At 40.0% G+C, this 72,089-nt stretch overlaps 1 protein-coding gene across 2 annotated transcripts; it reads left to right on the top strand.

Annotated features, from left to right (window-relative positions):
- The first annotated feature begins 37,139 nt into the window (after positions 1-37,139).
- FHA2 (SMAD/FHA domain-containing protein) lies at positions 37,140-41,933 on the top strand. Of its 2 annotated transcripts, XM_087401786.1 has the most exons (4): positions 37,140-38,312; positions 38,701-38,855; positions 40,337-40,432; positions 40,595-41,933. In XM_087401786.1, exons 1-4 carry the CDS (start codon positions 37,460-37,462, stop codon positions 40,628-40,630), a joined length of 1,140 nt encoding a protein of 379 aa, XP_087257912.1. In that variant the 5' UTR covers positions 37,140-37,459; the 3' UTR covers positions 40,631-41,933. The 2 variants fall into 2 exon arrangements, with proteins under 2 accessions (XP_087257912.1, XP_087257903.1); XM_087401777.1 differs by having other exon boundaries at positions 40,337-41,933.
- The last annotated feature ends 30,156 nt before the right edge of the window (positions 41,934-72,089 follow it).

Genomic DNA, 72,089 nt, shown 5'->3' with positions numbered 1-72,089 from the left:
AGTTGTAACACAAAGTTGTAACACGAAGTTGTATCACAAAGTTGTAACACAAAGTTGTAACACATTCTCTTTCTACATGTAGAAGTCATATGTAGAAGTTGTAACACAAAGTTGTATCACAAAGTTGTAACATATTCTCTTTCTACATAAGCTCATGTTGGCACAGAGTCAACAATGTTTAATTTCTACATCAGACTGGCTTAGACTTAATGTAATTGTAAAAAACTAGCCTGGTGGTTGGAACATCAAGCAATCGTGGGGCTGATTAAGGTCAAACACTAGTTATGTGATTGTCATGAACCAGTGTGGTTGAACAACAATTATCACAATATATTTCACAAAAGAACAACAATATATTGTTATTTTCTGATTGATGACCAGCTCGGTGGTTGAAATTCTTGTGTTTCCTAGTTAAATTATTTAAAATTAATTTTTTGTTGATTTGGGTACCAATTGATTTCTAGACCCGATTGTCCTAAACCATCCCGGTCATTGGAACATCACCGAGCTGGTTTAAGTCAAACAATAGCTATGTGATTGAAATTGTGGTTGGACAAAAATATAAACGTGAACAACAACATAATGGTTATTGTCTAATTGTTATATATGATCGAGACCTGTTCAGGTTATACACTAGTTATGTGACTATCCTAAACTAGCCCGTCGGTGGTAGAAATTGTTTTGTTTTCGAGTATCTTTGATCATTTTAATTATTAGCCTAATTCATTTAATTAGATTGTGTTTTGCACGTATAACAATATATTACCAGGCTCGCTTAGTTCAGACACTAGCCTAGTGGTTGAAATTGTGACTGTCCTAAACTAGCTTGGTTGTTTTTCTTTACTAGTTATAGCTTGATTAGTTTAAATATTACCTTGATTAGTTTAATTATTAGCTTGATTATATGTGACTGTCCTAAACTAATTTTGTTTTATTTTACTAGTAGCTTGATTAATTTAATTATCAGCTTGATTAGTTTAATTATCAGCTTGATTATATGTTAGACTAGCTAGGTGGTTGAAATTGTTTTGTTTAGATGGCATTTTTGCATGTACTGTGTTATGTTTCGTTTTCCTCATAGTAGTGCAAAAAGGGGTGCTCAGTATGGTTGTTTACGCATGTTGGGTGAGCAAAATCAGGTACATGCCAGGAACATCAGTGGTAAAACCCACCATAGTTTCTCTAAACTTGGAGATGATTCAACATCTTCTTGCTGTGGATTGGTGGGCTTCTTTTTCTTTTGTGTCTCCTTAGTTCTACTCTTTACAAGCCCTGCTGAGAAGTCACTTTTTGTCTTATTCTTGCTCTTAGTCTTTGAAGACTTCTTACTTTTTGGCATAGTTGAAGCCTTATCAGAGAAAATGTAAGGATCGATTTTAGCAGGGGATTGGAGTTGGTCCTTAGTACCTCTTGTATGTCTCCTTCCAAATGAGACACGCTTAACTCTTTCAAATTCATAGTTGATCTCAATAACTGAGATCTCCTTGATAGGGGAGCCCACTTTCTTAGACACTGTGAAGGTCACAAAGTATATGTCAGTGAACTTACAAGCCCATATCATTTGTAATTTCTCTAATCATTGTATTTTATTCACGCTATTTATTAGTTATATTTTATTTTTATTGCTTGTATTTTATTTATATAGGCTATTTATACTTGTACATGGTATATATAGTTTAATTTATATAGATTACTTTTTATAGATCATACGTAAATATATTTTATAAAGTTTATCTAGATATATTTTATTTATATAATTTAGTTACATAGCTATATAGTTATTTCTATTAGTGCTATATATATTCTTGTATTTGTATTTTATAATATTTGTATGTAGGTTATTTGTTAATTATACTTTATTTTTATTAGTTATATTTTGTTCACATTATTTATTAGTTATATTTTATTTTTATTGCTTATATTTTATTTATACAGGTTATTTGTACTTGTACATGATATATATAGATTACTTTGTATAGTTCATATGTAAATATATTTTATATAGTTTATCTAGTTATATGTTATTTATATAGTTTAGTTACACAGCTATATAGTTATTTATATTAATGCTATATATATTCTTGTATTTGTATTTTATAATATTTGTATGTAGGTTATTCATTAGTTATATTTGTTTATTTTTATTTCTTATATTTTATTTATATTAATTATATATTATATAGATGGACTTTATATTACTTTCATTTTATATTTACTTATGCTTCATTTTATATAGTATTAGTTATAATTATTTGTATTTGTACATGTTACATATAGTTCACTTTATATGGATTACTTTTAATAGTTCTTATATAAATATAGTTTATATAAATTATCTAGTTATATTTTTGTATATAGTTTAGTTACATAGTTAACTGTATATTTATTTATATTCTATATTAGTTATATATATTAGATATTTAGATATATTTCCTTTATATAATTTAGTATACTTTATATATACTTTAGTTATAGTTTTATGTGCTAGTTAGCTATGTGTTAGTTTATGCGTTAGTTCAGTTTTACATGTGTTGGTTAGCTACGTGTTACTTTAGTAGAAGATAGTTTAGCTAGCTATGTAGATGCTAGTTAGCTAAGTGTTAGGTACAATGTTAGGTATATATTTCAACCTTTTTTGTCACTTTTGGTGGTCAATTTTTTTGCTCATCGGCCAATCTAGGGCTTTTGCTCGACAAAATCCTTGGATTGTTGGCCGATGAGCAAAAGAATTTGACCCTCTTTAGGCCACCAAAAGTGGAAAAAGCAAAAAAAAATCTAACCACTCCACCAATCTAGGGATTGGCAGTGGCCAAAAAAAACATTTGCCTCATTTGTCCCCAACCAATTGAGCTTTGCACTCCTTTGACCACCAAGTAATCGAGTTTTTGATTCCCTTGACCCCCAACAAGGAGTTCATGACGAGTTCGACCCCAAAGAGTGTAAAATTTTTTTTTTGCCCCATAATCGAGGGCTTTCATTGGGCAAAAGCCCGCAATTGGCTGGGCCAGCAAAAAAAAATTGCACTCTTTGCCCAATACACGGAGAAAGTGACCCCGACACATTGACAGCGAACGCTTATTGAACCCAAAAATGACTAAATGGAGCTCTTAATATGTCAGCCCCTCAGATCTTACATGAATGGCAAATTTTCTTTGCTGGCTTAGCCAATTGCTAGATTTTGCCCAACAAAATCCCTTGATTGGCCAGGGCTAGTTGCAAAAATCCCACCTTATCCGCACCCTCCTTGTTGGAGACTAAGGTGACCACTCACTGATAGAAGGTATGTTCTTGCAAAAGATAGGGCTCATGGAGCCAATGATGTGTTGCTTTGTGAGAGCCCTTGTTCTTCCATCCCTCACACTAACTCACTGATAGAAGGTACGTTCTTGCACAAAAGAGGGCATGGAGAACACTAGTTAGAACCTTATCTCATACCAAGCTTGTCATAGAGTAGGGCCCGCTCGCCTAACTTCGCTCGCCTAAACTACTAAAAGCTCTAGAAAATTTGTGACTACTCACCTATGTCCACTCACCTAAACATTTTCCCTAGGTGCATGCTTAGATGGAAATCTAAAAGTAAACATTGTCAAACACCATGTAAAATTTCAAAACTATCTTGGCAAAACTTTCCCTAGTAATCTTAGATGTGCTAAATTATAAAATAATGCTCACAACAAACCTATAGCCTACGTCATATGCATGACACTTTGGTTCATTCTACAAAGATGAACTTTGTCCCATGTGTTGAGAGTTCACGCTCAACATCATGTGATCATGTGTGCATAGCACCATCACGTGATCATATGTGCATAGCACTAACCTTATAGAGTGCTATAAAGGAAAGGGTTAGATCCCCTAACCCTAACCCTAAAAGGGTTTGTATATATTCTATTTTTTCAACTAATTCTAGTGTACAGTTAGTCATTTGTGGTGTGCTCTCTAGCTGTGCCCTCTCTCCTCATCTCCACTCTTCTCCTCTCCCCTCTTCATATTTTGTCATGGTATCAGAGCTCCCTTGTCTTCCGCTGAGACATTGAGTTTCTTGAGAGTGTGAGAGAGATTGTGAGATTGAGAGTTCTCTTGAGTGATTGTGAGATCATTCCCTTCACTTCCGTTGAGAGAAAATTCCGTCCATTTGAGAGAAAATTCCGTCCATGGAGAGAATTTCCGTCCGTATTTTGTGAAGAGGAGTTCATCTCTTTTGAGTGATTGTGAGATCTTGTGAGGAAGAGAGCTTTGTGAGAAATCCCATTGTCAAGACAAAGAGAGGTCTACTTTCCTTGAGTACTAGTGAGCCTTTGAGGGAGAAACAAGCTCTCCTTGTTTGAGCCACCAACCGGATTCGGTGACCTCCATCAACTACTTGAAGCACCACGCACTCTTTGCAGCAGTGTAGTCATCTACAATGGTACTTCATGCAACGATCGACTCAACAACTGCAACAAAAGAGCACTGAGTGGCTCCCCACAATAGCTCCTCGCCAACCTCTATTTCTGCGAGGTACTTTTGCACAACAGCGTACTTTCCTGCAACTTTACAAAAGTACGACTCGCCCTTTTTCCCATGACAAAGAAGCGCCATCACTAGCCCACAGAGCACGCAGCCTCCAACTACGAGCCAAAGCTCACGGGCCATCTCCATCGAAAAAGGACTGAGTGGCCCTTTCCTTCTAGTTCCGAGACCTCCAACAACGCCCATTAACAGCAACAACGAACGCCAAACGACGGGCATCCACAAAGGCTCAGTTTCAACAACGACCTCGCTCGACCTATAGCTGCCACGCCCGCGCTCTGACGACGCCTCATAGGAGCCATCGACGGCCACCCGAAACAGAGCGAAGGAGCTCTGGATCGTTGTGCGATGATGGCTGAGCGCTGGTTATGGAGGTGGAAGCCGTCTGCGGTCGCCTCAGCCGACTTCAAACAGCGCCTTCTGTAGCTTCCATCTCCATCGACTTCTCGGAGAATGCCAATGCGAACGTAGAGCTCAAGGCTCTCACGGTCGACTCGACGGAATCTCCCTAGATTCTGTCAGAATCTTCAAAAGATTCCGTGAAGGGACATGGCGACACGTGGTAGATAGCCTTAGCCACAACTGCCACGTCATCAATCTGCCACGTCGTCTTATCTGCCACGTGGCAGATAAGCGCCTCATAAATCTAACACGTGGCAACCTTATCCACAGTGCCACGTCACTCGCACCACGTCATCGGCCACATAAGCAGTCCATGTCATCATCGACTGCCACATCATCACTGACTGCCACATCACCACCGACTGCCATGTCATCAGTGACACATCATCAACCACGTCACTTGCCATGTCATCAGTGACATGTCATCAACCACGTCATCAACCACGTCACCTGTGCCACGTCATTAGGGGCACGTCATCAGCCACGTCACTTGCCACATCATCAGCCACGTCATCTGTGCCACATCATCAACCATGTCACCTGTGCCACGTCATCAAGGACACATCATCAGTGCCACATCAGCATTACCACGTCACCCTACTGACATCATTTGTGCCACCTCAGCACTACCACCTCAGCAGTCCAGTCAGCACTGACCCCTGCAGGCACAATCCCTTGCCAGGCACACTGTGCACACTCCTGCCACCTCAGCACAGAGCTTCACTGGCACACCTCTTGCTAAGCATAGTGCCACATCATCATTGCATGTGACTCACAGTGACACATCATCATTGAGCACCATTTGCACTCCTTTTGCCCCTCCACCTAGATCAAGTCGTATCTCTTGATCCAGGAAGAATTTGAGGGTGCTCCAAAAAGGAAAGTCGCTCGGTTTTTCGTGCTCTACGCGCTCGTTACATATCACGCACATTTCAGTGCAAGTTACACTCACATTTGTGCCTCGCCGCCAAAACCACTTCCTTCACGCACATTTGCCTCTACATCGACGCATCTGACCCAGCACTTAAAAAGAACAAAAGAAAAGGAATTATTTGCTGTTCTTTCATCGATCGACGGTTGGTTTAGATCTAGATCAGAGTAGACTAGATCGCCATAGAGGGGACGCTTTGAATTCCCCAAGATGCCAATCTAAGCCATGCCCGAAATTCCCGACTAGTACCTACTCGGAGTCAGTCCATACGCTCACATCCGATTTCACATCATTACATTACCTGAAACCTTACGTTCATCAGTTCAGTGAGCAGACTTCAGAGTTCAGAGGCATTGCAGATTGATTCAGTGGGCAGATAGCACTTGATTTCACACACATATGCCACCATTGTAAAGCCTATTTGGCTATCTCACGGCATCGTGCACATCATTTTTTAGCCTTGTAAAGCCTCTTGGCTATTCCTGGCATCATTGCCACAAGCCTTGTAACACAGATCAGATCTTATATATTGCAGTTCTATCTTCACCGACGGTACAGAGATTTCACTTGGCATCTTCAGTGTATTTGCAGTTGATTCATACAGAGTTTTCTAGGACACTTTTTGAGTACATTTCTTGCACCATGTCGACTAGCAACCTCAATCTGGAGGCATCTGCTAAGTTAGACAACTCCAATTACGGTACATGGAAATACCGAATGGAGACCATTCTTGTGCTTCAGGACAAATGGGAGTATGTCGATGGATCTATACCTAGACCATTGGCCGATCCAGCCACCAGTAGCTCTACTCCATCTGTTGTCACAGCACTAGCAACGGGATCTACATCGAGATCTACATCTACACAAACAGTTTTCGCACCAGTAGCAGATCCTGCCATTGCCCGAGCTCAAGCAGATAGCTCAAGCAGAATGGGATAAGAAAGACAAGTATGCCTATCACCTGATCAAGTAGAACGTGCAAGATTTCATGCTAGGACAGCTCAACACAGTCAAGACATCAAAAGAAGCATGGGATATGTTCGCAGCTCTCTACGAGTCCAAGAACACATCCAGAATTCTCACCCTGAGAAACCAGATCAACCAGAGTTTCCGCAACAGTAGTGAAACCGGTCATGCTTATGTACTCCACATCAAAGACTACAACAATCAACTTGCAGCAGCAGGAGAGACTATGAATCCCGTAGAAATGGTTCAAGTAATCCTGAATGGACTAGGAGAAGGATATGAGAATCTAGTCCAGAGTATTGCCATCCAACGGCAAATTCCAACACTGGAAGACCTTCAGTCAGTTCTACTTGGTGAAGAACTCAGGACTCAGGCCATTCAAGCACATAAAGGTCATTCTAATGATCAGGCATTCACAACTTCAGACAGAAGCAGAGGCAAAGGCAGAAATAGAGGTAGATCATATCAGAAAAGTGGTCATCATCAACAAAATCAAAGTCAAAATCAGCATCAGCATTAGCATCATCCTCAGCAACATCAGAATCAGCAAAGAGGAAATCATTCCAACGGAGGAAGATTTCAAGGACGAGGGAATGCATCCACCAATGTGTCAAACATCCAGTGCAATTACTGTCACAAGTTTGGACACTATGAAAGAGATTGCCGCAAGAAGCAGTACGACCAAGGCGATCAATCCAGCAGTAATCGAGGGAATTCCCGAGGAAGAGGAAATCATCGTGGTGCACATTCTAGTCACAGTCATTTTGCAAATGAACATGGAAATATGTTTCTTGCAAGTGAGGAATTGCATCAGACTGATACAATGCACCTAGACACTAATTTCAATCCCAAAGAGGATTTCAGCTATCAAGTCGACCAAGTGGAACAGGATCCTTGGTACATCGACAATGGTGCATCATCTCATATGACAAATCATCAGGAATGGTTCACAGAAATGAAGCCATTAGAAGGTCAAAAGAATGTCATCTACACAGCAGACAATGCACCGAATCCGGTTCAAGGGACAGGTGTTATCCCTATGAACAATTTCACTGGTACAAAAGGATTAGTCAAAGATGTGCTCTATGTTCCGAAGCTCAGCAAGGACCTTTTATCAGTAGGTCAAATGACGAAACACAACTACAAAGTCATCTTCGATGGTGATGAATGCACTATTAGAGACAAATCCAAAGAGGTCAGCTAGTAGCAAAAGGTGTCAAGGAAGGACGCTTATACAGGATGCTAGCTACAGTACCAGATAAGCATGCCATGTCAGCTCAAATGCAACAGATGCCACTATTTGCAAAATGACACAAGAGATATGGTCATGTCAACTTCAAGTACTTGTTAGATCTCACGAATCAGAATATGGCAATTGGGATTCCGAAGCTACAGTTTCTTGGAAAGGTTTGTGAAGCATGCTGCTTCGGCAAACAAAAGCGAACCAACTTTGTCATAAGTACCTCTCGTGCACGAGGTATTCTTGATTTGATTCATACAGATGTATGGGGTTATGCCCAGACCCGCAACATCAATGGTTCACTTTATTACTTGACCTTCATCGATGACTACAGCAGATATTGTTGGGTCTACTTTTTGAAAGAGAAATCTGAAGTGTTTGCCAGATTTCAAGAATTCAAAGCCATGGTAGAAAACCAGACAGGCAGAAAGATCAAGGTCATGAGATCAGACAGAGGAGGTGAATACATGTCTTCAGCATTCATGAACTTTTGCAAAAATCACGGCATTCGAAGACAATTCACATGTGCAGATACTCCTCAGCAAAATGCAAGAGCTGAAAGGAAGAATGGAACTTTAGCAGACAGTGCTAGAGCAATGCTTAGTGAAAAGCATCTTCCGAATTAGTATTGGGCAGAAGCAATAGCTACAGCTAACTATTTGCTTAATCGGCTTCCTACCGAACCGATACAAGGTATGACTCCTTATGAAGCATTCACTGGACACAAGCCACGCATTGGGCATCTCCGCATATTTGGTTGCATAGCATATGCCCACATACATGATGATCATCGCAGGAAATTGGATGCGAAGTCACGCAAATGCATCATGGTTGGCTACAGTGAAGAAAGCAAAGCATACAAATTGTATGATCCCATCAACCGCAAAGTCATTATCTCCAGAGATGTAATCTTCGATGAGGAATCAGAATGGAAAACCTCACCTACACAGGAGATAGAAGCATCAACTTCACAGTCATCTACAGAACAGGTTGATGAAGAAGAGCAAGAATTGCTAGCAACACCCCAAGCAGCGCCACAGCAGCTCAGATGGTCTACTAGGGAAATCAGACCACCAGCCAGATTGACATATGCTCAAAAAGGCAAAGCAATTCAGGTGGAAACCACCAATTATGCTCTTATGACTACCATCATGGCTACAGAAGAGCCAGTGTACTTCGAAGACGCAGTAGACAAGCCCGAATGGCAAACTGCTATGAATGAAGAAATGGATGCTTTGTATAAAAATAACACTTGGGAATTATGCGACCTTCCACCAGGAAAGAAGGCCATAGCCAACAAATGGGTATACAAAGTGAAGTACAATCCAGGTGGCAGTATTCAGAGATACAAAGCTAGATTAGTTGCAAAAGGATTTGCACAACAATATGGCCAAGATTATGATGAGACTTATGCTCCAGTAGCAAAGATGGATTCCATACGGTTCTTGATATCACTAGCGACACTCAGCAAATGGAATGTGTATCAGCTCAATGTCAAGAATGCATTTCTCAATGGTTATCTAGACGAGGAAGTCTACATGCAACAACCCGCAGGTTATGTTGAACCAAGAAAGGAGACCAAGGTTTGCCATCTAAAGAAAAGTCTCTATGGCTTAAAGCAAGCACCCAGAAGTTGGTACAGCAGAATTGACAAGTATTTTGCTGATCTGGGATACATGAAGTCCAATGAAGATCATACTCTCTACTACAAAGTTCAAGGGGACGACATTACTATTGCACTTTTGTACGTAGATGATTTGATTGTGACAGGAAGCAAGGATAGCTTCATCAGAAAATTAAAACAAGACTTATCTGCAGAGTTCGACATGAAAGATCTTGGACTTATGCACTATTGTCTTGGAATTGAGTTCTGGAGAGATTTAGATAGCACATTCATGAGTCAGCTCAAGTATGTTGACAGTCTCCTGAAGAAGTTTCATATGGCAGATTGCAAGATTGCAGCCACTCCCATGGAACAGAGTTTGAAACTTACTAAAGATTCAGAAAAGCCTAGAGTCAATGACAGATACTACAGGCAACTCATTGGATCTCTTATATATCTGACAATCACGCGGCCAGATATTTGTTATGGAGTAAGCTCACTAGCACAGTTTATGGCAAATCCAAAACAGTCTCACTGGAATGCAGCCAAAAGAGTCTTGAGATACATCAGAGGTACAAGACAGTTTGGGATAGAATACAGAGGAAGTCATCCACGGTTGCATGGATACTGTGACAGTGACTATGCCGGAGATCATGAGACCAGGAGATCGACACAGGGATATGCATTTTTCCTTGGTCAAGGTGCTATATCATGGTTGTCAAACAAACAACCAACTGTTTCTTTGTCTTCGAAGCAGAATATAGAGCACTCACTACAGGTGCATGTGAGGCTATATGGCTCAGAAGACTATTGTCAGAAACAGATTACTTTGATGAGTCAAAGCCAACAACAATATACTGTGATAATCAATCGGCTCAAGCATTGGCCAAAAATCCAGTATATCACTCCAGGACAAAGCACATTGATGTCAGAGAGCACTTCATCAGAGAAAGAGTGTTACTTGGTAACATCACACTGCAGCATTGTGATAGCAAAGAAAATGTTGCAGACATCTTTACCAAACCACTCGGTAAAGAGCTATTCGAGAAACACCGACTAGCTCTTGGTTTGATGCAGAGGAAGGACATTCCCATTAAAGGGGTGTGATGGAATGTAATGCTCAGTCCTTCTTCGATTCCCCAAAATCATCATCTTGAGGGAAGGCCTACTTCATGATGTTGATCTTGAGGGAAGGTGTTGAGAGTTCACGCTCAACATCATGTGATCATGTGTGCATAGCACCATCACGTGATCATATGTGCATAGCACTAACCTTATAGAGTGCTATAAAGGAAAGGGTTAGATCCCCTAACCCTAACCCTAAAAGGGTTTGTATATATTCTATTTTTTCAACTAATTCTAGTGTACAGTTAGTCATTTGTGGTGTGCTCTCTAGCTATGCCCTCTCTCCTCACCTCCACTCTTCTCCTCTCCCCTCTTCATATTTTGTCACCATGCCAAAAGTATGTTATCATTTGAAAAAGAAAGTAAAAACCATAAAAAAGACTAAAGAGACTATTTTGATAGTATATTAGTTGGCGTATACATCAATTTTTAAAAGTAGAATACTAAAAAAACTATATTTAAATTTCATCAATATTTCCATTGCAAATACTAGGAATTTCCAAAGGTTATATTGATAGTACAAAAACAAAAAATCCATGGCCCAAAGCTCAATGGTATGGTTTCACTTCTCTTTTTATTTTCCTTTCCTCTCTTGCTTTCTCATACTCACCACATCCTTCAAATACGTTCCTATTCTCACACCCATAATCTCTGCTACCCTCTTTCAAATTCTTTTGCTAGTTAAAGGAGCTTACCTCTTCTCAAAGGAGTTTGAATCTTGGAAAAAAAACAAGTGTCAAATAAAAAGTTCTCCCTCTCATTTATTTATGATTTTTTAAATAGTTTCAAGTCAATGTGAATAAACAACTCCCTTATGTGTGTAAAGTTCCTATGAAAAGTTATACTTAAAAAACAATCTTGCTAAATGCATGTGTTAGGGTTCCATAGTTTTTAATGAATCTTTTGAGTTCCATACATAGCTATCCTATTACATTACAAAACATATTGCTATATGTTTTCCTATTGCATGCAATTTTATTTCATTGGCATGCTCTGCATTGCATTTGTTGACATTTGTACACCAAGATGATTGGAGAAAGTGGATATTTGATAGGATTGGGATGTGGATGTGGATGTGGAGACTTTGTAGCCTATGAAATAGGTGATACTTATGTGGTTTGTGTGGATAACATTGTAGCTTTTCTTTCACAAGGCATAGCTAACTATTTTTGTCACTTGTGGTCCTCTATCTTATTTTCTCTTCTTCCTATGTTGTTCTTTCTCTCCATAGTAAGCACTCTCTCATACTTCTCAATTTCTAACATGGTAAACGAGCTCTACAATCTTCTCCCTCTTTCATACTCTTGACACTAGTAGTTTTGACATTCCTTTAGCTTATTCAACTCACTCAAACTCCAAGCCACATTTTGGAGCTCTTCATTTGGAGCTTTTCCAAGGTGTCTCTTCAAATAATGATACTCATTCTCAAAAGATTAATTCTACAATGTTGTTACTACCAGAAGTAGTCTTGATAGCTATCTAAAGTTTTTCTTTTGAGAAGGGGGATGATGACCAAGACTATTTATACACATTCTTTGCTATTGTTTCATAAAAATATGTTAATAGTGTCTAAAGCTTTTTTTATAAAGGGATACTTATAATTATTATGTTTCTCCATGATTGTTCTTCATCTAAAGGCTTTGTTTTTCCCTTGAAGTAGATTGTCTTTTGTATTGTTAGTCACAACATTATTATTAGGGAGGATTTGATAAGCCTTGTTCTTATAAGCAAAATTTCTCTACAACGTTTTCTTTACGATCACTAGATGTAATAGCCAGTGAAGTGCTCAGAGTAGCCACTATCATTTTCTATTGTAAGAAGTTTTAGGAAAGGGTTGTAATATCTACTATTGTCAAAGTGCCAGGATGGTCTATAATCTATTCCATTATCATTTTTCATAGGAGTGTTTCCAACTTTCTTCCTATCATCCTATTCTACAAGCATGTTGTTTCTTGACAACATTCTCTATTGTTGCTAATAAAGGTTTGAAGGCTGCTGGTCTGTCTAGAGGTATTTGCAATTTGTAAACTTTATAATCTTCCCATTGTTGCCAAGTCTCTATGTTAATAGTTCTAAGAAGTATTTTAAGTATTATAGATCTATTGTCTTTCACCCCTTAAAAGCTCCTTGTAGTTATGTATATCTCTGCTACTACTACAAAGGAACAAGTAAAAATTGAACCAGTTGAAAATTTTGCACGATGGGCACCATGATGTTTCCTTCTTAATTTTTAAATCCTTCACATAATTTTGGCTAAGGTTTTCCCACGCCATAATATTAACACGTGGCATGAATGTTTAAAGCCTTATTACAAAGGTTTTCTAAGGATCCCTTTGGCCAATGCGTAGGTTGACTAGATCATTTAAGTCAATTTTTACTATGATTGGCAACCCCAAAGAGGGTTGTTTTATACTTGGTTCCTTTTGAAAACTTTTTTTCTACAACTTGAGCTTTAATTTCTCAATAAATTTTCATTGGCGAGCATCTTCAAGCATGGCAAACATTCATTTAAAATCTCTTAATGATCAAAATTGCAATGTATTTATTGGAGAACATTTGATCTCGATAGTGTAGAGGAAGATGAGCAAGCTTGTACTCAAAAAAATTTTCTCGATAAATTTTTTGACTCTATTTATTCTTGTAACTTCATTTGTTATGGGAACTTTAATGCAACATGCCTATGTATGATTTGGAGTAGACATTGCCCTTACCCTTCTTGCAAGGCAAGTGGTAAGATCCTCCTTTCTTCTTATACATCATCCATCACTCAAGTAGAATGCCATCATTGCCAATTGAGGAGGTGTTGCTATCCTCTTGGATTGGAGGAGGTACACTATGCAAAAAAATGTCTTGCAAAGTTTGTGGAATCCAATCATATTCATCTGCAAATTGCTTGTTCATTGTTTCTAGATATCCAAGGTATTATTTTATGGATTTTGAGGAGATCAAGAAATTTCATAGAGTCATCTATATTAATCAGCCACTGCTTTATAGATGTAATGTGTTGTGTCAAATTAACACTATGTCTTCTATTAAATTTAAAATCTTGTAATAAGCATATTAACAAAGGCTTCACCTCATGTTGTATTACATGATGATAGTGAAATGCTCCTTTTGTGCTACATTGAGGACTGCTGATATTTTTACATTACGACAAATTGAGGATGTGAATCTTGGACTGGATTTGGATATGGATGGGAGACTTAATCGCCTATAAAATAGGTGATACCTATGTGGTCTATGTGGATCACATTGCAGCCTAGGAAATAGATGATACCTATGCAGTTTTAATGGACCACATTGTAGCCTTTCTTTACAAGGCCAATAGCTAATACTAGTTTATGTGTTGGATTATCTCTTATTTTTCTAGTCCTGCATCTTCTTCTCTCTCCTTCCTACATTGAGCTTCCTCTCCATGGCACTCTCTCATTCCTTCTTCTTTCTACTGGCATTTTATAATAAATCATGTTGAAATTTATTTAGAAAATTCATGTATGCCAAAATTGATTGAGATTTTAGAGTGCTCATAAAATTACTACACCTATTGCATTCATGCATTTCACTTTTTTGCATCCATTGGATTTGTAATTAATTGCATTGCACTTCACTATTAAATAACAATTGAAGTGCTAGAAACTACTAGTTGCCCCCTTGTTTAAACCTCCACTACTATCAAACCACACCAAAAGTAGCTAGACAATACCAACTTCCCTAGTAAGAGCTCCACTACTATCAAATCTCACCAAAAAGTCAAATTGACCATGGATACCAAGCAAGCCTTAACCTTATTTATAAAAATCTGTACTCTTGTAACCAATATGGACTAGCAACAATCCATATATTTTTAAATCCTTTTCATTTGTAAGCCTTCATCCTTTTGAGTTTCTCTTCAAGAAAATCTATGCCTCTATTTTGAACTGTCTCCCTCTTGTAAATTCTTGCTTTTATAGTTTAACCTGAGTGCTTGCTTGAGACCAAAAAGCAACTTTTTGAGTTTAGATACCTTGTCCTCTTATTTCACGAACACCTAGATTATTGTTGTTTAGATACCTTGTCCTCTTGTTTCATGAACATCTAGATTACTGTTGTTTAGATACCTTGTCCTCTTGTTTCATGAACATCTAGATTACCCTTGCCTACATCAAGTTTCTTGAACCAAACCCTTCTATAATAGATGCTATGAAGCACTTGTATCCACTATGCAAATGTTACAATTGGAATTATTTGCTACTAGCAAATCCATGCATAGACAGATGGTTGTTAAATGTCCAAGATCTCTACATTATTTTTATGATTTGATTGGCTCTTTTTCTATTGCACAAAACATCTTATGAGATAGCATTGACTTTGATTAAACTTTTAGAAGGAATTGGGAAACTAGATCTAAAAGACAACTAGAGGAGGTGCATAATGATATTGCAAAGGACCAGACAAATATCCCATCATTGAGTGGTAGCAAATACTTTGTCTCAATATTGATGACTATAGAGGTTTGAACTATTTGCTAGATTTTGAGAGTTCAAGGCAATAGTAGGAAGTTAGTTTATCCAATCAATGTCTTTGATTTAAATATGGGGAGAATATGTCTCCAAATTATTTTTTGGGTTCTACTAACAATGAGAGTTATACAAAGAGTTCTCTTTGCCAACAACAGAACAATATAATGTATCAAACAAGAAGGTACAATACCATTTTTTAGTGTGTAAGAAGCATGATGTAGACTAAGAACATGCCTAAGAAGTATTAGGAAAAAGAGATTTGCACAATGGTTTATCTATCAAGCTGGTCCCCTACAAATGCTCTACACCCAAGATATGCCTGCTCTATAGGATTCAACTACCTTTGCACATGTACTATTAACTAGAAAAGAATTCGAGGCATGATGCTAGACACAAGGCATGGCGACACTCGAGGGCCATAGAGGAAAAGGGAACATGAGGGAAGAAGCATTAACATAGGTGGGGAAAGAGGATTAAGAGGGGTGGGAATGAAGAGAGGGACTATGCCATAAGGGGGAAGAGAGATGGGGAAGAGGAGCATGTACATGATGGGACGAGGAATGTAGAGATGGAGACATCAAGGGAGGAGGGTCATGCTTTATTTGAAAGGAAAGATGGGGGGAAGAAATCAAAGTACTAGCTAGGTGGCTTTACAAGAATGAGCGTGTTCCATCAAGGAACAACCCCCTCCTTTTATAGCCAAGAGAGGGGGTCTCTCCCAATAAATGCATCCTTCCACATGCATGGTGTGTGTGGAAGAGTGTCCCATGTGGGCTAGGCACTTACACACTCTCAATTGTGTGCGACAACACTTTGCCTCATTTTTCCACATACATCAACCCCCATATCCCAAGTCTAAGATACTCCCTTGGTCTCTTCCCAATTTTATAATACGTTCAAACATCTAAGAGGACAAGTGGAGGGTTGGCACAAGGAATCTTGCTACCTCATCCTACTTTCCCATTATTTAACTTGCATTCTTGGACTTTCTACACCCCCCCCACATGGGCCTATCCTACATGGAGGGAATAATCCAATATAATATCCATCTCCACCTATTTTATATTACTTCTCCCATGGTCCTTGGGCCATATCTCACTAAATGCAAGCATGGGACTGCCTAGGTGGAGGGGTGGTGCATGGAGGACCCATGCCACCTTATCATTTTATATTATTACTACCACGGATTATGTACAACACACCTTATGGGTCCTCTTACATGGAAGGGTGGCACATGGTCATGCCCTGCCACCTCAACCCTGGGCCTTATGCACACCATATTTTATTATACTATTGCCACACATACAAGCACACACACATATTTATGCCTTTTACTTTGGTCAAATTTATCCATAATAGTTCCCCCCCCAGGTAGGGAATGCACAGCATTTCCATGCTTGGGACCATCCCGCACAAAGAAGGGCTTGAGATAACACTTGTTGATCACCTTCTTGCCATATGGCTCATGCAACTCCTGAACTTGTACAGACCCATTGCTACATTCCTTGATGACTTTGTATGGACCAGTCCACAATGGCAGGAACTTCTTATCCATTTGGTGGTCCAATCTGTTATCAAAGCATAGCACAACATCCCCCTCAACAAAGTGTCTTTCCCATCCCTTGTGAATTTTAGCATCCAAGCGGGCCTTTTGTCGATTCTTTTGGATCTCTGTTTGATGTAGTGCAAGGCATCGGGTTTCATCTAACTTCTCAAGTTGTACAAAACCTGGCCTCTACATGTTCATCTTCTATCATCCTCTATTCTTGTGCCAATCTCAAGGCCGGAATCTCTATCTCTAGGGGTAAAACTGCCTCAGTACCATACACCAACTCAAAAGGAGTGTGACCTGTAGATGTTTTATGAGTGATGTTGTAAGCCCACACAGCTTTAGTGACCTTCTGATCCCATTGGCTCCTGTTCCCTGTGGCCATTTTTCCCATGGATTTACAAAGGAGGCCATTGGTCCACTCCATTTGTCCCATGGATGCTGGATAATGGATGCTAGAAGTGTGATGATCAATACCCATGTGATCCATGAGCAAGATCCATGAGCAACTCTACTGCTTCATTTAAGAATGGACTCCCATGGTCAGATACTATTTCCATGGGTATCCCAAACCCTGTGCAGATACGTTCAAATATGAAATTTGAAACTGACTTACCATTTGCAGTGGGGAGGGCGATAGCTTCAGCCCACTTAGTGACATACTGAGTGGCTACCAGAAGATACTTCTTTTTGCAGGCAGTCATGGGCAAGGGCCCAACAAAATCTATTCCCTACTTTTGAAACGGATGGATGGACATCACTGGGTGATGTTGCCCAAGATGCAAATCCTTCCTACCAAAGAATCGGCATGGTTTACAAGTTTTGCAATACATAGTGACATCCTTGAACAAGGTCGGCCAGTAGTACCCAGCATGTAAAATCTTCTTAGCTGTATAGTCACCGGCATAATGGCCTCCACAAAATTCATCATGATAATGCTTCAATACCTTAGGTACTTCATCTGCATCAATGGCCCATCTTAGTACCCCATCTAGGCCTTGACAATATAACATCCCATCAAAGAGAGTGTAGCGCCTACTATCTCTGCGGATCTTCTTTCTCTCATAACTAGTACTTTCTGGAGGAAAGGAGAAAGCGGTTAGAAATCTATAGATTCCACCATACCATGGATCCCCAACTTCTATGGCCACTACAAGGGTTACATTGAGGTACTCCTCTAAATCAATCAAAGCATTCTTCAAGTTGGAACAACCCCTTTTACAATTTTGAAAGAAGAATCATATAATGGACTTTCCAGCAACATAATGCTTAAATTTCTCAATGCAGAACACCAAAGACAAAGCATGCTTGTCAGCCTCAGAGTAGCGTCGTTCAGTTTTGAGCAATTGTCGAGAAGCAAATCGAATGGGATACATGAACCTCCCCTTGCTAGAGAAGAATACCTACCAGAGTATGCTCACCAAACCCAGGATTGATATAGAAAGTCTTTGACCAATCAGGATTGCATAGAATGGGTTCTAAAGCCAGAGCACTCTTGATTTGTACAAACCCATGATCACAATCCTCATCCCAAGAGAAATCAACTCCATCTTTTAATAGCATAGTCATGGGTCGTGTCAAAGCAACATATTGATCAATGAAGCGACGATAGTATCCTGCTAGATTGACAAATGAGCGTACCTAACGTTTGGTTGTTGGCGGGGAGAGCTTGAGGATAGCTTCTACCTTCTCGGGGTCAGGCTTGACGCCCTCAGATGAGACAATATGTCCCAGTAACCTCCCTTGAGTGGCTCCAATGGTGCATTTATTAGGGTTGAGGCTACCATTCGCATCATTGACCCTTTGGAAGGCCAACCTAACCTTCATGACGTGCTCCTTACATGCCGAGAATATACAAAAATCATCTAAAAACACCTCCAAGAAAACCCCCAAATAAGCATCTGCATAAATCTTTGAAAGGTAGCAGGAGCATTGGTGAGGCCAAATGGCATTACTTTGAATGCAAATGTCCCCCCAAGGTGTGGCAAATGTGGTTTTAAGCACATCCTCCTCAGCAATTCTGATTTGATAAAACCCAGAGTAATCATCACAGAAAGTATACATCTCATGACCACTTACCTTCTCAAGAATGAGGTCTTGAAAGGGAAGAGGATGATGGTCCCTCTTGGTGGCTGCATTGAGTTTCTTATAGTCGATGCAGACCCGCCACTTGTTTTTCTTTAGGGTGACTACCACTGGTGAAACCCATTCAGTATTGTGAATCGAAATAATAAACCCAGCTTCTACAAGTTTCTGCAACTCTGAGCACAAAGCATCGGTCTGTAGGGGCCCTAATCTCTGATACTTCTGAGCCACAGGCTTTGCATCAGGCTTCAGCTCTATCTTGTGCTCTATGGCAATCACATGGCGAAGGTGGTTTTAGCTAGTTGCAAAGAGGTCAGGGAAATCTTTGAACATTTCTAGGAACTCATTTTTCTCACTCGGAGTGAGGTCAAGGGAAAGCATAGATTCAAGCTGTTGAGGACTAGTTGTTACGTTTTCTATAGGTGGTGGGGTCAGAGACACCCCCATCATGTAAACTTCCTCCTCTGAGAACTCCTCCCCCACGTCTGATTCTTCCATTGATTCAAACACCGAGGATGAGAGAGTATCACTGTCTTGCTCCTCTTCTTCTTCTGGTTCCGTGGCACCTGGTTGCACCGGGATCTTCTCCTTAGAAGCACCCAAAGACATGTGTCCTGTCTTCCAATAGCTAATTGCATCACTCTTTCTCAACCATGGTCTCCCGAGTATGGCTGCGTAACTCCTGCCTGTATCTTCAATGTCCACTACATAGAAATTGACGATGGTTGTTAATCCATTGACAATGATGGGCAAATCCTCAATGACTCCTAGGGTGGTGAGTCGTAGACCATCTACTACCTTGATTCAAGTGGAGGAACGCCTTGTGCATTTCAAATTCAATTTCTTCATGATACGGGGCGCCATGATATTACATGCAGCTCCCCCATCGACACACACACTTTTGACATGGCAATTATCTATGATGACATCTACTGTATGTGGGTGCCGATCAATTTCTTCAGAGATAGAAGAAACCTCTCGTACCTTTCCCTTTTTCTTGCTCCTCCTTGTTGAGAGCCCTTGCTGTAGCTCACGTCTCACCTTAGGGCTTAATGCTATTAGTTGAGGGAGTGTGATGCTCAAAGACCGATGAGCAAGGTTCTGAGTGACCGAATAGTCCTCTTGCCCCAAGCCAACGGGAAAATCTGAGGGTGACCACTTACTCCTACGAGATCTTTTAGTCTTCTCTGTTGGTGGGTCTACCATCTTAGCATCTGAGGGCTCTAAGAAGGACACCTTCTTCCTGGGGCAGCCCGGTTGGAGAGGGGTCCGAGGTGGTATGACTTCTTTTCCCAAGGTTAAGGATCTCCACATCAAAATCCTCGGTGCCTGATTCACTTAGAAGATTCACCCTTGGAATATTGGGACATTTCATGCGATAATGACCCTTCTGGTGGCACTCATAGCACACAACATTGGCACGTTCTCTTGGAGGGCGATTGGCTTGATTTTTGATGCCCACCATCTCAAGCCGAAGATCACATTTAGGGTCTTGGCTAGGTCATTGACTCCGAGTTCTTTAGCAGGAGGGGCTGGGGGAGTAGGAAGGAGGGGGGCTCATGGGCGAGGCTAGGGAAATCTTCCAGGAAGAGGTTGAGGATGTACTCCTTGTTGAGGGTAAGCATCTAAGGGAGGACCATACATTTGACGTGGAGGCAGTGGATACATCCCTGATGAGGGGTGGGGGTATGCCCCTAAGTTGGACCCCCTAGGTTGTTGTTGCCAGAATTGAGGGGGTTGCAAAGGGACAATCATCTTCTTTGAAGCGGGGTCAGCAGATTGAACTTTATCAAACTTTTGAGCAATCTCATGTGCTAGCACCATAGTTTCTGCATTCTCCCATTTAAGCTTGAGATGGAATTCGTCACTTCTCCTACTACAAGGTAGCCCAGCACATGTTGAGTCATTCCAGCTCGAAATCCGGCATTGTCCTCCAGTGTGGCAATTAAACGGTCTAGGAGCACGGCCGCTCGATCCACATATCGATGTGCCGCCTCACCTCCTGACTGCTTCAAGTTTGTCACCTGCATGTACACATTCTCTGGCTCCTCTTCTTTGCCGAAATACTCAATCATTGCTGTTGTTAACCTTGGCCAGCTTTGGCGAATGTCTTCATCCTGCTTCTCATACCACACTTGAGCCAAACCCTCTAGAAATGTGGGAAGAACCAACAGGCATCTATCTTCAATAAGAAAGTTGAGAGAAACACAACAGTGCTTGAAGGCCACAAGATACTCATTTGGATTTTCTTCAACCCATCCACAGAACACAGGAATGTCAGCCATGCTTGGAAAATGGAAAAGAGAGAGACGAAATGAGGCTTATCTATTGGCAAACAATGGAAAGAGCTAGCTTGAACTAAAAATTAGGTGAAGATACATCCACAAAGCACACATAGGTAGGGTAGGGTGTGACTGGTGTATTGTGAAATATTATACGGGAAGAATCTTTAGCATAGAATAGCTCATAGACAATCTTAAAAGGACCAACCCTCATGATATTGCATCCATCTTTAGAAGCGAGGGTTAGAGACACGGTGCTACATGAGGTTGTTCATCAAGGCAAACAAGAATGCCATGACAAATGTCAATAGTTGGAGAGCTTGCACATCACCTTCAGCTTCTTCCAGTTCTTGTAATCGCCATGCTATTTCTTCAAGGGGTGTGCGGTCTAGCATCCTTCTTTTGAGCAATGTCCTTGAGGACCTTTCTGATGATCTTCCAAAGTCAGTAAATTTCTATCAAATATGCCCAACACTTAGTTTCATGATGACCACAACCTTTGCATTCCTTACAAATGATTACCCTCCTTCGTGGCTTGCGGCTTTGTTGGGGCGGTGCTTCCACTCGCTTCATGCATGATTGAAGTACAAGCTTCACGTGCCAAGAAATCAGCAACTATATTTTGAGCTCGAGGGATATGCTGAATTTTTACCTCTTCAAATTGTTGGCAAAGTTCCAATGCTTGTTGATGTCGTGGAACCAAGCCTTCGCTTCGCACCTTCCACCTTCCACTAACTTGTTCACACACGAGTTGAGAATCTCCTTGCACCTCAAGTTGCTTGATGCGATGTTCTTGCACCTTTTGTAGCCCAAAAATGAGTGCCGAGTACTCAGCTTGGTTGCAAGTACTTGCTGGTGCAAACTTGCTATAACAATACACCTCTTCCCCTGGTGAAGTGAGCTTCACACCCACACCAGCAGCCTTGGTCGATGGTTTATAGCGCCGTCAAATTGGAGGAGTCAAGATGTCATCACACTAAGACTAAAATCCAGACATCCCAAGTTTCTTGGTAGTCCAAGATAGGTAGAAGGAGAGGGTGGGGAAAATTCAATACTTGAGCAAGACGTTCAACACCAAATAAACTTGCAATCCTTTGTTGATTGTTTATCTTTAGACCAAAAAGAATTACAACTTGAAGCTCAAAATGAGGCACAAAAGGTTGATTAGATACAAAGTGATTCCTTGGTCGAAACATTACCAACCATAGCCAAGCCCTAGAAACCTTTGTAATGAGTTTGAGAAGAAATCATTCAAGACGAGCTTATCCATAGGAATTAATAAGCAAATGCACCAAATCTCCCCCCAAGCTTGGGGAGCATCCCACCCTTCGAAGAATGTCACCCTTTTAATTACCTTCGATGCAGCAAGTAGCTCAATCACCGCACAATGAGTAGAATTGAAATCAAAGTCCTCTCAGTATATCACTAGTTCTTCACCTTGAATCATCCATGGTGTATCATCCCATCCATCGTCTCCTTGAACAATGCATTGCACAATCAATTGTTGAAGATCGACATGAAGATCAAGAAAGAGATCTTGCCAATTGGTAGCCGTAATGAGCGGACGACCAAGCACCAAATCCTTGAACTCGTCGAGAAGTGACATAAATATCCACCCTCCTCGTGTGGCATGCATCTATCTCCATGTTTAGTTCCCCCCCCTCTCTTCCTGCCCTCCACCCCCTCTCTATTTTTCCCTAGTTGTCTCCTTCATTCGCCCCAATTCTACATAAATTTCCCTTAAAATGTTCTCTTATATATTTCATTTTTTAATTTTTCTAACCCCCTTTAAGTTTTTTCCTAGTTCTCTCCCTTTTTCCTAAATCTCTCCCTTATTTCCCCTAACTTTGCTTAATTTTCCTAAGTTATCCCCTAATTTTCCTTAAAATTCACTTGATTACTTCCTTTTTTCACTTTTTCCTATTTTGAATTTTCTTTCTTAAATTATTCCCATTTTCTTCCTTAAATTATCCTGATTTTATCCGTTTCCCAATTTTCCTTAAAATTCACTTGATTACTTCCTTTTTTCACTTTTTCCTATTTTGAATTTTCTTTCTTAAATTATTCCCATTTTCTTCCTTAAATTATCCTGATTTTATCCGTTTCCCCCTTTATTTTTTGCCCCTTTCTCCCCCTTTTTCCTCTATTAATGCTCCTTTTTCCCTTTGTCTTTTTGTTTTCCTAATTAACTCTTTGGTTCCTTATTTTTCTACTAAATCTCTACCCTTTTAGATCCCTACTTAGTAGCTTATTTTTCTCTCTATTCTTTAATTTTCCTTTTCTAATTAAACTCCTAATTTATCCCCCCCCCCCCAATTTTTTGCTAAACTACTCCCTAAACCAAAACCCAAAAACTCGACTTCGTTGCCCGACCCCCCTTCCCTAAGTGAGACCCCCCACCTATATAACCTACCTCACTCATGTCTATCCTTCTAACTACGTGCTCGCACATGCCAAACCCCACTTGCTCCTATTAGCCATTGCCTCCACATGGTTTCACCCCCACTGACCACTGCCACTACGCCCCGATGGCACTATCCACTATGCCCGATGGCATTGTCCACTACCTTGTACACAATCTGGCCCCCTGCCACGTCTTCTACAACTATGGTGCTCTTGTGCGCACAAATCAAGCTTCTTCACTACATTTTCACATGCCTTGGACAGTCAGGTTTGCTTGACTATGTATAAACTAGTTACTCCATAGTCTCGTCCACTTTATCTACCCCCCCTCTTCCTTTCACACCTCACCTCTCTTTCATTACTTTTTAATTCCTTTTTTAGTCTTTTTCAATTTTGTAGTTTTTAGCTCCTTTATTCCCCTCCCACCTTCCCACCAACCCCCCGCTTCTTCCACCTTTGTTCTGTTAAACATCCTCACCCACCCTCCATTCCTTTCTGTTGCATCATATTACCGTCTTCTTTTAAATCCCCCCCCTTTTTTTTAATTCAATTCCTCCCTTTATTTATAATAAGTTCCTTTAATTGCTCTTATATTTCCCCCTTTTTAGTTCCCCCCCTCCACCTACCCCCCCCCTCCCACTACTTCATTTATAAAACCCATTCTTCATTTCAAAACCCCCCCCTGTGTATCTATATATTTTCTCTCTATATTTTTGCTCTTTATCGTTAGATCTCGTCCCCCCCCCCCCTTATTTTTTTTATATTTACATACATATATTTACCACCCCCTTCTTTATATGCATTACTCCCTCTCTCTTTATTTTTTGAACCTCCCCTCTCTAATTTTATTTTTACATACACTTTTTTTCACTCACTTGTCTTCTTTACTTTACATCTACTTTGGTAGTTAACCCTTTCATAACTGCTCCTTACTATATACTCCCCATTCATCATTTCCCTAAATTAGTACCTTTCCTTATTCACTTTTAGGTTGTTTCTCTTACATCTTTCCCTTTTTTCTTCTCACCCTACTCTCTCTTTTCTCATCTTTCTAAATATTGCCACCTTCTACTTTCCATGTTCGACCAACTCCCACTCTCTACTACTTACATTAACCCCCAGCTTCAATTTAGTCTATTTCATTTTTGTTCACACCCCTCCTTATCACTAATTCCATATTAACTTGCTAAACCCAAGATAATTCTCCTTGTCCTACATTGTTCCCCCAACTCTTTCAATACTTCACTCTACTTTGCTCTCATAATTTATTCGTCTAGCTTGATAAGTACGTGGTTAAGCGTTTATTTTTTTTGTGACCCCGATAACAAGGGAGGGTTGTCTATGACACCTGTCTTCCCAAATAAGTTTAAAATTGGTTCTTACCATTTTTCTTGTTGGATGGTGGCAGGTATGCAGACTCCCCTCTTCAATAAAAGTGATGCTTGCCACGACTTATCAAAGCACAACCGTTTGAACAATTGTTCATTCTATGATTTTTTATAAAAAAATGCCCACCTCTCATTGATCTCTTGACAAAACATTAGCATTCAATATTTTTCATTAATATCTATTGCTCTCTATTTTGAGCTACATTGTTTTCTTTTTACTAAGGAAACGGGTCTTGTCGAGTCTAAAACACACATATAATGTTTCCCCTGCAACGTTGGTCAGTTGCACATACTAGATTTAAGTCAATAAGGCGTTTTTGCCTCCTGACTCACTTCTTTGCTCGCTGAGCAATTCTCTCTTCCCCTTTTACCTTTTTGATCTTACTTTTCTAGCCCAATCAATTCCCACAAAAAAATTTCTTCTATCCCAAATAATTACCAAACTAGCCCACCTCCCTCTCCCACCCCGGTACTACTTAAACTTGCTACCTACCTTAGTTCTCTTCATAAACATTTGCCTTGTGAAATTTCAAACTCGCCATACTCTAATACATCATTTCCACTCCTTAAACAACACTTCTTTCCTTTTTGGGTAGACAATAGTAGGTCATCACACTAGGTGATGACCTACCGTCTCACCTAGTGTGTTGTATCCTACTGGGGTTAAATTGGGCACACACACACACACTTACTATCCCTTTCCCACTTTACTTTCAATTTACTTTTTAACCCTTCCTCCTATTTATCTCCTTGTTTAGTTCCCCCCCCCTCCCCCCCCCGTCTTCCTACCCTCCACCCCCTCTCTATTTTTCCCTGGTTTTCTCCTTTATTCCCCCTAATTTTGCATAAATTTCCCTTAAAATGTTCTCCTATATATTTTATTTTTAATTTTTTCTAACCCCCTTTAAGTTTTTTCCTAGTTCTCTCCCTTTTTCCTAAATTTCTCCCTTATTTCCCCTAATTTTGCTTAATTTTCCTAAGTTATCCCCTAATTTTCCTTAAAATTCCCCTAATTACATACTTTTTCTCACTTTTGCCTATTTTTAATTTTCTTTCATAAATTATTGCCATTTTATTCCTTAAATTATCCTAATTTTATCCGTTTCCCCCTTTTTTTTTTTGCCCCTTTCCCCCCCTTTTTCCTTTATTAATGCTCCTTTTTCCCTTTTTTTTTTGGTTTTCCTAATTAACTCTTTGGTTCCTTATTTTTCTACTAAATATCTACCTTTTTAGATCCGTACTTAGTAGCTTATTTATCTCTCTATTCTTTAATTTTCCTTTTTATTATTAAACTCCTAATTTATCCCCCCCTAATTTTTTGCTAAACTACTCCCTAAACCAAAACCCAAAAACTCGACTTCATTGCCCGACCCCCCTTCCCCGACTGACACCCCCCCCACCTATATAACCTACCTCACTCATGCCTATCCTTCTAACTATGTGCCCGCACATGCCAAAACCCCCTACTCACAATCTTCTTTCCACTTGCGTGCTACCTTGTGCGTCACTTGCTGCTATTACCCACTACCTCCACACGGTCTGGCCCACTAACCACTGCCACCACTATGCCCCGATGGCACTATCCACTACACCCGATGGCATTGTCCACTGCCTTGTACACAGTTTGCCCCTTGCTACGTCTTCTACGATTACGATCCACTGTACTATCCCTAATTTCCACCGTGGGTTGCGACGCTCCACTCGTGTGCACACAAACCGAGCTTCTTCACTATGTTTTCACACGCCTTGGACAATCAGGTTTACTTGACTATGTATAAACAAGTTACTCCATAGTCTGGTCCACTTTATCTACCCCGCCTCTTCCTTTCACACCTCACCTCTCTCTCATTACTTTTTAATTCCTTTTTTAGTCTTTTTAATTTCGTAGTTTTTAGCTCCTTTATTCCCCTCCCACCTTCCCACCAACCCCCCCCTTCTCCCCCCCTTCTTCCACCTTTGTTCTATTAAACATCCTCACCCACCCTCCATTCCTTTCTGTTGCATCATATTTACCGTCTTCTTTTAAATTCCCCACCCCTTTTTTTAAATTCAATTCCTCCCTTTATTTATAATAAGTTCCTTTAATTGCTCTTATATTTCCCCCTCTTAGTTCCCCCCCTCCACCTGCACCCCCCCCCCCCCCACTACTTCATTTATAAAACCAATTCTTCATTTCAAAAACCCCCCTCTGTATCTATATATTTTCTCTCTTTATTTTTGCTCTTTATCCTTAGATCTCGTTCTCCCCCCCCCCCTTCTTTTTATATTTAGATACATATATTTACCACCCCCTTCTTTATATGCATTACTCCCCCTCTCTTTATTTTTTGAACCTCCCCTCTCTAATTTTATTTTTACTTACACTTTTTTTCGCTCACTTGTTTTCTTTACTTTACTTCTACTTGGTAGTTAACCCTTTCATAACTGCACCTTACTATATACCTCCCCACTCATCATTTTTAGGTTGTTTCTCTTACTCTTTCCCTTTTTTCTTCTTACCCTACTCTCTCTTTCTTCATCTTTCTAAATATTCTCACCTTCTACTTTCCCTGTTTGACCAACTCCCACTCTCTACTACTTACATTAACTCCCAGCTTCAATTTAGTCTATTTCATTTCTGTTCACACCCCTCCTTACTAATTCCATATTAACTTGCTAAACTTAAGATAATTTTCCTTGTCCTACATTGTTCCCCCAACTCTATCAATACTTTTTTTCATCTAGCTTGATTAGTACGTGGTTAAGCGTTTAATTTTTTTGTGACCTTGATAACAAGGGAGGGTTATCTATGACACCTGTCTTCCCAAATAAGTTTTAACTTGGCTCTTACCATTTTTCTTGTTGGATGGTGGTAGGTATGCAGACTCCCCTCTTCAATAAAAGTGATGCTTGCCATGACTTATCAAAGCACAACCTTTTGAACAATTGTTCATTCTACAATTTTGCCCACCTCTCATTGATCTCTTGACAAAACATTAGCGTTCAATATTTATCATTAATATCTATTGCTCTCTCTTTTGAGCTACATTGTTTTCTTTTCACTATGGAAAGGGGTCTTGTCAAGTCTAAAACACACACATAATGTTTCCCCTGTAACTTTGGTCGATTGCACATAGTACATTTAAGTCAATAAGGCCTTGGTGCCTCCTGACTCACTTCTTTGCTCGCTGAGTGATTCTCTCTTCCCCACTTACCTTTTTCATCTTGCTTTTCTAGCCCAATCAATTCCCATGAAAAATTTTATTCTATTCCAAATAATTCCGAAACTAGCCCACCTCCCTCTCCCACCCCAGTACTGCTTAAACTTGCTACCTACCTTAGCTCTCTTCATCAACATTTGCCTTCGCTTGTCAAATTTCAAACTCACCATACTCTAATACATCCTTTCCACTCCTTAAACAACACTTCTTTCCTTTTTGGGTAGATAGTAGTAGGTCATCACACTAGGTGATGACCTACTGTCTCACCTAGTGTGTTGTATCCTATTGGGGCTAAACTGGGTACACACACACACACTTACTATCCCTTTCCCACTTTACTTTCAATTTACTTTTCAACCCTTCCCCCTATTTATCTCCCCCTCTCTATTTTTCCCTAGTTTTCTCCTTTATTCGCCCTAATTCTACATAAATTTCCCTTAAAATGTTCTCCTATATATTTTATTTTAAAAATTTTCTAACCCCCTTTAAATTTTTTCCTAGTTCTCTCCCTTTTTTCTAAATTTCTCCCTTATTTTCCCAAATTTTGCTTAATTTGATGGAGAGGAGGTCTTATCGGAGAGCAACAAAGAAAGGGAGAACACCGAAATTATGGGTGCTAACTCACCCAGACCTTGAGGTAAGCTCTTATTATGTATGTATGGTACAAAGGGTATAGACTGGGCCATTGGCCTTTACCCCAACAACCTCCCACTTAAAGGCCAATGCACCTTTAAGGGAGAAGATGGGCATCCTAATGTCATCCGACACCTATCAATACTCTGCAATGTGCAAACCACTCTGAGGAAAGACTCTTTGTAAGAAGATCTGCAGGGTTCTCATCTGTGTGAACCTTGACAAGCTAGATGCGCTTGTCCTCAATCACCTCTCTAATGAAGTGATACTTCACATCAATATGCTTTGTCTTTGCATGGAAGACAGGATTCCGTGCCAACTGGCTGACTATCACAGTGTAAAACTGGAACCTCTCGTGCAATGCTCAAGTCTCCCACTAGATGAGTAAGCCATATAGCTTCCTTGCATGCCTCAGTGGCTACAACATACTCTCCCTTAGTTGTAGACAAAGCCATACATGGCTGCAAACGAGAGACCCATGAAACTACACCTCCAGTGAATGAGAAAACATATCCTGTAGTAGACCTCCTGGTGTCTACATTCCCTGCAAAATCAGCATCTACATATCCAACAACAGATGTGTCCTTCCTCCCAAAGAAAATGCACATGTTCTTTGTACCATTCAAGTATCTCATGATACCTTTCACTACCTCCCAATGCTTCTTGCCAAGATTTGCCATATACCTACTAACAACTCCCACTGCAAAAGCAATATCTGGACGTGTAGCAACCATGGCATACATCAAGCTTCCTACTGTGGATGCATAAGGTATCTTTGCCATTTCAGCCTGCTCCTCATCTGACTTAGGGTTGTCCGCTTGGTTGAGTTTCACATATGGAGGCAATGGAGTACTTATGGACTTCCCCCTCTCCATATTGAAACGCTCAAGTACCTTGCTAATGTACTCTTTCTGTGACAAATGAAGGAGTTTCTTGTTCCTATCCCGAACAATCCTCATGCCAAGTATGTGACTAGCATCACCCAAATCCTTCATGTCAAAGGTCTCATGCAACCTTTTCTTCAAGGCATCCACATCCAAAGTAGATTTCCCAGCAATAAGCATGTCATCAACATATAAAATCAAATAAGAAGGCAGCCATCTGATGCCTTCTTTGTGTAGAGGAAATAATCTGTCTCACTCCATGTGTACCCTTGGGATCGCATAAATGAATCAAACTTATGGTACCACTCCCTAGGAGCCTGCTTCAGCCCATAAATACTTTTCTGAAGCTTGCATACCATCCGTTCTTTGCCCTGCACAACAAACCCCTCTGGCTACTGCATATAGATGTTCTCATGAAGATCTCCATGTAGAAAAGCTATTTTTACATCCATTTGGACAAGCTCCATGTCCTCTCTGGCAACCAATGCAAGCACTATATGAAGGTAGTCATCTTCACCACTGGGGAAAATATCTCATCAAAATCAATACCCTTCTCTTGCTTAAAACCCTTGGCTACCAACCTTGTCTTATACTTAGGCAATGCATCTGCTGGAGACATCTTCAGGTTGTAAACCCATTTGCATGGCAATGCATGCTTTCCTTTGGGCAAATAAACCAAATCCCAAGTAGCATTCTTCATTAAAGAATCCATCTCTGACTGCATAGCCTTCTCCCACTTATGCTTGTCATTGCTAAACATAGCATCCTCAAAGCATGAAGGCTCACCACAATCTGTCAACATGACATAATCTAGAGATGGAGCATATCTCTGTGGAGGTCGTGAGACTCTAGTGGAACATCTCAACACTTGCTCACCATGAGCATCTTGCTGTCCCAATTGATTTTCCTGCATAACCTGAGGTTGTTCACCTAGATGTGGCTCTCCCACCTCATGATCTATGGGCTGTCCATGCCCTGCATCATGTGGAACAGGTTGTTCATGCCTCTCATATGGTGGTTGTCCATCCTCTTGAAACACCACTCTGCATATCTCAACAGTCTTTTTTGGCTTCTTTTGCATCTTGTCCTCATTAAAGATAATATCATGGCTGCATACTATCTTCCTAGCCTCTGGATCCCACAATCGGTATCCCATCTCGTCTGAATCACCATATCCAAGAAAAATGCACTTCCTTGACTTTGGATCAAACTTGCTGCATTTTTCTTTAGGGATATGAACATAAGCTTCACAGCCAAATACACGAAGATGACCATAAGATGGTGGCTTGCCTGACCAAACCTCTTTTGGCACTTTCCCATCTAATGCCTTGCTAGGCGATCTATTGATAAGATGTACTGCTGTGATAGACTCAGCCCAAAAGCGATGAGGTAGACCGGCATTAGAAAGCATGCTTATATTCCTTTCTTGAATAGTTCTATTCATCTTCTCAGCAACCCCATTCTGAGAAGGATTCTCAGGAGTAGTCAACTCCCGCTTGATGCCACGTAGCTCACAAAAATTCTTAAATGCATGAGAGGTATACTCTCCTCCATTATCAGTGCGCAAGCATTTGAGCTTCTTGCTCGATTGATTTTTAGCAAATGCTTAGAACTTTTGAAATGCATCAAAGACATCACTCTTCTTCCAAAGAGGATAGACCCACACTTTTTGTGTAGCATCATCAATGAGAGTAGCAAAGTAAGAAGCACCACCCCAGTGAGATAGGAGGCGTAGGTCCACACACATCACTGTGAACTAACTCCAATGGTTCAAGCCTCTTCTTGCCCAAAGATTTTTTATGTGAAGACCGTGTTTGCTTCCCATACATGCAATGCTCACACATGCTAAAATCTAAAAAATTAAACACGGGAACATACTGCAAACCAGAAAGCATCTTCATTCCTGTCATGCTCATGTGTCCCAACAAACGATGCCACAAAGAGACGGATGGTTGCTCGGTCACATTGATTACATTATCCCTTATGCCTGACACATGCATTGAGTACAACGTTCCATGCTTGGAACCTCTAGCAATCACAAGTGACCCTTTGCTAATTTTCCATGTATTGTTGCCAAAAAACACATGATAGCCATCATCATTAAGTTGTCCCGTACTTATCAAGCTCTTTTTTAGATTTGGAACATGCCTAACATCCTTGAGTACAAATGTAGAACCATTAGGAAGAGACAAGTGGATATCTCCCACTCCAACAATGTCACATGGATAATCATTTCCAAGTCTCACGGTTCCTTTCCTTCCTGCATCATAAATGGTAAACCACTCCCTATGTGGAGTGACATGGAAAAATGCTCCTGAGTCTAGTATCCAATTCTGTGACAATGCATCATCACTAGTCACAAGAAAAGCATGCTCAAACATAGAGGCATAAAGAATGTCACCCTCATCACTATTGTTACTTATGGCATTCACTTCCTCTATATTGACCATGGATTTCTCTTCCTTCTTGGGCTGCACATTAGATTTGCCTTTGCCTTTATCGTCCTTCCATTTGTAGCAATCCTTTTTGAAATGGCCTTTCTTCCCACAATAGAAGCATTCCAAATTCTTTTTGGCATGGGATTTTCCTCTAGATTTGCTTCTAAACTTGCTTGTATTTCTGTCATGGTATTTCCCCCTGGAATATGACCTCCCTCTCACATTGAGAGCACTTGAGCTTTTAATTCCAGCATTGTTCTTTCTATTTACCTCCTCAGTGAGAAGGCTACTCTCAACATCATTGCTTGTCAGGCCTCCTGCACGGGCTGAATTGCTTATAGCAGTCCTAAAAGTGTCCCAATTTTCAGGAAGGGTGATCAATAAAAACATTGCCTTAACTGAGTCATCAAAGGCAATTTTCTGAGCTGAAAGTTGACTGAAAATTGTGTTAAACTCATTTAAATGGCTAGACATTGAAGTCCCTTCTTCCATGTGAAGATGTATGAATTTCTTCAGCCAATAAACTTGACAAGCAGCACTCTGCTTCTCATAAAGATCATGTAACTTTGTCCACACACCATAGGCACCACCTGCAGTATCTTTCACATTAAAATACACCAATTTTGAAAGTGTGAGCATGATTGTGGAGTGTGCAAGCTCATCCAATTCCTTCCACTCTTCATCATCTTCCCAATCCTATGGCTTTATGCCTTTGCGTTTTATAGGCTTTACTTGCTTCTTCTGCACCAAAACATTGTAGATTTGCTTCTTCCAATAGGAGAAGTTTGTGCCATCCAACTTCTTAATGTTAAGCAATGCATTCTCTGATGCCGAAGCCATCAAAATGGATGACAGAACAACCAGGATACACTACACCAATGTACCAAACTCAAGCCCAAAAAATATCAACTGCAATGACAACAGCCACTGTCACTGTCACATACATGCTCTGTTGTAACTGACCTCAGGGCATCCCAAAACTAGCCAATAGCTTTTGCACAGTAGCTCCAATCCAAAAGGTGTAAACAGAAGAAATGTAGCTTGTAGAAAACTCTACAACTTCTCAGTTTACAAAAAGTCCAAAATCCTTATAGATTTCCTTATATCTACTGTTGGAGTCCACCACTTGTAAACTTTTACTGCTGTAATAACAGTCTGCAACAGTTTTGGCATGGTTTAAACTATCAATATCTTCCCAACTGTAACTCAATTGCCTTTGCTATAAACACAAAGTTGTAGAAAAATAATAGATCTACAAACTTCTAGTTTACTGCAGGTCCAAATTCATTATGGATTTTTTGATATTCACTGCTGAATGCAGCCCCCTGCTCATTGTTTCTAGCTGTTGTCATAAACTGTCAAAACTATAAATCATGGCCATACCGGGCATCATAAATTTTTCTTTAAATCATGAATTGAAACGCTTTCAAAAACAAGATTGTAGATTGTCCAAAAAACTAAAACTTCTTAGTTCAACTCATAAGACAATTCCTCATGGATTCTCTGATATTCACTTCTAAAAACAGCCACCTGCTCACTTTTTACTGCTGTCACAAGACTACAAACTGCCAATCACCAACTTTTCCTGAAGCATTTGAGGCATAAACTCCAATGAAATAGCCTAACAATTTTGAAAATTGTTGTCCAGAAAATTCCCTTAGTGGGAAGAGTATTGCACTCACAAAAATAATCCCTTCCTAGGATACAAGACAGCTTCAGAAAAACACTGCTCACATATGCTCACTTTCTCAGCTAAACAAAGGCTTAAAATGCATCAATTGTAAGCAATCAGTTTCAGCCAACCTTTGGCTTGATATGCATCAACTTGAAGGCATAAACCCAACTGAAATCTGAATGTACCAGCCGCCTTTGTCCACTGCCTTGTACACAATCTGGCCCCCTGCTACGTCTTCTACGATTATGATCCACCGCACTGTCCCTAATTTCCACCGTGGGTTGCGACGCTCTGCTCGTGTGTGCACAAACCGAGCTTTTTCACTATGTTTTCACACGCCTTGGACGGTCAGGTTTGCTTGACTATGTATAAACTAGTTACTCCATAGTCTGGTCCACTTTATCTACCCCCCCTCTTCCTTTCACACCTCACCTCTCTCTCATTACTTTCTAATTCCTTTTTTAGGCTTCTTTAATTTCGTAGTTTTTAGCATTTTATTCCCCTCCCCCCTTCCCACCAACCCCCCCTTCCCCCCCCACTTCTTCCACCTTTGTTTTTAGTCTATTTCATTTATGTTCACACCCCTCCTTACTAATTCTATATTAACTTGCTAAACCCAAGATAATTCTCCTTGTCCTACATTGTTCCCCCGACTCTATCAATACTTCACTCTACTTTGCACTCATAATTTTTTCATCTAGCTTGATAAGTACGTGGTTAATATTGTGACCACGATAACAAGGGAGGGTTGTCTATGACACCTATCTTCCCAAATAAGTTTCTTACCATTTTTCTTGTTGGATGGTGGCAGGTATACAGACTCCCCTCTTCAATAAAAGTGATGCTTGCCACGACTTATCAAAGCACAACCTTTTGAACAATTGTTCATTCTATAATTTTTAATTAAAAAAATGCCCACCTCTCATTGATCTCTTGACAAAACATTAGTGTTCTCAATATTTGTCATTAATATCTATTGCTCTCTCTTTTGAGCTACATTGTATTCTTTTCACTATGAAAAGGGGTCTTGTCAAGTCTAAAAAACACACACACACACAAGCCAGGCCACAGATCCCAAGTGATGTAACAATTGCCTCTCCTCATGTCATTGAGCAAGTGTGCAATACCCTTCTAGATCCCATGGGCCTCTTTACAAGGGCAAATATTTTACAACTATGATTGTACACAATAATCCAAGGAGAACTATGCTATTTATCAATAAGACAAGTAAACAAAAGGCAATACCTGAGAAAGAGAGTATTTTCATTGCCACCTTATCAATTTCCTTTTTCTGCATTCCAAATAGAGTAGCATAAACACCCTCCTTGTCTAATTGAATATATATGGTATATCTAGTGTCCCCACACTATGAAGAACACATGGACTTAACTTTGAGAGTCTTATAATTCCATAAGCAAAGGACACTTTAACCTATTTTTCGTTCTCCATAAAAAGGGTGAGACTTTCAAGTAGGGAGCCAAAGCTCCCAAACTCCCCAAAAAATATGAAGAACATGTGCCCTTAATTTTAAGAGTTTTACGACTTCATAGGCAAATTACACTTTTACCTATTTTTCATTCTCCATAAAATAAGGACGAGAATTTCAAATAGGGAGCCAAAGCTCCTTAAAATAAATAATTTAGTAAGGAAGGGATGGAGGGTGAGGAGGCCTTGGGGGACGAGTAAGGGATAAGATATTGTTGCTTTTGGGCTTTCTTTGTCTCTATTTTGTCCGGGGCATACTGTCAAGTAAGGGATAAGATATTGTTGCTTTTCGGGGGCATACTGTCAAGTATATTGTGCCACTTTACAAAAAGATAATTCCCATATACAAACATGTTAGCAAAATTTGAAAGAAAATATATGAAGAGGGGAGATGAAGGTCAATGGTTTTACCTATTCTCCCATTGATTGTGGATTATCAAAAGAGATTTTGATCGTCCCAGTTGGAATAAAATGGGTAGGTGGGCGCAATTCTCCACAGAAGCAAAAGGTTAGCTGACCCTTTTGAATGGAGATGATTTTTTTGGTACCATATAAAACTAAGATATATTGATTTATTGCAACAACTAATTGTAAGAAGAGGAAGGAAAAAATTAGTAATTAGAGGTGAATAGGGCATATGCATGCATAAAGATAAAGGAAGGGAATCACATGATCTCACCAAGCTAAATAGGCAATGGTAAGAATTTGATTGGCTTGACCAATTAGATGTGCTTGGGTAGAGTGATGTAAGTTGCATTAGCCATTATTCATTATTGTGGTTGGCAAGGTAGTATAACTAAATCAAAGGAGTTGCACTATGATTAACTTGGGTCATCATGGCTTGCAATGGACACGGAGGTTTACAATTATGTTTCTTGGCCCAATATTATGCTTACAATGTGAGCATCAGTTTTGAGAAGGATCATCATGGTGTTCATGTGAGAACTTGTGGTGGCTAATGACAGTAGCGTTACTATCCTTTGGGCGAAGGGGGCCAACTTTGTTAAAGTTATTGCTTTGTGAGCATGGAATATTAAGTTACTAATGCTAATAATCCCATTTAGGCAAATGTAAAGGCTTGAGGGAGGTGATTCTTCCTCCCTCACATTCATTTTGATGGAGACCTTATGAATCAACATCTGTTGCGCTTGCATTTTGCTTTCCTTGGGACCTTAGCATGATCCCTTTCTTGGTTGGAAAGTGTCGTAATCTTGCTCAATCGCTCAAATCCCATGGGTTGCTTGCCGAAACCTCACAATAAAGCATTTTCTTTGTCCTTTTCTATCAAACCGTGACCTTGCAAGTGGTGAGTGAGGGGGGTTTCACAAGTGTCTGCCTGTGGATTGGTCGTGAAGCTCCCCGCCAATGAAAATTCGCACTTGCAAACCAGGGGTTTCATAGCTGTGTGCATAAGAAAAGGAGGTGGTAGCACAGTCATGCTCAGGAAGGGAACAGAACTCGGGCGGCCTCACGAGCATGCCCGTGAGAGTGTTTGCAGAGTGAACCAAGGAGCAGCCAGGAAGTGTCGTTCCTCTGCACGTTTGTCTGTACGGCTTTTTGAGAGAGGGGCAGTGTGGGGGCGGGCGGAGTTGTTTCCACAAACGTGATGGGAGGCAGAGCAATAACTGTGTGTGGAGCAGGCGTGCGGCGGATGGGTGTGAAACGAGAGAAGCAAGATGCACATGGTGGCTGAGCTGTTGTGGAATGATGAAAGTGTAGTTAGTGTACAAAAGGGGGTGTGTACACGTAAATTCCGTCTTTTAAAAAAAACAAAAAAAAAGAGTGTACGTAAAATGAGTGTGTTTAATATTTTCAAAAATTCGATTAATTCATCGTCGTTTTGCCTTGCTTTGTATAAAATCTCAGACTTCCGGCGATGGATTCTTGAAAATTTCTGTTGCACCATCGCTGATCGCTCTTCCCTTCTGTGATTGCTCCCCAAATCGCATCGTCTTTCAGCATTTTGCTTCCCACATTTCATGGAATTCTGCTGCAATCTCCCTTTTTCGAATTGAACAGCGACGTTCTGGATTGGCTTCTCTCGGTGCGAATCATCAAGCTCTTCGTTGTTGTACAGATGGACAGATTTGGACATCCTGCTTCTACGGCTTGTCGCAATTTGCCATCATTCCGAGGCAACGCACGAATTTCCGGCCCACATGCCTGGCTTTTACCGTCGGCCTTCCGGAATTAAGCTTTGCTCCATCTCAGATCCTGCTTCGTTTTGTTGCATTTCGTCCATCCTAAGCCCTGGAGTTCCGACCATGGCAGCAGACCTGGAAGCGGGGTTTGCCAAGCTGCAGGGTGAGGATTTCGAGTATTATATGCAGACATACTCAATCGTGCTGGGGAGAAACAGCAAGAAATCTTCTGTAGATGTAGATCTGGCGGGCTTGGGGGGAGGCATGAACATTTCCCGGCAACACGCTCGGATTTTCTACGACTTTGAGAAGAAACGATTCGCATTGGAAGTTTTGGGAAAGAATGGATGCCATGTCCAGGGAGTGCTTTATCTCCCAAAACACCTTCCCGTAAAGCTCGAATCACAGTATTTGCTGCAGATTGGGGACAAGAAGTTCTATTTTCTTCTCCCTATTAGAAGCATTCTCAAATCATCTGCTATCCTTCCTCCCCTTCCTGCCACTATCCCAGCTCCCACTCCCCTCGCTATGCCTACCATCGCTCCTACACCTATACCTCTACCCATGACCGCTGCCATCGCTCTCCCTGCTCCTCTTCCTCCTCCTGTGCCGGGAACATCCCGTAAGAGGCCCTCGTCTAAAGCAGCAGCCGCTGCCGCAGCGGCGGCAGTAGTGGGGGTGGCATCATCTGTGATGCTTAAAAGTGAGGATATCGTTCAGCAGCCCACCGTAAAGAAGGCAAGGGGTCAGAAAAAGCACGAAGCCATGGAAATGACCGTGGACAGGAAGCCCTCGTCGTGGCTTTCCCACGATTCCACAGCATTTATGATCCCGAATAGTCATACCAGTCAAGGCATGCTCTTTAACAATGGTGAGAGGCCGATTATCTCCAATTTCACACACAAAATAAGCTATCGGTCTGAATGCTTTAGATTTTGTGTAGTGATAATCATCCATCTTTTCTTTGGGGTTTGCAGACGTTGATTAGTATGTGGCTCTTGCTTGGGAGCGCTTATTATGGGATATTTATGCTTGATCATGCAGCTACTTTCGACTTAAGTAAAAGCACATGCATAGCAGAAAGCCTTTGCCCGTAATGTATGCTTTTAGTTTTTAGCTGTGGACAAGGCGTCCAGGCTTGGAGGGATTTTTTTGTTGGCAGTTGGGACGTTCGAAGGACACTTTCACGATAGGTTAATATTGAAAGTGTATGCGTCAATTTAGCAAATTGCTTATCGATTGAAGTATTTCGATTTCAGAACCAAAAATGGAAGTGAGGAGACAAGCAGAAACTGGAGCAGAGGCTTCACCAATGCAAGCTGAAGAGAAGGAGGTTGTATCAGCTGTTGCGACTGTCTTATCAGACCTTTGCGGCCCAGGGGAGTGGATGCCAATGCCTAATCTGCATTCAGAGGTTGGTGGCTCTTTGTTGTTTGAGTAGTTCGCAGAACTCCATTGTAGTGTGAGATCAGTACAGTAATTGCTTGATGTAAGACAGCATGTTATGTCGTTTCTTGACGTATTTTAGTAAGCACTGGGTTTGCCCAAGAGACTCCGCGGGTCTTTAGAAACCCAGTATAGCTGCTTATGCTTGGGCACTGATGACGACATAAGTGTTGCTTTGCTTGCTAAGTATGTCTTCCTTTTGTTTTTCTTAAAAGTTTTTGTTGACCTCTTTTTTCTTCTCTTTCATATTCTCTTTAATTTTCTCTTTTATTTTCTGTGTAGATTTTTGATCTTTAAAACAACAAAAAATCTAAATTTGTATGATTGGACTAATTCTAGTCTTACAAAGGTATATGTTATGTCGTTTCTTGCCTTGGATGAGAACAAGGGGTTATTGATTATATGTGGAACACTTCTTTCTTGGGGGGTTTAAAATAGGACCTTTGAATTGTCTAGGCAAGATGCGAAACATTCTGATAGATCTCAAATCCATTTCTTTCTATCAACATAATTGACAAATTAGGAGCCCCTCTTGGCAACTCTTATGTAGAGAATGGGCTAACCTCTCAATGGGAAAAATGCCTAGACTCAACTGAAATTGCAAAGACATTGTCTTTACTTTTGTAATTATCCAAACACATAGGCAGTGCATAAAAGGGAGAAGAAATTTAAGGAAAGGGAAGTAAGGTCATATATATATCACAGAACAACTTACAAAGTCAAAAGAGATCATGGAGCGATTGGGTGAAAAGATCAGAGACATGATTTTGGTTCAGCAGCTTATGCTCATTTTAAAAGGATTAGGCCTGCCGCCTTAACCTAAACTTTTTAGTGGGTGATCTTTTACCTAAAGATGTACAAGGTGTCTGTTTTTGGCTGTTTGCTTTCAAAAACATATTGATCGGATATGTTTCACCTGCTGTCCGTTCATTACTGATCCATTGCTAGCTCTGCAAATAATTAACAGCAGTGATTACTTGCTATGATAGTCCATCATCCTCTTAACAAAAATCTATTAAATATATGATAAAGCTATAATGAAATAGTTTGCAGAAGGAGAAACAAAGTGCCTGAATCTTGATGTATATGGATGGAGGAAGGTGTCCTTGATACAGCGGTAAGGTGGGAAAGTTAGGCTGCGCACCAACTTGGCTAAGCTGTGCTTTGTTGACTGTAGCTGCCTCTTTTCTTTTTTTTATAATGGCTTCCTTTCCTTTTCTTGTCATTGTTTTGGTTTTGTACATGGCATATTATTTGGGCCTTAGTTTTGCTTTGCTCACTAGTTTTGACATGTATTTGATAGGAGAATTCTGGGATTATTCTGTAAGCTTTATAAGTGGTTTCTGTGAGATTAATTACCATGGAAAGTTTCAATGCTTAGTTTTGAGGGGAATTTATTTATTTTTTACATATGCTGTTATTGCCTTTGTCATTTGATGTGATTTGTAGCTTGTTGAGCACTACAGTGGCATATGGCCACAAGCCAGAGTTCGAAGGTTTCTAACAGCAGAGGAGATAGATGGTGATAGCAAAGGCAGGCCTTGGGTTGGTCTACTTGCTTTACTCAGGAAATATCCAGAACATTTTGTGATCAATACAAGGACCAAGGGACGGATGACATCAGAATTTGTATCTTTGGTGTCTCTTCTGTCATAGATGCTGCACTTTGTTGTCTCTGAAGCTCAAAGCAAGCTGATTCTGTTTTAGGGTTTCCTTCACGATCAAGATGTGGAGTTTTTCTGAGGAGCTAATTGCCCTCACTAATGGAAACTTAAGAATGCTGTGCATGCACGCAACTCAGCTATCCAGTAGGTATGTGGTCTCACAAGACTCCTGAATCTTCCAATTTATTGTGTTTTTCAAGGAGTTTAAGAAAATGCCTCAGTGATTTGGTTAATTATGAGCACCACCTTTGATGTATTTGAAAGCTAATTCTTGCACAGATGAAATCCACCTGCCAAATTTGCTAGTGGGGTCTACGTTTTAATATTGCATGTTTGTTGTGATTTGGATAGTTCTTTTGCTGGTTGCATAGAATTGTACGTGTTCTGTTGGAAATTTGAAGACATTAGATTAATGTGCAAGCTTTAGCTCGAGGAACTAAAATTTATGTAACAGATACAAGTAATTGAAGACTTAGTGTTTCTCTTTTGTTTGAACTTTAACTGTAGTAATACAGGACACTGCATTTCTTACTGACTTCTTTAAGGATCTGCCCTTGGTAAAGGTTCTCACTTTTGCTGAACTGTGATACACATCATGGTAGCCTGTGTATGTTTATGAACCTAAGATGTATGCAAATCCAGGAATGCTGTATAATGCTGGTAATGTTTTGGATTCACAAAGCACAAAGGTTTGATTCTTTCAGATAGATTTCCAGTAGAGTTGGTTCTTTTTGACGCGAATTTGAGACCCAACCTCAGTTTTTAATTGCCAGCAAACCTTTGCAGCGCAAGTTGGGGATTTGTCACAGGCATCCTTCTTGGCTTGGGCGTGGAGAACTTACTTTGTCAATTGTTTCCAGTAGTTGTCTAAAAACTGATCATGCAGGAAGCTTTCTAGTCTGGATGACAATTCTATAAGCATTCCACATCAGAAACAAAGGAGAAATGTATCCCTACAGTTCATAACAAAGGAGAAATATGTAGTTCATAATGGGATGTAGATGCAGTGAAACTGAAACAATGAAACCCATCATACTAGATGTATTTTTGAGAAAGGCAGAAATTGAAGGAAAGTCTGTGCTTAAGAATAAGATGGCATTATTTTTGACCAAAAAATTAGATTGGAGATTTGAGTGTAACTAAATATGTGAAAGGGGGTCAGTCTTGTGATGGAGAATAGAATGCTTTTGCATCGGGAGACTTGAAATAATCGTCTGACTGAGCGGAACAAAAATATTTGATGGCAATTCCTGTGAGCTATAATTCTGTTTTTGTTTGATGGGCACCTTGTATCTTTGATGTATGGCTATTCCTATAATGTACATAGATGCCTTAAATGATTTCCTAATTCTAGCATGTCAGTAATTTACTTAAGATAATCCTTTATGGCTTAATGACTTTCTCTAAGTCTAACAATGTAAGTGATTTGCCTAAGATGCTCCTATTTCCATAGTATATATGCGTATATGTACAGGAAGCAATGATGGATCGCTGATCAATCCATTCTTGGAGAGAATCCAGCGGGACTTGAGTAAGATGTTATCAGACATTGAAAATTGTCTCTGCTTTTCCAACTATTGCTCATCTTTAAGTCTTGAAAAGTCTGGCGATAGATTGTAATATTGGATCATAATTTTATATGCAGATGTAGCTCCTATCTACTTGTATAACACTGTTTGGATGTAGCAAGTATTTACTTGTATAAGACTCTTTGGATAAGATCAAATCTACTTGTATGAGACTGTATGGAGATTTAACTCCTATCTACTTGTTTTAAGACTTTGGATTAAGATCAAATCTAGGACTTTCTAATGAGCTGAAGGTGTTGAGAAATGGCTGCAATAGTAAGTTTGAGGGTATTCTTTTATGAGCTGCTGACATTGGTGGGGATGTCATTGTAGCTAGTCTTTGCTATTTGTGATGGAATAAAGTTTTGTTGGTGACTACCAGAGGTTGATTCTTGAAACTGCGATCTTTGTTTTAATTTTAGGGGATGAATTTGGTCATATTTCTTTTTTTTGGGGGGTGGGGGGGGGAGAGAGAGAGAGTCATGTGCATTAAGATAATCTTTAGTAGTCAACAGGAATTCAATGCTTAAGTAATGCACTTAGAAATGCAATTCTGGACTCCACTAAGATCAAAGTCTACATGTGGTTTGCAACAAATCAATAGGAGCTGAACTATCCAACTCTTTTCTTTGGCAAACCAAGGAAATGCTAAAAAAACTAAGCTATCAAAAAGGTGCACAATGGGAAATCATGCATGAAGATTGTCACTTCACTATGCATATCCAAATTTTTTTCTTTAACGCAATCTAGATCCTCATACAATTCATTGCTAGCTCAGCATGGATTTGTGTACAAAAAACAAAACGAAACAATTGAGGCTTGTTTGCCAAACACGTCAAGCATAAGTCTAACTTGGATTTTCTCATGAAATTTGACATCGGTTTTTGAGAGCTTGAATGTATTCAAACATCTCCACACTAGTTGCAGTGCAAAAGAAAACACCTATTTGCAATGATCCGCCAACTTCAACCTTTTTTGTCTTTGCAATATTTGAAGTGCTGAAAGTAATTGGATGCCATTACTAGATGTGCTAGAGAAATTGCAAAGAACACAAGATAAAGGAGACTATGGAGAGAAGTGAGCATGATGTCTTGCTTTGGGTTTAAAACGCCCCTATCTTTCATAGAGAAACTAATAGCCTTTGTTGACCAATACTTATCACGCAATGCTATGCTTCTTCTCGAGATTGCAAGTAGAATAACATGATAAGCATACACACACATGCTAAAAGCAATGACATCCGATACGCAAATTTCATTTCTCACTGCCGTCAATTGACAAGCAATCATTTTAGAAATTTTGATCATGCATTCAATAAATCGTCAAACTATTCTTACCAAGATTCATAAAGAATTGAATGAAAGAACCCCATTCACTTCACAAACATTAGATGTGTTCTCAAGAAGACTACATACTACAAAGACTACGTACTACATTAGATGAGTTCTCAAAAAGACTACATGCTACAAATAAAGAATACATCACATCTTTGCAAACAAATTTAAAATGGTCATTGTTTCTAAAGGGAAAACGAGTAGATGATTGATCAAACCCTTTTACAAATTGGTAGTGTCATTACGGGATGCAAATATTGATGCACAATTTATATTAGACCCATACGCAATAGTTGCATACTGTGCCTCCTACCTAACAAAGGTTGATAAAAGTTTAACAAAAGCATTCCATGACAGGAATCTAGAAATACAAGCATGAAAAAGACGTTGCTATTGAATGCATTAAAAAGCTGGGAATAGCCTTCTTAAATTTACAACAAATGTCATCCCAACAAGTTGTCTATACGATACTCATTACGTAATATTACACCATGCTTCTAGAATAATGCAATTCATAAACACATCACCTTCGCAATAGCAAACAGTAGTACTTAAACCTGATAAGATCTTACAAATGCTACGAGATGATTCAATTGACACAATGTGTATCAATTGTTGACCGTTATTTGAAAAGGCTGAAGACAATAGAATCTTAAACCCTTGCAAAGTTTGCATCGAAATACAATAGTAAGACATAGAAACCTAGAAAATGACCATGCATAATTAGGTACACACGTTTTGATAAACATTGAGACCTAGAGAATCATTATAGAGAGCAATTGATGCTGTATTTTCCATTTTGCCAATTAGAATACACTTTAAAACAAACAAATAAGAATTGGCAAGAAGATTACATAAAATAAAGATTTATAAAAAAATCAGTGACAAATACACATACATCATAAAATATGGGAAAGAAATCAAAGACCTCAGGCAAGACTTTGAGTGCCAAGTTGATGCATTGGCAATAGAAGCAAACAACAACATTTGGGTAGAGACATTCAATAATGCAATTCTGCTAGATCCATTTAACATAATAGACATCACAAAACACAACTACATGGACAATCCTGTGCTTGATATCAACATATCTACCCTAAATAAGAGAGGAAAAAGAATTCAAACAAATAATACCATTAGGAGAGATTTGGGGTCTCAAAAGGGCTTCCAATTAGTGTTCCCTAATTTCAAGGGATTAGAGAGGGATTTGAAGTGTACCAATTAGAGTGCTCATTTGTGTGGGACAATGGTACATTGAGGTGTACAAAAGGACATGTGTGGGGCAATGGACATTGAGATGTACATTGAAACCTCTCACCCATGGTTTAGACCCGTGATCTTCACTCCTAGCCAAGGGATCCCACGCAAAATCAAAATACTAAAAATAGCATTCACTGGTAAAGCTTCTTGAAACATCGATGGAAGAAAAATTCACTCCACATTACATATACCTGTAAACTGCAAAAAATACATGAATCGATAGATAATGAGTTAGACAGCTTAATAAAGCAATACACTGAGCTTCGACCAATCGTTTTAGATGACATCTCTTTTCATGGAAAAAGAATTTTTTGATTTGTAGACAAGTGCTTATGAGTTATCAAACACGTCCACAATCTCCCATTTGGAGGCATAGATGTCATTATAACTTGAAACCTATACCAATTACCACCTATTATAACAAAAATGGGTATTTCTTCAAAAGAATCCCTAAAGAAAAACTTTTGGAAGGAACATGTCAAATGCTATCGGCTATCCACTGTCATGTGCCAAGATGATCCAACTGTCATCAACATCTTGGACAAATTAGAACAACACATAACAACAAAAAGATATCGATACAAGCAATTCGATATGCTATAGACCTACACCATATGACTGACACTACCATACTTGTTTTGCACAAACAAATTGACCCATAAGCACAATGAGCATGCCTTTTTAGAAACAAGCAGAGAAACCTTCATTTTCCATGCCAAAATCCAAAGACATACAATCTATTCTGAATCATTCTCCTTGTCAAATGAACCTAACAAGACCGCCAGACTTCATTAACAAATAAAGTTGACAAAGAAAATGCTCATCGAGTTGTGTGTAGGTAACTACTATGATAAAATCGATGGACTTGTAAATGGAGTAGATGGAACATTTAAAGGCACAACAAACTCAGATACAATGTTAAGTTACAAAACATTAGGTACTCGTACACAACAACAAACAACACATTTATATAGTGAACACATTGACCCATCTTGGACTACAATATTCCTATTACAAAAGAAAAATACCAACTATATTATATCAAGAACACAATATCCAATACAACCAATAGTAGCAGCATCAACAATCCACCGTGCACAAGGACTAACACTAGAAAGGCTAGCTTTCAATCCAACTGGCCAACCATGACATGGAATCATATATACATCACTATACCTCATGAAGCCCCAAAAAAATAGTACTTGTATCGAGCATGAAATAGAAAGGCTCCTCACCTCGGCATCTTGGCAATTTAATATACCACACTTTGAAAATTGCATGAAGACTCACGCCATTATACAAACTCTAAACACACGATCATTAGTGTTGCACCATCTTGATTACTACAACCTTCAAGCATTTATGAAATAAGAATTAGAGGCTCCACAATCTAATTAACAAACAAAAGTATTCCACAATAATAGCCTTTGACAAGATGGGTACCTCACTCTTATATAAAAACAAGCTTTGTCAGACCTCTCATAATACAGTAGACACAAATGAACTTGAATTGATCATGGCACATTTTCAACCAAACTCAAGACAATCAACCTTTATTAATTATAACAATATATTGTATAGAAGCATGCAGTTTCAATACGCTCTTGCAATACTTACAACATATTTTAGACCAGAAACCTACAAATTATCCAACATTAATTGGAAATCTTAATATTGACATGCTACAAGGATCATCCAAAAAGACTAACCTGACAAAATTCATGCACCAAAACCAACTATACCTTGCAAACACAACTCCTACAACAACCTACCAATCCCACATTGATCCCATTTAGACAAATACACCTACACAAAATAGTCACATAGGCACAGTGGAGGCATACTAGAGTGACCACATTCTTATATACATAGGCACAGTGGAGGCATACTAGACTGACCACATTCTTGTATACATAGCTTATTGATTACCATCACATCTTTCATGCTACAAACTAAGATAATTAAAAGAAACGTCAAATACAAAACATTTACTCTGATAACAGATTCATGCTGCCTTTACTACAGTGCACTTGAGCATTCATTCTCCCTTGTTGTTCTTTGCTAAATTCTAGAAGGGGGAAACGTGTGTGTGAATTTGTCGTTCCTTTTTGTCTTTGTGGATTGGTATACAAGCATAATTCCAATGATTCACTCTCTAAAACTGATCGCGGATGTGTTCTATTAGAAACCATGCAAAGATGTTAAATCATAAAACAAAATTAAGAACACTAAGTAGTATCTTTTGAGACAATTATGTTACAGCAAGCTGGCATGACTAACACACATACATATTTAATAATGCCATTGAATTTAAGATGCTCTTTGAAGTGGTTTTTTTAAAGCTTAGGTGGGGTGGAATTGAAAGGCAATGTAGCAGTCCAAAACCAGATAGGACCCAGCTACAGAGAAGAGAAAGGGGCATCAATCTTCCCTCGAAATAACACCACAAGGAATGGGCACAATAGGCTAGGGTGAATCACATTCTCTCCCTCTCCCACTCCCCGTATCTCTCTGCAACTCCCCTCACTTCACCTCCCCTTCATGTCATATGTCTCCCCTTCAGTCCTCATTGGAGAGGTAGAGCCCATTGGAAACTCTGTTAGAGAACACAACACCAAAACAAGGGTCGAGGCAAGCTTGGAATGAATGAATCTATGGTCAAAAAGTGTAGATGTGCATCATATTCCTATGGCTCCTCCATGTGCTATGGAGATCTACTGTGACAACCACGGTTGTATTGTGATCACCTGAGAATGATGTTTGCTATAAGGATAAAGCACATCCATGATTTATCTCTGGTGGTTACTAGTTTTATGGATTAGTGATCCTTTTGCAAATATGGGCCAAAGTGCATTGTAAATATTTTTTGTTGTTCGCTCTTTCTTAAAAAAATAAAAGGTCCATAATCACTTCACCAGGGAGTTGATTGAAGATGGGCTAATAGGTTGGCTTACTACTCGGGAGAGGAAAATGTGATTCATATCTTTACCAAGGATCTATCTTATAAGTAGATGGAGCACCGTGAGTGATGATCTGGGGTAGCCCCGCATTGATTGGGGGGAAGGATGCAAGTAATGGAGTAGTCCAAATTTGAGATTCTCAATGAGTGAAATATTGAATGTTAATGTACTAGGAGATCCAGACTTAGATCCACTAGAGGGAATTTTAGATCCCCTATGAGTTTCAATAGGAATCCTAAGAGTACAAGGTGGAAATTGGAAGGCCTACTAACTACTCCAACAACAAATCATAGAATAGATTTAGTGGGTTCAGTTAACCATCTAGAAATCAAGAGTTGATCTCTATGATTGCTAGATGGATTCTAGGTATTAGTCATGCATATACGTCAATGCTATTTAAAAGATGGTGGATAGGAGTGGGGCTGACTTGATTAGAAATCTTGATTACTTATCAATAAGCATAGCTAATTGTTGTAGATGTAAAAAAAGATAGACAATTACTAGAGATATGGACTTACTTGTGTAATGCCATTGCAAATCCAACAGTTGGAGTTAGAGAGTTGGATTGTTGTGCTAGAAGTTGAATTATAGGAGCAACACCATTAGATCATAGAGCAATCCTATAAGTCATAAAATGAGAGATATTTGCAATAGGTCAGATAATAGATCATATCCCCATCTTTAATGTAATTTGGATTTCATTTTCATGGCAAAACATGCATGTTTTTTAATCATGCACGTCCATGTATAGGGGTGTCAAGAAAATCTGCATCGGTGTGCTTCTACTATCGAGTGTATGTATTTGGTTGGTATGATACTTCATATGGGCCTTAATATGAGTAAGGTCCATATGCTCACAAAGTTTGATGTGATTTAGATTTCATTTGCATGTCATAAATGCATCCATGTTTTTAAATGATGCACCATGCATATGTGTTAGGAAATGTGCATCAGTGTCCTTTTACCATCAAGCATGTATGCTTGATGGGTATGATGCTTTTGAAAAGGACTTAATATGAGTAAGATACATGTTTTTGCAAAATTTTTATTGATTCTTTATTCGTACGTGTGGCAAGACATGCATAGTTACATGTTTATTAAAATTAAGAAATGTTTTTCTATGATCACGTGTTTGTGTTCGATTGATATAATACTTTGTAGAGGCCAAAATGTGAGTAATATCTATGTTCTTGAAAAGTTTTATATGGTTTGAATATCAGGCATGCATATTTTTGTGTTTTTTATCATGCATCATGAGGAGGAGCTTTAAGAAAATGACTCAATGTGCTTCCACCAAAAAATGTATGTGTAACATGGGCACATCTATACTAAACAAATCTTGCACTTTGTCACAGCCATATGTTTAAACTAGCCCTATAGGTCATCTATATCTAACCATAGTAGGACAATGGGTACTTTAGCAAAACTAACTACCTCATCCTATGCTCATTCTATGTTACATAGACAACATTGACCACAAAGTATGTCATTCTTTTTCAACTATTGTGAATCTTTTAGCCACCTCACTTTATGTAGTGCAATAGTGGGAAGGTGGAGAGGAGCACAATAAACATCAACAAGTATGAGAAGCATGAGGATACATAGCAACGTGTGAGCCAATTTTTAACACAAATTTCAATATTGAGAGCCCTACTTTTGACTAACAATATTCATTTGACATGTTATCCAAGTCATTGACAAGAATTCTCAGATTATGCATAAAAAAGTACATGGGCAAGCCATGTAGGACTAGCTTCTCTAGAGTCTAGACCCATATGCTCTACTACCCATTCTTATTCTTGAATTGTGAAAGGCTTGTCACGCACTTCTGAACTCATTTGGCAACCTCAAAAGTAATCTTGTTCATGAGTATACCCCTAAATTTCTAAGATGCCTAAATGTTGGTAAATATAGGGATATACTCATGAACAAGATTACTTTTGAGTAAGGTTCATGTGCAAGGCTCCACATGAAACAAAGCAAAAACATGGCCATAACATAAAAGTCACCTTGTCATTCAACTTGCTACCTTTGACGTATACCTCATTTTGCATGACATAGAAAAATTGAGCACTAGCAATGTCATGCTTTTTCAATTGACGGGTTTGAATCTTGTTATTTAAGTAAATTGATAAGGATGAGAACCAATGTTTTTTTGTGTGGGTACCCCATTGATAATGATCACTTGTGTGGGCTATCCTACCATCCCCATACTTGAGAAATGATAGCCTTAAATGCGATACATTGCTCTAAATTTTGTGGATAAAATGAACTATAAATTCATATAATGTTTATTTTGGTGAACGTAACTTTACTAGAGCTGGTGTTGAAAATATGAAGATCATCTAAATCATGCCTTGCCATTTTATTTGATATGTAAGATGAGATTATTTGGATTTAGAAATCAAAAGATATAGGGTGTTGAAGATGAGTGCTTTGAATCCACCATCCATGGTATATGCATCTCCATCAAGGTATTCATGATCATGTCCATGGATTCATAGAAAAAATGTGTGATGCATCATGGTCCATACATCGATCGAGGTATTTTCGATCATGCAAATGGCCTCATAGGAAAAATGTGTGATGCATCATGGCATTGAAATCTGCCTCTACTTCCACTTAGGGTTCATGATGTCCATAGCCTCATGTGCTATTCATCATGGTCCATACCTTGATCGAGTTATGTGTCCTCATGTGCTACCACATAGGACTAAAAGATACCTGAATAGACCAATCTAGGCATTGAATTTCACATGTGCTACCACATAAGAGCCCACTTGGCATGAGGAGTACAAAAAAGAGAGCGAGCCAACAAAAGTGATTTTATCAATCCCCTATTTGAGTATCCAAAATTATAATTTATTCAAAATTCCATATGTTGCCTCAATGCTAGAAGGTTAAATATGCATATAACTTTAAAGATACTAACACTAATTTCACATGCCCTATAAGAGAGTTGGTATGTTTCATTGCCAAGTCATCACTATTATCAAAGACAAACCCTATTGCAATCAAGTTCTATCTTTCCACCATAGTAATTGAGATCATCAATGCAACCTTCCACACAAGTGGGGCATTTACAAGGACTCTTTAAATGGATTAGTCTACATTCCATGCATATGTAAATGCCTAGATTTTGTAACTCTATTCTCTCTCGGAAACAAAACCCATGTTTCTTTGATATCGCAAAAACATCCCTTCCCAATGTTTCACTCTTACATCCCACTTATCCAACTGGTGTAACAAATGGAACACAAATTCATATTTTGGTACATGATATTTTACTAGATGATGCAAAAAAGGTGTGATAATAATTTAATGGATGTGAAAATGTCATCTTTTGGGCCAAAACAGGGAGCAGGTTAACACGCTCCTAGTTTTGGCCCAAAAGATAACATTTTCACATCCTTGTATTTCTGCAAGCTAGTATACCTCAAAAATAGATCTTAGCCTCCACATTTTCTTCCACATAAGATCTACCTTCCATGTGTCTCCCCCTCAAACACCTTGATTGAGGTCTTGATGTCCACCTCATCTGTCACTACTGAAAAAAGCCATTCGGCTTTCCTTACACCTTCCTGCCACCTTGGACATCCCTGTATTGAAACACCATACGTAGATTAAGGTATTGGTGATACATCATATGCCACATAGGATGCCAAATTTGCATAGCCTGCCACCTTGGACATCCCCTTGCTAAACACACCACACCTACATCAAGGTAGGGGTTTACTTTGCGAGCTTTTTCATAGCGAGTTTGTGAGTTTTTCTAGAGTATCATAAAAAGAAGGTCATGCCATATCTTTGTACCAAGGTCTCAAGTGTGAAATGCAAGAAAAGGTGTGTGGATGCCTCAAGTATGTCTCTTTCTCATTTCTAAGATAATAGTCTGGCTGATAATCTAGCCAACTTTCAATCTATCATTTGGCGAGCTATGTGATCCACCAAGATTCCCTACGTGAACCAAACGATTGATGTCATGCCCATATTTCTCACAAATATTTCTCATACTAAAACAATTCAAAATGCTCCTATCTACCTTTGGAAATGGTACCTTGTCTTTGCATTATCATCAATGTCTCTCCATGTTGCCATCATTTTTTGTCTGTTTGAGAGAAAACCATTCTTCGATAGCATGTGAGAACTATGGAGGATCAAAGCACAATGACATGATAGGAATGACCAAGTGAACTGATTCCATTATATTGTGCCTCTATAAATAGTATGAGATACATAATCCAAGCCACATATCATCGAATCATTGATTTTTACACTCATACCATTATCTTTGCCACTCTCTTGGTCCTAGAATCACAACATTCTAACAATCCCCCCCTTGATGCTAGGCTGGTCATAACCAAATAGCTCTGTCATCAGAGGTGTGGAGTTATAATGATAATTGCGCCCCCCCCTAGTCCCCTATCATGCTCATAAGCATGTGGTGTAACTAGAGTGTAGCCAAGTGCTACATCATTTGGTGCTTAGGCTAAGCTCATAACAAATAAACTTTTAAAAAATATGCCCTTTGTATGAAGTTTCATTACCGTGCTCTTCAAGGTTAAATACATCTTTTTGGATCGACCTTTTTGGATCGACTTTTGCACATGGGCTTGATAGACCAATCGTTCTCTTTATGTCCGAACTTCTTACATATAGTGCATTGGTGCTTTCCTTTGTTCCTACAATCTCTCTCCACATGATTTGTCATTCCACAATGATTGTACTTGAGTCTTTGATTTCCTCTTTGAAAGTTTTTGTTTGTGCTTAAGAAGACTTTATCATGAGGAGAGGTAGATACCGTACCTTCTACTGACTTGATCCTACTTTCTCTTTCCAATACGTAGACTTCAATATCATGAAGTTTCATATTTTTTCCATATTGGACAATGTCTCCAAATTGTTATAACTCTTAACATCACAATTGGCTAATATTATAGCTTTTTCTTCAATTTCATCTAACAGCCTTTTGAGGACCACCAATTGTTGCCTGATGCTCTTGTATTTTTTCAAGTGGCTTGTCAAATACTCCTTGCAATTATATTTTCGGCCATAAAGCTGAATAACTTCATTTTGGAATGCTTTGTGTTAGTGCCAAATACCTTTCTTAGCTCGTCATTCATCCTTAGCACTCAATATCCCATCAATATGGTGAATGCATTCATCACCAAGTGATCCAGCTATATATCCCAAGGCCTTTTCGTTACTTTCTTCATAATCATCTCTAAGACTTTTCACCTTCTCCATTCCAACAATTATTCCCCATAAACTTTTTTTGATTACAAGATACATGACTTTTGATTGCCATGTGTGAAAGCCAAACCTTGTAAATTCCTCAACCATATTGTCAATGTGGAAGCCATGGGGAGGTCATTTCAAGCTTATATTTATTGCTCAGCAGTGTCTAATCCCTTACCAAAGAAATCCCCCTCAACATAGAGATGCATATTATTACCCAAAAAATAAAAAAATCCTTACTGTTTTGCATAATGATAGTACCACATTCTTGCCTTTACCTCCTTATCCTTGCGCTTGAGTTTGAGTTTCTTATGATTTGTTAATCACAAGATGAGGGCATTGAGTTTCACTTAAAACCCATAGAGATATTGAGTAGTCAAACAAACAACCATTGCGCTTTTCAAAAGCCAGCCACCTCAAACACAAACTTATAGCATACCTAGTGAGCGAATCACTAAGAACCAACAACTCTCACAAATTTATGACGTACTAAAAAGAGACAATCAACTAGCTCCTTGAACACAAAGTAGTTGCTTTTTATGCTTTTAGCATACCCATAGTCTGCATTAGATGAGCCAACAACTTCCAAATTGGAACATGATCAACTCATGCAAGCAAGGCTTCTAAAATAGCATTGTTTTCCCTTTCAATCATATGCAAATAGTTGGAATGAGTAGATTCTTCCATGAACTACTAGGAACCTTCCACAGTCATCCACACATCATGTAACCAAAGGATTGCAAAGCTAAATGAATCCGATAGTCTTCAGCACAAATGTATATAGCTTAACAATGATGCACCTCCTAAATAGCTCACAGTAGCTAATAAGGTGGGCAAGGAAACCACACCATGATAGATTTACGTAGAGATATAGTGCTGGGTAGTAGGGAATAGTGGCAGACAATATAAAACCGCAATCTACAAAACTATTATTAACAGCTCATGAATCTGCTATAGGTCTATTTCTTTGAGCAATAGGTCATTGCTTCAAGAAGTAAAAGAAATAGCACTTATAATAGAGAGAGAGCTATCCTAGCGACCAAGCAGAGTGAGAATACAAGGACTCTATCTCCAAATATGCATAGTATAATGACACTCATGAATCAAATGACCCATGAATTGAGCTGCTCCAATACCACATTGAGAACTATGGAGGATCAAAATGCAATGACATGATAGGAATGACCAAGTGAGTTGATTTCCATTAGATCAAACCTCTATAAATAGGCTGAGATACATCATCCAAGCCACTCTTCTAGAGGCTTCCATCCAATCATATACAAGTACAATCATATCATCTAATCATGCATTTTTCCACTCATACATTTCTCTTTACCACTCTCTTGGGCCTAGAATCACAATGTTCTAACAATACGCTCACATACCTACATACATAACCACAATCAAATGGAAGAAACTATTAAAATGTTTTTTAAAAAAAGGAGGATAAGAAAGTGGATATATTTGGATACCTTTAGATAGAACACTTGGTGTGTTTAGTAATATCATAGCTCGTTATGCAAGACTCAAAAGCCTTAAACATTTTATGCCTACCTTTTTGACAATATTTCTCAACATAGTCATGTAGAGGTTCCATGCCATGAGTAGACGTCATGAGTAGACAAGTAGTGATGCAAGTTGCATGTGTGACCAACACTTCATCTGGATGTCGCTCCAAATGAGACATCCTCATTTCCTTTTCTATCCATAATAAGTGCTAACATTTATTTGAGGATAGTATTCCGCAAGTGCCATGAATAGCTTGTCCTCCTATGAGTTTCACCAAGTGTTTACTCTAATTTAATTTTGGAATGCAGACATTTCTAATCATATCTAACTTCTCCAATCCAACTTTATATCCACTCCCTTCTAAGTCATTGCTAGTAACTAGGCAAAACCAATCATCAGCCTAGATTGGATTCAAAATGCCTATCCACCATTTGGTCATCTTAACATCCCACCTCCTCCTTATCATGGATTTTGGATCTTTCAACCTTCCCTATTAAAAGAAAACCACAATGCAATGACAAAACGACAGATGCATGAATAGGTAACCTATAAAAAATTGATTGCAAACCAAGAAATGCCTTGGTCTTTGATTTCTCCTTTTTGAAATGTTGATTCTCATGCTCCACTTGAACTACACATGACAAAGATATGCAAGATATTTCAATCTTATTTTTTAGAAACTCATCTAGCTACAAATTGTTTGATTTTGAGTATTGCTTATTAAAAGACCATTTGCAATTGCTAAGCAACCTTGAAAATGATTACCATTGTTCTTCATTTTCAATATGTTTTTCCCTCTCTCATCTTCTTTACTCTTTCATAGCTTCAACATCACTTTATGAAAAATTTCTTGTGAAGGATTCATGTCACATTCACTGAGCTTGTGGACATAGTATTGTATAAGGTCGTTTTCACCACCTCAACATCATTCGACTTGCATATCCACACAAATTCAGGCAGAAAATTTTTTAGAAACATCAAATAAAATCCTTACAAACAAAATAATGACATGTCATCATGCATTAACAAAGCAAGCGATTCATATATCTAATGAGGGCATCCTCATCATCTCTAGGCAATGCAATGAAGGAAGCTCTTACCAATATATGCTTGCTCATGAAAAATTAAAAATTCTCATGAATCTCTTTCTTCCAACCCATTGCTCTATTCTTTCCATTCAAATATATTAAATTTTTTTCAGACATATCATTTCACTCGTCATTGTTCTCTAGTTTATTCCCAAATTCATCGTTAATATCCCTCCAAATGGTATCCCATGAAGCCTTCTCCTCATCTACACTGGTAATGATCTGCCCTCCATTATATCGATATCCATAACCTCAACGTATCCATCTCTCATTAATCGATAGTTCTAATCCATGGATTTGGTAAAGAGGAACCCTTTGATCATATTTATTTTCTAAACTCAAGGCAAGCTTGGTAGTCCCAACATATTTCCTAGTTGATGTAGTGTTTGGATCTAAGGTACTTGTCACATTGGGAACAACATTTGGAACAAGCTCATAATGCTCTCCCTAAAAAACATGCTCCTCCTCAACACCCACGTCCAAATCAATCATCCATAATGATATGATGTTTGTCCTTCTTCAAGGTGGAGGTCTATAAGGCCTAGACAAATCAGTTCGATAATTAAGCAAAGATAATTGTGTTAGCAAGGACCTTGTCAATACCATTATTGAGTTCACATTGAAAGATAAGACAAAGATGAGGATTAAAACTATAGTAAGATTCAAAATCCAACCAAAAAAATATTATAACAAAAATGAAAGTTTGATTTTTGTGCATGTTTCATGACCTTGATGTGTCTATATATAAATGGAAAATCTCTATGCAAGGCATGCATAGATGGTGATTAACCTAGAGATGGCTTCAATGCAGAAATGAGACTGAAACAAAAGGCTACATTAAAACCAAAATCACTATTGTAGATGAGCTAAAAGCAGATGGAAATGAAGAAGATGTAAGTGTTGCAACAAATATTTTTAGTATTTCCAATTGTAGATAGAGAATGTCATACTTACCCTACTTTAGCATCAACTGAAAATATTGCAGGAATTACAAATGCAAGAGCCATGAACGGATTCATTCACTGGTTATTCTAATCCATATAGCTTTACATGCACCTATTGTGAGTGCCCTATATTCTGCTTCAGTTGTTGAAGATGAAGAAATAGTTGGTTGTTTGTTTGACAACCATAATATAGCACCTTGACCAAGGAAAAATGCATATCCCTGTGTGGATCTCCTGGTCTCATGATCTCCAATATAGTCACTATCACTATATCCATGTAACCTTGGATGACTTCCTCTTTATATTCTATTCGAAACTATCTTGTACCTCTGATGTATCTCAAGACTCTTTTGGTTGCATTCCAGTGAGACTATTTTGGATTTGCCATAAACTGTGCAAGTGAACTTACTGCATAACAAATATCTGGTCACATGATAGTCAGATATATAAGAGATCCAATGAGCTATCGATAGTATCTATCATTGGTCATAGGCTTTTCTAAAACTTCAGTAAGTTTCAAGCTTTCTTCCATGGGAGTGGTTGAAATCTTGCAATCTGCCATATGAAACTTCTTCAGGAGACTATCAAACATGATTTTGATGTCCTCTTCCTTAGAGCTATTTCATCCTTTAATCGGAAATTTGTTGTCATTTGCAAATGTGGTCTGTTGATATTGTATGTTTGAATCTTGATGCTAGAGAAGGGTTGGTTTTAGTCACTAATTGGAAATATGATATCTAAAACCTTGAAGTGTTTTAAAAAGGCTGTATCATTTTGTCTACTACCCACAAATGATGAGTGAGTGTGCGTCTTAATGATGAATGCAAGAAAGACAAGGAAACCCACTCCTTAGGAATAGGCTCAAATACAATTTTCAATTCATTCTATGTTCTACATAGAAGCACAAGTTTTCTGCTCCATACCTCCCAATAAATTTCTCGATCTTGTCTCCATCTGAAAATGAGTTGAGATCCAACCCCTTGCAAGAAGGTGGGGGCAATGGAGGATGACCACCAACTCAAAAGTAGGCTAGCATAGGCCCAAAAATGGGTTGAGATCTAGCCCCAAGCAGACTAGGAAGGAGTGGGACAAAAAAGGAAAGGAGGGGAGTAGGAAGTGTTGAGGAACTGAAGGGAAAGCATGAACTAAACAAAAAATGAGAATTCTTGATTATGGAATGAAGAAAGGTGAGGTCCTTATGTAGGCACCTCTTACATGATCACTGACATCACTGATGACCTCTGAGCTCCACAATCATCTCCTCAATCAGCTCCTACAATCTCTCAATCATCCTATGTGGCATCTACCACCTAACAGTGCTTATGGGCACCTAACTGTGCCTCTAGCACACACACATAGAACCCAAGGTGTGCCTGGGGCATACACCTTGAGACATCCCAACAAACCCCCCCGCAAGGGAATGCCTTAGGCTATGTCAAGGATTCATCTAGTCTCATAGTTTCTCATGCCATCTCATGGTGGTCAAGGATTAATCTATGGCTAGGATCTCATGCTAGCAAGGGTTCCCAAGGGTGTGAGGTAAAAAAAAGGGATACATAAGACCTTCCAATGGTTATCTCCCCTGCGTGTACATGCACACAATGTCTGCACGAGGTACCATGGAGCAAAACACATACACATGGCCTACATCATATGGTGACCAGAGGTGTTTACAAAAAACACAATAGTTTATTTCATTAATTTTGGAGGACTATCCAGGCTGAGTACCTTGACTCAACATAAAAAGAGAGATCTGGAGCATATATGGAGATGGTTCAAAAAGCATAATCTTCATCATGTGGAGACTCATCAAATGAAAGTAGATTGGCAGTTTCTGAATTTGTAGTTGCTTCCTTTTTGGCTCTACAATACTTTTCATGGTGATTGTTTTTGCCATAGTGTTTGCATGGATTGATCTTGAAGCAATCTTTTGAGAGGTGATTAGTCTTCCCACAATGTTTGCAAGGTGAGAACTTGCCCTTTTGAATTTTTATGGCATAGGCTGTGTCATTGCCTCTCTGGTAGGTTGTCATTGCCTCTTCGGAGTTCCACGAGCCTTTCTTCTTCTTGAAGAGCAGAAATCAGACCTTCAAGATTAGGATTAGGAAGATTTTTCAAAGTGGTAACAACATGATCATAATCTTCAAGCATACTTTTGAGAAATACTGCCATTGCATCATCTGTAGTGATTGGAGAGTTGATAGAAGCAAGTTGATTCATGAGACTCCACATAAGATTGACATGGGTAGCCAGAGGAGTGCCACTAACCATCTTCAATTTAAAGAAAGCAATCTTAAGTGACAATTTTGAGATGTGAGAGCTAGCACCAAAAATAATGTCAAGCTTCTACCAAGCTTCTGAAGGAGACTCTAAGTCAGAGATGTGATGAATGTAGTCATCTTCTAAGGCAAGAGCAATGATGCCATAGGCTTTCTCCTCTCTAGTAGGATCTCTTGTCGGGCATGTCAGAGCTGAGGATTCTCCAGCATTAGATGCTGTTGAAGAAGAAGTTGAAGCCAGTTTGACAAGCCCCCAGAGGTTTTCCCTCATCAATGTAAACTTAACCTTCATCTACCATGTGTGAAAGCCTTTACCATTGAACTTATCCATATTCAAGATGGTAGCCATGAGAGGGTCTAACCGAGAATGGGCAGTGTCTATTCTCTTACAAGGCTAGAAAAAAAAAGTTGAAAAGCTTCAAAGTATAAGCATTTAATGTAGCAAGGACTTGTGACCAAATTGCATACTAAAAATCATAATGGAAATGATGCTTCATCTTCCATGCTTCATAGAAGTGGCTAAATGAAATTCCAAGCAAATCTAGGTATAGCAACTTAAAACAAAGCTGTATCCATAGTTGTATTGATGCTATTCATCACTTTAAAACATCAGAAATGCTAAAGTAGCATCTAATATAGCAACAAAACTCACAACCTTGTCAAAACTATCCAAAACAGAGGCCTGAACTTGGAGGGCTTGTATCTCACTCTTCAAAGCAAAGAAAAAAGGGATTTCTAGGTAGAAACAAAGCTCATATACTAGAGAAGATCCACTGAGGAGGAGAGGTCAATTCCATGTCACGTCGCCATAGCTAGCTGCTTGAAAGTCGACTGGTTTTTCCATGTTTTCTCCTTGAATATGCAGCCATTGCTACTCAAATTTCAACACAAGATAGCCCAAGGATGGAGAAGCTTCCTCTAAAAGGAATTAGAGAAAGGTGGAACAAAAATAGAGAATACATAGAAGAGATTTTCGATGATTTTTGGGAAATGGCGACCAGCAAAGATGACCTTTCTTCAATTCCTTACAGGTGAAAGTTTGCCCATACGAGGGGTATCTCCAGCCAAAAGGACTTGGAGAATGGTGAAGCAATGAGGGAGAACAAGCTCTAGCAAGTTTTGGGAAGAGGGGGAAGAAATGGTGAAGAAGAAGAAGAAGAAGAAGATGGAGAAGAAGAAGATGATGTGGCATAAATGGGCTCAAGGAGGATCATAGTGCTCTGATACCATGTTGAGGAACTGAAGGGAAAGCATGAAGTGAACACAAAATGAGAATTCTTGATTATGGAATGAAGAAAGGTAAGGTCCTTATGTAGGCACCTCTTACATGATCACTGACATCACTGATGACCTCTGAGCTCCACAATCATCTCCTCAATCAGCTCCTAGAATCTCTCAATCATCCTATGTGGCATCTACTACCTAACAGTGCTTATGGGCACCTAACTGTGCCTCTAGCACACACACATATAACCCAAGGTGTGCCTGGGGCATACACCTTGAGATATCCCAACAGGAAGATGAGGGAGTAGGAGTGAATACAAGCTGCATGAGCTACAAACATAAAAAATACAACAAGGTTCGTACTTTAAAAAAAAACAACCTCCATAAGCATAGTGACCAACAATATTAGAAAATTGATTGGCATACAAGCAGCCTTTATGGAGCTAGTATGCAAGCATTATAAATGCCTAGGGCACCCCATATGTAGTGGCAATTGAGATATGACTTGGGTAGCATGCAAAGAGCATATGCTATTGGAAAATGTCCATGTAAGCCTATGGGGAAGTAGACAAGGCTTGCAAGTAGCTTATAGCAATTCTAGGACAATACAAGGAGATGCATTGAGCCATAAATAAGTGTGATACAATTTGTGGGAAGAGGTTGCAGACAATGTTTACTCAACTTGCATCAATGGTGGCAGAGGATCACGCTATAAGCTACCCAAGCTGCGATAACATAGGCATGAATACAACCTGCTTGAGCTACAAATAGTAATAATACAATAAGATATGTGCTTTCTGAACAAAAACAAGATCCACTATAATCATAGCAATCGATAATAAAAGAAAATTGATTGGCACACAAGTACTGAAGAGTCTTTTCTGGAGCTGGTATGCATGCATTATGAAGTCTTGGGACACCCCATATGTATTGGCAACACATCATAGTTTGCAAAACGTCTTGCAAAGAGCATATTCTACTAGAATATATTTCCCAAGTGCAGGTTCTAAGGGTGTTGGTCACCTATAGTCATGTCATCTTGCTCCTTGTAGTATAGGTGTTACAAGTGTAGCATAGGTCCTTAGGTTGTATTCTGTATGAGGTGTAGGCTAAAGCATGGAAAGCAAATCTCATGCACACATGGGTGAGAAAGAGGGCTTGATCATAATGATTGATGTAGGCTCTCATCTCCACAAAAGTTCAAGGATTTAGAAGGGGATTTCAAGGTTCAAAAAGGGGACAAGATTGAGAGAGCTATCTAGGAGTTTCAAGGTTTAGAGGGGGTTGCAGGGTTTAGGAGGAGTCCAAGGTTGAGGAGTGGAGAGCTAGTCTCCCTTGCGGATTTGAGGGTAAGGGTTGAGGAGGAGGGACAAGGAAGGAGGAGGAAGAGGGAGGAGGGTGGAGGAGGGAGGAGGAGGGAGGAGGAAAAGGAGAAGAAGGAGGAGGAGGTGGGAGGAGGAGGGAGGAGGAGGAGGGAGGAGGAAGAGGGAGGAGGGAGGAGGAGGAGTATGGAGGAGGAGGGTGGAGGAGGAGGGTGGTGGAGGAACAGGGAGGAGGGAGGAGGAGGGAGGAGGAGGAGGGTGGAGGAAGAGGGAGGAGGAGGGAGGAGGAGATGGAGGAGTAGGGAGGAGGAGGAGGGAGTACAAGGGTAGGGAGTGCAAGTGCAAGGGCATGCTAGAACACAATAGTGTAAGAGAGCATGGACACAATGGAGATCAATAACATGAACACAATAGTGATCTTGAACATTGAGCCCCAAAGAGCGGGAGCTTCATTCCATTGAGAGACATTTATACATGTTGGTCTCTACACAATCTGTAGGTACCTCTGTGGTGGGACCTCTTTTGTAGGAAACCTTTTGGACAAGAGTCCCTCCACTTTTGGGGAGGACCTTTTGGGTCTCTACACAAAGTGGGGGGACCTTTGAATCTCTACACAAAGTGGGGGAACCTTTGAGTCTCTACACAAAGTGGGGGGACCTTTTAGTCTCTACACAAAGTGGGGGGACCTTTTGGGTCTCTACACAAAGTGCGAGGACTTCAAAAAGTGTAGGCTTTTAGTCTTTCTCTCTCTAGATCTTGATTTTGCAAGTATGATTGGATCTTTTCTAGAGAGGATTTTGGCTATCCATGTCCTTTAAGATTCATCATACCATCTTTCGAGCTCAAGCTATTACAAGTAGAGCTTTGCCCGCTAGTCTACACACACAATGCTCTCATCATTGTTGTCCTAGACTACACTTCTAACCCTTGTTGCCATAAGGTTAACAACTCCCCTAGATGGATTTGATTACCCATCCTTGGGTTATGGTTGAGTTTGCAGACAATGTTGTGTTGCGGTTGTCTTTACCCAATGAGTATGGTAAAGATGGCATCGATGATAGATGGAGTGAGCTTGTTGTCGATCTTTTCCTTGTAATCAATGAACATCGTAGATTGCTTGCTCAGATTTTAAAAAGCCAATTTCAACCTTTTTTTGAACAGCACACATAACTCCCTTGAAGAGATATGGCTCTTTGAAAGAGGCAACTTGTTGTTTGAGCATCTATCTGTTGATTTGGATTGAAGCTGAGGTTGGGCAAATGGCCATCAATGGTGAGGGACACCTCCAGGATTACTGCTAAGGCTTCATTGTATTTTTCACATTCCTTGAGTGTTTTGTCATAATTGCCTTGCATAATTGATGCATGTTTGTCTAAGGCTTTGATGAGTGTTTCCTGGCTTGTCCATTTGATCTTGGAGTTTCTATTGATTAATGGGCAATTGCAAGGGGCATCTACATTATCTGGATCATGATGATTGGCATCCCACCGATAGCAACAGGGTATTGCATCAAATGTGGGATGCATGCAAAAGGAAGATGGAGCTTGTAAGTACTCAAGGAGGTACTTTTCGTTGAGCAGCTTTGGTCTATGCGAAGCAGGCTATGGCTCCAATTGGTTGCTAATGTCCGGAGTGATTTGTGCTTGGTGGATACTCATTGAAATTCTAGAGAGGTCTCATCCTCCTCTTGACTGCATGTTTGGGTATTACCTCCAAAAATCTCCAATGGGATTACCAGGCATGGGAATCCTATCTATATCCTGTTGGAACTATCATGTGGGTGTGTGATTTGGATTATCCAATTCTTGAAGCTCACTGATGGAATCATTAATGGTGTCTTCCATTGAAAACTCAAGGGAGATATGTGGAATATGTGGTCTTAGGGGAGAGGAAGAGGTTATAGGGGAAAAGCTTGAGGGTGAATCAAGTAGTGGATTTGAGAAGGTAGGAGTAGGGATGTTGACAAAATATGAAGAGGGGAGAGGAGAAGAGTGGAGATGAGGAGAGAGGGCACAGCTAGAGAGCACACCACAAATGACTAACTGTACACTAGAATTAGTTGAAAAAATAGAATATATACAAACCCTTTTAGGGTTAGGGTTAGGGGATCTAACCCTTTCCTTTATAGCACTCTATAAGGTTAGTGCTATGCACATATGATCACGTGATGGTGCTATGCACACATGATCACATGATGTTGAGCATGAACTCTCAACACCTTCCCTCAAGATCAACATCATGAAGTAGGCCTTCCCTCAAGATGATGATTCTGGGGAATCGAAGAAGGACTGAGCATTACATTCCATCACACCCCTTTAATGGGAATGTCCTTCCTCTCCATCAAACCAAGAGCTAGTCGGTGTTTCTCGAATAGCTCTTTACCGAGTGGTTTGGTAAAGATGTCTGCAACATTTTCTTTTCTATCACAATGCTGCAGTGTGATGTCACCAAGTAACACTCTTTCTCTGATGAAGTGCTCTCTGACATCAATGTGCTTTGTTCTGGAGTGATATACTGGATTTTTGGCCAATGCTTGAGCCGATTGATTATCACAGTATATTGTTGTTGGCTTTGACTCATCAAAGTAATCTGTTTCTGACAATAGTCTTCTGAGCCATATAGCCTCACATGCACCTGTAGTGAGTGCCCTATATTCTGCTTCAGTCGAAGACAAAGAAACAGTTGGCTGTTTGTTTGACAACCATGATATAGCACCTTGACCAAGGAAAAATGCATATCCCTGTGTCGATCTCCTGGTCTCATGATCTCCAGCATAGTCACTGTCACAGTATCCATGCAACCGTGGATGACTTCCTCTGTATTCTATCCCAAATTGTCTTGTACCTCTGATGTATCTCAAGACTCTTTTGGCTGCATTCCAGTGAGACTGTTTTGGATTTGCCATAAATTGTGCTAGTGAGCTTACTGCATAACAAATATCTGGCCGTGTGATTGTCAGATATATAAGAGATCCAACGAGTTGCCTGTAGTATCTGTCATTGACTGTAGGCTTTTCTGAATCTTTAGTAAGTTTCAAACTCTGTTCCATGGGAGTGGCTGCAATCTTGCAATCTGCCATATGAAACTTCTTCAGGAGACTGTCAACATATTTGAGCTGACTCATGAATGTGCTATCTGAATCTCTCCAGAACTCAATTCCAAGACAATAGTGCATAAGTCCAAGATCTTTCATGTCGAACTCTGCAGATAAGTCTTGTTTTAGCTTTCTGATGAAGCTATCCTTGCTTCCTGTCACAATCAGATCATCTACGTACAAAAGTGCAATAGTAATATCTTCCCCTTGAACTTTGTAGTAGAGAGTATGATCTGCATTGGACTTCATGTATCCCAGATCAGCAAAATACTTGTCAATTCTGCTGTACCAACTTCTGGGGGCTTGCTTTAAGCCATAGAGACTTTTCTTGAGATGGCAAACCTTGTTCTCTTTTCCTGGTTCAACATAACCGGCTGGTTGTTGCATGTAGACTTCCTCGTCTAGATAACCATTGAGAAATGCATTCTTGACATCGAGCTGATACACATTCCATTTACTGAGTGTCGCTAGTGATATCAAGAACCGTATGGAATCCATCTTTGCTACTGGAGCATAAGTCTCATCATAATCTTGACCATATTGTTGTGCAAATCCTTTTGCAACTAATCTGGCTTTGTATCTCTGAATACTGCCATCTGGATTGTACTTCACTTTGTATACCCATTTGTTGGCTATGGCCTTCTTTCCTGGTGGAAGGTCGCATAATTCCCAAGTGTTATTTTTATACAAAGCATCCATTTCTTCATTCATTGCAGTTTGCCATTCTGGCTTATCTACTGCGTCTTCGAAGTACACTGGCTCTTCTGTAGCCATGATGGTAGTCATAAGAGCATAGTTGGTGGTTTCCACCTGAATTGCTTTGCCTTTCTGAGCATATGTCAATCTGGCTGGTGGTCTGCTTTCCCTAGTAGACCGTCTGAGCTGCTGTGACGCTGATTGGGGTGTTGCTGGCAATTCTTGCTCTTCTTCATCAACCTGTTCTGTAGATGACTGTGAAGTCGATGCTTCTATCTCCTGTGTAGGTGAGGTTTTCCATTCTGATTCCTCATCGAAGATTACATCTCTGGAGATAATGACTTTGCGGTTGATGGGATCATACAATTTGTATGCTTTACTTTCTTCACTGTAGCCAACCATGATGCATTTGCGTGACTTCGCATCCAATTTCCTGCGATGATCATCATGTATGTGGGCATATGCTATGCAACCAAATATGCGGAGATGCCCAATGCGTGGCTTGTGTCCAGTGAATGCTTCATAAGGAGTCATACCTTGTATCGGTTCGGTAGGAAGCCGATTAAGCAAGTAGTTAGCTGTAGCTATTGCTTCTGCCCAATACTGATTCGAAAGATGCTTTTCACTAAGCATTGCTCTAGCACTGTCTGCTAAAGTCCCATTCTTCCTTTCAGCTATTGCATTTTGCTGAGGAGTATCTGCACATGTGAATTGTCTTCGAATGCCGTGAGTTTTGCAAAAGTTCATGAAGGCTGAAGACATGTATTCACCTCCTCTGTCTGATCTCATGACCTTGATCTTTCTGCCTGTTTGGTTCTCTACCATGGCTTTAAATTCTTGAAATCTGGCAAACACTTCAGATTTTTCTTTCAGAAAGTAGACCCAACAATATCTGCTGTAGTCGTCGATGAAGGTCAAGTAATAAAGTGAACCATTGATGCTGCGGGTCTGGGCATAACCCCATACATCTGTATGAATTAAATCAAGAATACCTCGTGCACGAGAGGTACTTCTGACAAAGTTGGTTCGCTTTTGTTTGCCGAAGCAGCATGCTTCACAAACTTTTCCAAGAAACTGTAGCTTCGGAATCCCAATTGCCATATTCTGATTCCTTAGATCTAACAAGTACTTGAAGTTGACATGACCATATCTCTTGTGCCATTTTGCAGATAGTGGCATCTGTTGCATTTGAGCTGACATGGCATGCTTATCTGGTACGGTAGCTAGCATCCTGTACAAGCGTCCTTCCTTGACACCTTTTGCTACTAGCTGACCTCTTTTGGATTTGTCTCTGATAGTGCATTCATCACCGTCGAAGATGATTTTGTAGTTGTGTTCCGTCATTTGACCTACTGACAAAAGGTTCTTACTGAGCTTCGGAACATAGAGCACATCTTTGACTAATCCTTTTGTACCAGTGAAATTGTTCATAGGGATAACACCTGTCCCTTGAACCGGATTCGGTGTATTGTCTGCTGTATAGATGACATTCTTTTGACCTTCTAATGGCTTCATTTCTGTGAACCATTCCTGATGATTTGTCATATGAGATGATGCACCGCTGTCGATGTACCAAGGATCCTGTTCCACTTGGTCGACTTGATAGCTGAAATCCTCTTTGGGATTGAAATCAGTGTCTTGGTGCATTGTATCAGTCTGATGCAATTCCTCACTTGCAAGAAACATATTGCCATGTTCATTTGCAAAATGACTGTGACTAGAATGTCCACCACGATGATTTCCTCTTCCTCGGGAATTCCCTCGATTACTGCTGGATTGACCGCCTTGGTCATACTGCTTCTTGCGGCAATCTCTTTCATAGTGTCCAAACTTGTGACAATAGTTGCATTGAATGTTTGACACATTGGTGGATGCATTCCCTCGTCCTTGGAATCTTCCTCGGTTGGAATGATGTCCTCTTTGCTGATTTTGATGTTGCTGAGGATGCTGCTGATGCTGATGCTGATTCTGACTTTGATTTTGACCACTTTTCTGATATGATCTACCTCTGTTTCTGCCTTTGCCTCTGCTTCTGTCTGAAGCGGTGAATGCCTGATCATTAGAATGACCTTTACGTGCTTGAATGGCCTGAGTCCTGAGTTCTTCACCAAGTAGAACTGACTGAAGTTCTTCAAGTGTTGGAATTTGCCGTTGGATGGCAATACTCTGGACCAGATTCTCATATCCTTCTCCTAGTCCATTCAGGATTACTTGAACCATTTCTGCGGGATTCATAGTCTCTCCTGCTGCTGCAAGTTGATTGTTGTAGTCTTTGATGCGGAGTACATAAGCATGACCGGTTTCATTGCTATTGCGGAAACTCTGGTTGATCTGGTTTCTCAGGGTGAGAATCCTGGATGTGTTCTTGGACTCGTAGAGAGCTGCGAACATATCCCATGCTTCTTTTGATGTCTTGACTGTGTTGAGCTGTCCTAGCATGACATCTTGCACATTCTGCTTGATCAGGTGATAGGCATACTTGTCTTTCTTATCCCATTCTGCTTGAGCTCGGGCAATGGCAGGATCTGCTACTGGTGCGGAAACTATTTGTGTAGATGTAGATCCCGATGTAGATCCCGTTGCTGGTGCTGTGACAACAGATGGAGTAGAGCTACTGGTGGCTGGATCGGCCAATGGTCTAGGTATGGATCCATCAACATACTCCCATTTGTCCTGAAGCACAAGAATGGTCTCCATTCGGTATTTCCATGTACCGTAATTGGAGTTGTCTAACTTAGCAGATGCCTCCAGATTGAGGTTGCTAGTCGACATGGTGCAAACAATGTACTCAAAAAGTGTCCTGGAAAACTCTGTATGAATCAACTGCAAATACACTGAAGATGCCAAGTGAAATCTCTGTACCGTCGGTGAAGATAGAACTGCAGTAAATAAGATCTGACCTGTGTTACAAGGCTTGTGGCAATGATGCCGGGAATAGCCAAGAGGCTTTACAAGGCTGAAAAATGATGTGCACGATGCCGTGAGATAGCCAAATAGGCTTTACAATGGTGGCATGTGTGTGTGAAATCAAGTGCTATCTGCCCACTGAATCAATCTGCAATGCCTCTGAACTCTGAAGTCTGCTCACTGAACTGATTAACGTAAGGTTTCAGGTAATGTAATGATGTGAAATCGGATGTGAGCGTATGGACTGACTCCGAGTAGGTACTAGTCGGGAATTTCGGGCATGGCTTAGATTGGCAACTTGGGGAATTCAAAGCGTCCCCTCTATGGCGATCTAGTCTACTCTGATCTAGATCTAAACCAACCGTCGATCGATGAAAGAGCAGCAAATAATTCCTTTTCCTTTGTTCTTTTTAAGTGCTAGGTCAGATGCGTCGATGTAGAGGCAAATGTGCGTGAAGGAAGTGGTTTTGTCGGCGAGGCTCAAATGTGAGTGTAACTTGCGCCGAAATGTGCGCGTGATGTAACGAGAGCGTAGAGCACGAAAAATCGAGCGACTTTTCTTTTTGGAGCTCCCTCAAATTCTTCCTGGATCAAGAGATATGACTTGATCTAGGTGGAGGGGCAAAAGGAGTGCAAATGGTGCTCAATGATGATGTGTCACTGTGAGTCACATGCAGTGATGATGTGGCACTGTGCTTAGCAAGAGGTGTGCCAGTGAAGCTCTGTGCTGAGGTGGCAGTGCTGACGTGGCACTGATGACGTGGCAATGATGACGTGGCACAGATGACATGGCACAAGTGACGTGGCACAAGTGACGTGGCAGATGATGTGGCACAGATGATGTGGCACAAGTGACGTGGCAGCTAACGTGGTAGTGATGATGTGGCAGTCGGTGCTGACATGGCAGTCGGTGATGATGTGGCACGCTGAGTGAGGTCGATGATGTGGCAGATAAGGTCTGCCACGTGTCACAATGTAAACCAAGCTCTCTGACCTATGATCAATCTAACTGGGATTAAGTTACCCTGACCCAGGTTGGAGCTTATCTGCCACGTGTCAGATGGATGTGGTTGCCTGCCGGAATCTTTTAAGATACTCCGAAATCTTTGAAGATTCCGTCGATGGAGTCGTGAGGCTTCGTTGGAGGCAATCGTTGAAGGTGGCGTTTGGCTCGCAGTTTCTAGCACCTTGGCGGAGACAACAGGCTAGTGGCCAGGTCCTCCGAACCCCTCGCAAGCCATGCGCAACCTTCTCCAGTTGCGCCAAGCTTCTGGCACGAGGTTTGGCGTATTCTGCAAATGAGACGGGCAAAGACCGTTCGTCGTTAATGGAGCTTAGGAGCCGCTGGTGCCGCGTTGAGAGAGCTGCCGTATGTAGAGGGGAGGACTTTCCTAGCCTGCTGGCCGCGATCCCGTCGATGGCAGAGCGTCGTTCGTTGGAGGTCACCTTGGCCTTGTTTTTGCAACTACTGGGTGCTGGTGGAGTAGCCCGTGGGTTGTGCACCGACGAGCATTCTCGTGTTGGAGGCCACGCCACTTGCGTTTACCAAGTTGCGCAACCAGTCTATGCGCGTCGACCTTAAGGCGTGCAAAGTTTTGAAGGCAGCTGGAGCAGCAACGAGATCCTCAGGACTGAGAACTGCTCAAACCATGCGGCCTCAAGGGAATCTCTACAAGCATGAAGTAGTAGATAGGCTGGCGGACGGCTGCTTTGAGGTAGAGCTTTTGAGGTAGAGCTGTGCTATTTGCTAGAGTGTCGTTGCAGCTGGATGGCATTTGGAGGTACTGGAGCGGCCGTTGTAGCATGAAGACGAACTCGCTCTCTCTCTCTCCAAAAACAGATCTCGCAAGATCTCACTCATAGCAGAAATCTCTCAGCATAGTTCTCTCATGAAACTTTTCAAGAGCTCTCTCAATGAATCCTCTCACAAACTAGATCTCTCTCTCTCACTCTATGAAGGAAATTCTTCTCAATGAGAAGGAAATTTCTCTCTTTCAATGAACGGAAATCCTTCACTCAACGGAAGTGAATAGAATGAACGACTACCTCTCAATCTCTCAATCTCTCTCACACTCTCACAAGAAGGATGGCGCCTCAATGGAAGGCAGAACCAAGCTCTGATACCATGACAAAATATGAAGAGGGGAGAGGAGAAGAGTGGAGATGAGGAGAGAGGGCACAGCTAGAGAGCACACCACAAATGACTAACTGTACACTAGAATTAGTTGAAAAAATAGAATATATACAAACCCTTTTAGGGTTAGGGTTAGGGGATCTAACCCTTTCCTTTATAGCACTCTATAAGGTTAGTGCTATGCACATATGATCACGTGATGGTGCTATGCACACATGATCACATGATGTTGAGCATGAACTCTCAACAGATGTTGGTGGAAAGTGGAGGGAGAGTAGGGCAAATGGATTTAGCAACTTGATAGTCCTCAAGGGATGGATTATTAAGTGTTGGGAAAAAGTTAGGTGTAATTGGATGATAGGAGTTAGATTCTTGGATTAGGCGGTAGTGTTGAGAAAGAGGAATGGCAAGAAATATGGGTTAGCATGGATTTTTGGAAAGGTGTGGAACAGTACTAGAGTTAGGGAAGTATGTGAGAAGATCAAAATAGAGCGTGGCAAGATAGGGGAGATTAGATTGAAGGTAGACCACATATTCCTCTAGCAGATCTTTGTTACTTTTAGTAGGCATTGTCAGCTTTAATGTAGTATTTTTCTGGGAGTTATATCCCATGGAAGTTGTTGGTGATTGTTCCAGTAAGGGTAGGAGGCCAGCTACTACCCAAAGAGGGGGGATTCCCATCAAGCATTCTTATAGTAGTATTGCATCAGCCTTTAATCATATGAGATTTGCATGCATTTAGAGACAGAACACATTCTTCTCATCTTCATCCATCTACTAGCATAGATATAGGAGAGTCTTTGTGCTTAGTGGTCTAACCAAATATTGCATGTAACATCTTGATTTGCAAGTGTTCCATGGTATGTGTGTCCTTTCTTCAAGGTGATCCTCTTACTAAAGGACTGCAACAAGCTCTTGGTATAATGTAGTGATGCGATGTAGCAAAAGATCTTGTGCTAACCCCTCTGCATCATCATCAGCTTGACCTAGTAGTTAAAGTTCCAATTTGGAAATTATTGCCTTTGGATTTTGCCACTCTATGCACTTTTCTTTATACTTACCCAGTGTTGAGGTGTATGCAAGATTTGAACTATTGAATTGTTGAGTTGAGTTTGGATGCCTAGCAATTTATCATTAAGCATGCGGAGTTGGAATATCTCTTGCTCTTAAGCTTCCACTTCTACTTCAGTGTTCACAAGTCTCTCCCTTGATGCCATGCATTCCTTCTCTAGTGCTTGAATTTGATGTTTAGCTTCTTTGAGGTTGTTCTGCAACTCATTGTTTGTGTCTATTGTGGCATGGAGTTGATCCTCTTGAAGTAGCAATCTTTCATTTAAGTGCACCATTTCCTTGTTGAGATCATCACAAGCGACTTGCATTTGGGAGAGGGATAACTTGACCTCTTCCTTTCTGTTCAAGGCATCAAATAGCTGTAGGTGTTTTTCTTGGGGAGAAATTGTGGTTGTAGGGCATCCTTTCTACTTTTTGCTAGAGAATTTCGTGCAAGAAGTTGTTGCTTCATTTGTTCTTCCATGCTTTCCTTGAGCTCATGAATTTTAGTCTCAAAACTTTGCATCTTGGTTTGGAGTAATGGGAGCATTTGCCTTTCCATTTCTCTTTCCTGCTCATCTGATGCTGTGGTAGCAAATAATTATGACCATTGTTGTAACTCTTGACTGTGATGCTATATGATCTGGAACGTGCTATTGCCTTGCTTGTATTGGACATACAGTTGACTTCCATTTACCCATGTGGAATTTTGGTCTATTCCTTGAACAACAATCTATTGTATGGTGCCACTAGAGACATTTGGAGGTTGTCACTCTAGAGTCATGGAGTCGTCAACGTTGGTGACTTGCGATTCTTGAAGAGGCATGCTATTTGGTCCATTTGCAAAGTCATTATGTGGCATGGTCTCCTCTTGGATTTCCATGCTTGACTCCTTCTGCTATTGTAGCAATACTGAACTGAGTTGAAGGAT

Source organism: Dipteris shenzhenensis, chromosome 3 (genome assembly GCF_047967505.1).
Source record: "Dipteris shenzhenensis isolate YYH24624 ecotype China chromosome 3, Dip_SZ_1.0, whole genome shotgun sequence".
Classification (NCBI taxonomy): Eukaryota; Viridiplantae; Streptophyta; class Polypodiopsida; order Gleicheniales; family Dipteridaceae; genus Dipteris; species Dipteris shenzhenensis.
The sequence above is the reverse complement of the archived record's forward strand: the minus strand, read 5'-3'. Positions and strand labels throughout refer to the sequence as shown.

Coding starts and splice junctions, on each gene's coding strand:
- FHA2 (XM_087401777.1), top strand. CDS start 37,460: ATGCCTGGCTTTTACCGTCGGCCTTCCGGAATTAAGCTTTGCTCCATC. Junction 38,313..38,700: donor AGGCATGCTCTTTAACAATG/GTGAGAGGCCGA, acceptor TTTCGATTTCAG/AACCAAAAATGGAAGTGAGG. Junction 38,856..40,336: donor TGCCTAATCTGCATTCAGAG/GTTGGTGGCTCT, acceptor TGTGATTTGTAG/CTTGTTGAGCACTACAGTGG.